This window comes from Nuphar pumila, chromosome 1 (genome assembly GCF_984573655.1).
Source record: "Nuphar pumila chromosome 1, dmNupPumi1.hap1.1, whole genome shotgun sequence".
NCBI classification, from domain to species: Eukaryota; Viridiplantae; Streptophyta; class Magnoliopsida; order Nymphaeales; family Nymphaeaceae; genus Nuphar; species Nuphar pumila.
In genome coordinates, this window is record NC_143249.1 from 1301179 (window position 1) to 1373267 (window position 72089).

The 72089-nt window shown below is 38.9% G+C and overlaps 2 protein-coding genes across 3 annotated transcripts; both read left to right on the forward strand.

Moving 5' to 3' along the window:
• Window positions 1-14316: 14316 nt before the first annotated feature.
• LOC149847639 (splicing factor U2af large subunit B-like) lies at window positions 14317-35386 on the forward strand. Of its 2 annotated transcripts, none has more exons than XM_090016207.1 (13): window positions 14317-14630; window positions 15570-15739; window positions 16112-16225; window positions 26952-27019; window positions 27648-27718; window positions 27796-27840; window positions 27923-27982; window positions 28184-28244; window positions 28360-28493; window positions 33541-33987; window positions 34485-34620; window positions 34789-34856; window positions 35054-35386. In XM_090016207.1, exons 1-13 carry the CDS (start codon window positions 14511-14513, stop codon window positions 35189-35191), a joined length of 1632 nt encoding a protein of 543 aa, XP_089872333.1. In that variant the 5' UTR covers window positions 14317-14510; the 3' UTR covers window positions 35192-35386. The 2 variants fall into 2 exon arrangements, with proteins under 2 accessions (XP_089872333.1, XP_089872969.1); XM_090016843.1 differs by having other exon boundaries at window positions 28360-28472.
• Window positions 35387-59139: 23753 nt separating this feature from the next.
• On the forward strand, window positions 59140-61154 carry LOC149847640 (scarecrow-like protein 15). The gene has a single exon (XM_090008964.1). It carries the CDS (start codon window positions 59160-59162, stop codon window positions 60984-60986), a length of 1827 nt encoding a protein of 608 aa, XP_089865090.1. The 5' UTR covers window positions 59140-59159; the 3' UTR covers window positions 60987-61154.
• The last annotated feature ends 10935 nt before the right edge of the window (window positions 61155-72089 follow it).

The following is a 72089-nucleotide window of genomic DNA, read 5'->3' on the forward strand; positions in this document are numbered from 1 at the left end:
GGTTGCTTGGAGAGCAGCGAGTTGCCGTAACAATTCTTTGAAGTTGACCAAAAGGTCATGAGAGAGGATAAAGTGTAGCGAGAGGGACGGAAAAGAAATATATATGATAAATCTAGATAGCATAAAAGAAGACCAAAATCAATGTTCACATATAAAAAGTTACAAATGATTTGGATTCAGACTTATGTGACTATAAATCTTACTTGAAACATTGTTCATATTTCAATCCAAATCCAATAAAAGACCAAACATGTGAATTTATATCCACTCATAAAGTGTCAATTTTATATTTGACGTCCAACCAAACCCATATGTTTGCACTCGTCTTTAGTTAAGTTATGATTACACTACAAGAAAAATGCTAATTAGCGACGAAAATTTGTGATGGATTTTTCTTCATCGCAAATTTGTGACGGATTAGCGAGCAAATACTATTTGTTGCTAACATTTGAAATATTTGCAAAATTAGTGATGGAAATATTTCCATCGCTAAATTCGTCGCTAATTAGCAATGGATTAGCGACAACGTTTTTTTTGTCGCCAAAACACTAAAAAAAATGATAATTAGCGACAGAATTTTTCTGTCCCTAATCTGTCGCTAATTAATGACGGATTAGGCACAAAAAAATTCCCTCGCTAATTTTCGATTTAAAACCGTCTCGCCTGAGGCGCAAAATTTTCCCTCCCCCCCCATTCGAAAATTTTCTTCCCTCTGTTTTTCCACCACAAAATATTAAACCGATTCAGAGAGATTTTCAATAAATGGGTGAAGTGCCACCAATTCAGGCCGACCAACGTCTTCTCGCCTTCTCGCTTGGAAGGTCGTCTTGGTTTTAGATTATCAAAAAAAATGGCGGAAGGAAGAAAAAGAGAAGGGACTCGCCGGAGAACCTATTCCGGCCAGGATCCGGTCAACGACCTCCGTCCCTCGCAATGACGGCCTCTCCATCTCTGACGTGAACTCCACCGTTCTTGGGAACGCGGGCTTCTCCGCGACCGTTCGATTTGAGCTTCTCCTGCAAGAAGACCGCTCCGGGATTGACGATGCACCTGAGAGATTCCTTCAGAGACAGCCAGATCGCGTGCATCGTCTCCTTGTCCCTCTCCTCCCGGCCAACCCTAGTTCTCATCCAAACAGGAACGTGTCCCTCTCGTTCTTCCTTCGTGTGCTTCCTCGACGGGAAATCGAGAACTCGTACGCCCTGCTCGCATACTAGGAAACATAAAGAAGAGCAGAGAACTCAGCCCCAGTTTGATTTAAACCATCCTCACCTTCTCTCGCCGTAAATGGCTCACTGTGGAAGAGCGTCCCGACGCCGGAATGCGCCAATTCTGTGCAAAAAAAATTGCTCCCTGTCGGAGAACGCGTCGGCAGCGAGCAAGCAAATTTTTTTTTATTTAAATTTAATGACGGATATTATCCATCGCTAATTTAAAATAGCAAAGGACTCGCGATGGATAATATATGTCGCTAATCCGTCGCAAATCAGTGCCAGATAAGTTCTGGCACTACTTAGCGTCAAAAAATTCACGATGAAAGTTATCCGACGCTAAACCGTCGCTAAACAGTTTAGCGACGGATTAGTGACTAATCCACAGGTTTCTTGTAGTGTTAGGAGTGACCATCAGGCAGAATAGCCTGATCTAGACCACAAGGGCTCCACTAACATATTTATATTAGTATGAAAGGAAAAGTCTTAAATAATATATGTAAACCAATTTCCACACCCACAAGGGCTTCAATCATATGGTAGGGGAAAATTGTGAATGCCACCAAGTTGACAAGCCTTGTTGCTAGGTCAAAGCTAGGTATACTCCTTAATGAACAGAGGGGACCTCAAGTTTTTTTTTTTTCTATTGAAGGACAACAAATGTGTTGTCGGTGACTGGGGTTTCCTTGGATTACCCAAAAGAAAAAAAATCACGTAAAATAGTTGGGCAATAATAATCATAACTCTCCATAGGTAACCACTGAGAGAGAGACCCATAGGTGGCGTCCCTTGTTGCTAGGTCAAAGCTAGGTATACTCCTTGACAGACAGAGGGGACCTCAAGGTTTTTTTTCTATTGAAGGTCAGCAAATGTGTTGTCGATGATGAGTCCTGATCCAACTGGAACTCTCGGACAAAGATCTAATTCGACTAAAACTCTTAAAATTTAGGGTTTTCTAGAAAACAAATAAGAGGGTTTTAGAAAATAGGTGAAAATAAGATAGAAATTGAAGTTAGGTTCAGAGTCCTGATCCGACTAGGACTCTGAGAAAGAGTCCTAATTTGACTAGAACTGTGAGAATTTTATAATAAACAAGAAGCAAGTGACGAGATTTTTAAAAAAAGACTTTTGAAAACCAGTGAAAATGAAATAAAAAATGATATCAGGATAGAGTTCTGATTTGATTAGGACTCTGGGCAGAGTCCTAATTTGACTGGAACTCTAGAATTTTGGCCAGAATGAAAGGTTTTCTAAAAAAGGGATAAAAATAGAAGTGAAAAGTAGAGTCATGATCTGACTGAAACTCTAAAAAGAGTCCTAATCCGACTGAGACTCTGAGATTTTGGCCAAAATGACAAAAATGGACAACGGATAAGCCTACATCTGATTTAAAACTAAAATAGAATTTTGAAAAAGGTTTAAAATGTAAAAAGATAAAGTCCTGATCTGACTAAAACTCTGAAAAAGAGTCCTAGTCCAATTGAGACTCTAAAATTTTGAGAAATCCATATGAAAGAAATGATCCGGAAGTGACACCACCTAGAGAGGTCTTATTCGAGAATTGAGATTAGTTAAAAATTGATTTTAAAATGAATCTAAATCATTTTGTAAAAAAAATATTTTGAAATAAAAGAATATAAGATTCTAGGGGTTAACAAATGACAAAATGTCGATTTAAAACCTAGGTATTTGGAATTATTTTTGAAAGAAAAGTTTTAAAATCGAATTTGGATTAAAAGATTTTAAAAAAATAGGAGTGCTGAATCTCGAAAATAAGATGCAATGACATGCGATGTCATAAAATGATATGAGATTGTTTGAGATAATATGCCAAATGCATGTAGTGATATGCAATGACACATGAAATGTAAACCCTGGATGAGGGACTTGGAATCCCGAACCCCTGGCAGACATAAAGGATTGAAAATTCTCCTATGAGGATGAAAATTGCTAATTAAGATTGAGCCAAAATGAGGATTGAATCTTGATTGTATGATGAGATACTGTTTTTTTTTTTGTAAATTTTGGGCTATAAACAACCCTGGCTTAGATATCGATCAACTGGTTCCCTGAAGGTTGCAGAGAGTGGGCCCTAGTGGTAAGGGGAAAGGGTTTGTGCATAAGGGTGAATTTTTGGGGTGTTTACAGACACCTTTACCGCATTCACCTGCAAAGCTCCAATAGTAGACTGCTCTACGGTGGCACGCTTGGCTTCAGTTTGGACAACGTTTATAACTCTGAGACAATTATCTTCATTTCTTGGACCATAATTTTTATTCAGACATTGATTTGCCCAGTGATTATTGTGGTAGATGCAACAATCCTGACGATGATAATTTTACCCTTGATAGTTGTTATTTCTCTTTTGGTTCTTATGTTATTCATCCTGCTGGCAATGATTTTGTTGGTTATCACCTTGTTGGTTCTCTTTACCAGCATTGTTCCCTCGGTCATTCATTTGATTATTTCTTCTATTGTTGTTACAATCATTCTCGAATTTTCATCCTTGGGATGTCGTATTTTGTCTACCAATTTCAGTGAGTTTCTCAACAACAACAAGTGCCACAACAAGAGTTTGAGGGTCTTGCCGATTGAGCTTCATAGTTGTCCACCCCTGCAATCCATGCATAAAGTGGAACAACTAGTATGCATCACCCATGTTTTCAATGTCTAGCATTAGTGAGGTGAATACTTTGATATACTCGTGAATTGACCCATTGTGCTTTAGGACCAACATCTTATTGCAGGCAATTTTACTCTAATTCTTGAGCAAGTGTTATCATTGCAAAATTTTACTTTTGCAAGTCAAACTGACATTTGAAAAAGATTTTGAAAATAACTCACCTTCGTTTTAAAATACAGGATAATTTTGAAGAATGAGACTTGCCTGTCGGTACGAGGTTCAATCGTTCCTAGAACCATAACCATAGTTAATCAAACAAAGGATCAATCATGTACTTTGTTTTGCGCAACTTGTCTAAATCGATGTTCTAGTCCTAACTGCACAAAGAATCTGACATGTGTTGTGAATTCCATAAGATTGCAGGTTGAAAAACATGATGTTTGCTTGAAATAATTAGAAAATACTTGGAAGAAATAGATACTTTGAAAATCACGAATTGCATTTGGAAATCATTTTTGAAGAAAAGAAAAATCAATTTCTGAAGAAATCCTGAGTTTTTTAGAAAATCAATTTTGAAGAAATTCAAATAACTTTGAGAAAATTGATTTCTTTGGGATGGAATTGGAAAACATCAAAAGGTATGGGTGTATAGCCCTGTGAAAACTATTCATGATGCAGTTTAACTTCGATGAATGAATGAACATAATTTGCAAGAAAAAAATATTTTTTGAAGAATTTGAGGAAAATCTTTGAAAAAAAATTTTATGTGCCTTATAGAATTTTGATGAAATAGATTTTTTACATATCCCTGACTATGACTACGAATATGTATTTGAATATAGTTCATTTATTTCCAAAAGGAAACAAATATTTAGAAAACTTTAAAATATGCAATGATTTCTGAAAATGCCTAAGAGTGTAGGTCATTTGTGGTTTAGAAAAAAATGATAAATCTGAGTTTCGTTCGTATTCTGACTATTGCCACAAATACAAAACCCATTGAGTTTATCAACTCCTTAGAAGCTAGTATACATGTCATTCGTGTAGACCATTGTGAGTTTGAATATGCATGAATCATCATCCATCATACATTGGCATTTATATTAAAAAAATAAAATATATGCAATGCAGTCCAATTTTAAGGAGGAATTTAAATTCTTATTCTAAAGTTAAATTATATTTTACATTAATGATAAATTAAAATAAAAGAAAAGATAAATAAATAAAATACAATCTTGAATGTCCCTATAAAACAAAAAAACTTGTTAGCGAAAATATATCAGCTTTTATGGATTTATCGAACAATATCTAGAAATTACTGAATTTATCCAGATATAAGCCCTTTTCCATGTTTTCCTGAGATAAACATAATAAAATATGATATAAAATTAAATAAATAATAAAAAATAAACAACTTTGAAATTCAGAATTTTGAGAAAAATAACAAAAATACCCCTGAAAACAAGACTGCAGCCTTGAAATCAGGGGTTTTAGAAAAAGATTTTTGTAAAACTTTGGATTTAAGGATCAAATAGATTCAAATAAACACCAAATTGGGTGTGAAGCACCCTATCATGATTATAAGCATGATTAAACATTAAAAATATAAAGCTTTTTATAAAAAAAATCAAAATATCACAAAATTAGTTATTTTTGCCAGTGTTTTACACGAATCGGGACTCCGCGGGCACTCTGTTTTCATGATTTAATCAAATAAATTTAAAAATTTATAAAAATCGACATGTATAGTTATGATAACCCCAAAATTAAACTGCATTCAAAAAAATATATTTTTGTCATTATTTTAATATGAAAATTGAATAAGACCCTAAAATATACCATTTTGCCCACGGGCACGTACCTATCACAGTGTCAGATCCGAACCATGTATCAAAACACCATAGAAATTCATAAAAAATTACAAAGATACTAGACAGATAAAAAAAAACCCTTTTTACAAATCAGAAAAACCATCTTCAGTTAGGGAGATATTATTCCGACAATATACACTTGATTACGACAAATAAATAACAAGTTGAAATAAATACATCCGATTTTGGGCACAGATAAATATAGCAAATTATGTTAAAATTTTATAAAATTTTCTCAGATGATAGTAGATATACATATGAAAATACTCCTTTTTAAGGATCATCGATCGGATCTTTGGTGTGGGAGATACGATTCACCCAAGTCGATCTAGGGTTTAGACAATACATAATGAGCTCTGTAAAATTGATTATGGTTTCTGATAGAGAAAAAATAGCAAACAAATATATAAAAATCTGACAAATTTACAAGAAATACTAAGCATAATAACGAAGACACTGCAACTTACAGATTGTCAATCAAATCTCCGACAAGGAAGATATTGCCTCAGCAAGTCATTCCCGAATTTACATAGCGATTTCACGGTTTAAAAAGTATAGTTTGGTTTTTTATTTTTTTGACAGGGTTCTAGAACCCAAAAAACCCTATTTTTTATAGGACATCACTGACAAACACATGGATCAATATTTGAAAATTTATTTTTTTAACAAAACATCAAATATAAAATGGCGTGGTTCTCACATGCTTGGCATCGAGGTTTACAAATTATCGATAAAGCATGAAATACCCTAATCTAAACATGAAAAATAATAAAGAAAAAGATATAAATAATATAATTAATTTGGATTTGATGCTTCACTGAATAAAACAAATATAAGCATGATGAAATAATAATAAAAAAAAACAGGAAAAGCATGGTTGAAATTTGATTTAGCCTCTAAAAGAGGGATTTGACCATCAAATGGTCGAATCTCGATCTTTTTCGAGCGTTTAGCATAATAAACCCATCAACAATGATTTCAATGGATAAAAAATGTGTAGATGATTATGGGTGATCTTTAGATCACTTTCTTGGATCATTTACACGGTTCTTGAATGAAAAAAAATGATAAAGATTATGCATAGAGGGGCGGCTATGGTGAAAATACTAAAAAATTAATAATAAATTAATAAAAAAACATGAAATAAAATAAATAAAACTTACCTTGGGGCTGCTGCAATGGAGGAAGGATGCTGGAAGACGGGATAACAATTTTTTGAGAAGGAGAGAGGGTGAGAAAGCATGGGCTGGACCCCCTTTAGGAGCCCCTATTTATAGATTTTTTTTGGGTTTGGTTTAAGAAGAGTTTTGATTTTCTTGGGCTCTTTTTAATTGTTTTGGATAAGCCACATGGAGTGACGATTTTTCTAAAGTCACCTAACTTAATTAAAGCCCTTATTACTATTCCAATTAAGTCCCAATTGTTTAAAATAAATCTCAAATGTGGCGCCTCCCTCTGTGGGCCCATATTTGTTTTTTTAAAACCCTAAAAAATAGTTAAAACAAATTTAAAGTTTTAAAATCAAATGAAATTTTAAAATCAATTAGACTTTCAAACTTCTAACCTAATTAGGACACTGACTAACTCTAAGCTAACCAAAATATCTTCAAATATGGTGCCACTTAAGTGGGCTCTACTTGTTTTTTCAGAAAACGATTTTAAAACTTTAAAGACAAAGGGGTTAAAATGATTTTTCTCAAAAACTTTAAAAGAACACCTAAACTAACTAATATATTTTTATATTTTTGAAATATGAAAGATATAAAATGAGATGAAATTGAATATTAGGGTTTTGCACCATTGCAGGGTGGGCACTGCTTGAAGAAAGTTGAAAACTGATTTGAAAATCAAGTTTTTGAAATAAAGGGTTTTAAGAAGGAAAGATTTTGAAAGAAAGTTTAAAAATAAAACAAAGGTTCTAAATCAACCAGAATCCTAATTAGATTGAAACTCTTCCAGATGTGACGCCAATTGTGTGGGCCCCACATTAAGGTTTTGAAAATTGAAATAAAGACTGAAAAGGGTTTTGAAACAGAGTCGAAATCATCAGATGACAATCAGAGGTTTTAAAAATAGAGTCTTAAACAAACTGAAACTCTATAATATAGTTCTAAAATTTTGAAACGCTTGAAATTTAGGTTTTTTGAAAGAAAACATAGAGGTTTTGAAAGATCTTTTCAGAAATTGATAAAAATGAACAAAACATGAGATCAGGGTCAGAGTCCTAATCAACTGGGACTCTAGGATAGAGTCCCAGAATTTTGAAACTCTCAGAACTGAATATGTTTTTGAAAAACAAGTGAAATAAAAGTAGAGAGAGGAAGTCAGAGTAGAGTTCTGGACTGACTGAAATTCTGGGACAGAGTCCTAAAAATTTGAATCTCTATAATAAAGTTCTAAAATTTTGAAATTTGATTGTTTGAAAGATGAATGAAGAAGTTTTTTGAAAGATTTTCTCAAAAAATGAAGTCAAGTTTAAAGTCCTTATCCAATTGGAACTTTGGAATAGAGTCTTGATTCGACTGAAACTCTAAAATTTTGACTTCTTTCAAAAGATTTCCTAAAAAATAGATGAAAACAACAACGAAAAATAGAGTCTAGATCCGACTAAAACTCTGAAATAGAGTCTCAGTCCAACTAAAACTCTAGAATTTTGACCAAAATGAGAAATTTTGACAGGTTTTGTTAAAAACAAGTAAAAATAGAGATGGAGGATATATTTCTAGTCAGACTAAAACTTTGTGATAGAGTCCTAGTTCGACTGAAACTCTAAGATTTTGGCTCTTTTGAAAGTCAGATGAGAAGGCTTTTAAAATCAAGTGAAAATAGGAATAAAGGATGAAATCGGGATAGAATCCCAATCTGATTGAAACTTTGGGACAATGTCCTAGTCCAATTGAAACTCTAAAATTTTGGCTAAAATGGAAGATTTTGAAAGGCTTACAAAAATAGAAGTAAGCGACAGAGTCTTAATCTGACAGAAACTCTAAAAAAGAGTCCAAATCCAGCTAAGACTCTGAGATTTTGGCTAAAATGAAAGTAATGGACAAGGGGTTGGATTACTTTTAGTTTAAAACAGAAATGAGATTTTAGAAAAGGCTTAAAAGCTGAAAAGACAGAGTCCCGATCCAACTAGGACTCTAAAATTTTGAGAAATCCAGATGAAAGAAGTAATCTGAAAGTGACAACACCTAAATGGGTCTCATCCGAGAATTGTGATCAGTTAAAATTGAGTTTAAAATAAATCCAGATCATTTTCTAAGGAAAATATTATGAAATATAAGATCTTGAGGGTTAACAAAAGGCAAATATTGATCTAAAAACCAAGGTTTTTGAAAGAAAAGTTTTAAAATCGAATCTGGATTAAAAGATTTTGAAAGACTAGAGTGTTGGATCTCGAAAATGAGATGCAATGCCATGCAATACAATGAAATGATATGAAATGGCATGCAATGATGTAAAATGATATGAAATGAGATACAAAAAGGTAAACCCTGGATCAGGGATTTGAAGTCCCGGACCCCTGGCGAAGATAAAGAATTGGACACTTCTGTTCGAAGGCAAAAATTGATGATTAAAATCAAGCCAAAATGGAGATTGAATTTTAAAATATTTGAATTTGGGGCAAATTTTGGGCTCTGGATGGCTTTGACTAGGGTGTTGACCAGCTAGTTTTTTTAATGATTTAGATAGTGGATCCCAGTGGCAAGGGGAAAGGGTTTGTGAACGAAGGTGGAAAATTTGAGGTGTTTACAGCAATAAAGAAGTCATGCAATTCCTTCTTGAGGTCCACCCATTAGTTTAGAACAGGACACCCACGCTCATTATTGCCTTTGCATCGTCTTCACCAAAGCATAACATCATCAGTAAGGTACATGGTTGCAATATGCAACGAATTTGCACCTTTTGTTGTACCTACAATCTCGAGGTATTGATCTATCAAGTAAATAAAGTTCTTGCAATCTCTTGAGTTTTGAGTGCCTTTATACTTTGCAGGCTCAAGCAACTTAATACGCGACCCCATATGTCCCAATGTTTCACCAGCTGAGGCATTCCAACTGATTATTATTCTGTTAGACAATATCCAATTCAGTAGGTAAGATATTGAACCTTTCAAGTAGATCATCGAACTTGGTATTAAGACTCCCAATAGAGTTTTCATATCTAGTGGCAAGATCTTTTACAAAATCTTTCATTCCCTCTATTGCATTCTGTATCTATTGATCAAACACCCCAAAAGCAATATTAGTATTATTAACCAACCTTTTCATGTTGGTCAGAGTCTCTGTCAACTCGGCGATGTCGCACACAAGGCCTATCATATGGTCAGCAACCATGAGCTTGTCTTCGGAAGGAACCTGACTACTTAGAGGAATATCCTTATGCTTCTTCGGAGGCATTCTCAATGAAGAATCTTGATTCTTTGCCCCAAACTTCAACAAGGTTCTAATACCAACTTGTCACGGGCTAAAAACGAAGGCCCCCAAGACGTGTCCCAGTGTACCGCAATAACCTTTCATGCACATAGCAAAAATTGAGCTAAATGTCACTTGTCAAGTGCGTAGACACAATAGCACAAGTACACGCGAACACAATCATATAAAGGAAGCAGAGAGGCAATAGTGGATAGAAGAAGGTAAGAGAGCAAAGACTTCTATTAGCAAGTTAACGAGTTTAAAAAAAAACACGAAATCACCTTGTACCCAAAAAATTTTAAGCCAAAGGCTATTATATGCACAACAAGAAAGCAAAAAAAGTAACTATATCAAGCAACAAAAGCAAAAAACTTAGTGGTCCATAACACTAGTAGTGATTTTCAATATCCACCGCACATTCATGTACCACAAAAACCCCTGGTGGGATGAAAATGCAATTGAGATGAGCCTAAAATGACTCCCCATATTGTGCTTCGTACCACCACAATGAGGGTGAATATTGAAAAAAACACCATTGGTGGTGATTTTCAATTATCACTTGATCTCAACCCATATAGTCGGGCTCATAATTACTTATACTTATATTAAACTTTTGCATAAAAAAATAATAAACAAAGCACATCATATATAAATTAATTGCAGTAATAACGTTCCGAGCGTGTCCACTAAGTAGGGATGACAGTGGATCGAGGCGGGGGACAAGGTCTCCACCCCCGCCCCGTCTCTAAAATGTTACCTTCATCCCCGGTCTACCCATGTGGCGGGGGAGACTTTGGACCTCCACCCCTGTCCCGTCTCAAAATACTAATCCCCGTCCCCACCCCCGCCTCGTCCCCGCCCCTGCCTCGTCCCCCATCCCCGCCCCATCTCCGCCCGTCCTCGGCCCTGTCCCCATCCCCTACTTCTGCAAGTCATCTAATAAGTTGGTCACAAGTCATCTAATAAGTTTTCTAGAGTCGGGAGAGGAGGATGTTGAGGAAGAGGATTCTCGGTGTTGCTTGGTCAGGGCAATGGGTGGCGGGTGTTGTTGGCGATATATGAAACAGAGAGTCAAAACTTTGAAGATGGAGGTCATGAATTTGAAGAAAAAAATGATGTTGGTAGTTTGAATTTTGAAGGAAAAAGGAAGATGCAGACCAAGAATTTGAAGAAAAAAGATGAATCACGAACAACATATAAGTTAAACTGATAAAAAAAATGAGAATTCTTATTAAAAGGGGACAAAATCTCTTCCAATAGTTCAGAGCCTTTTAGAATATACTCATTCTCATTTGTGGGGTAGATCAAATCGTCTTCACAGAGATCGTGCCAGACGAACCCGTTCTTATAGCCTCTGTTTTTTCACAAAAACAAGAGAAAGATTCACAAAACCCATCTTTCCAATGCAATATTTAAGGAAGAAAAAAAAGAGACAAAAATACCTAATTAGCATTGCTAGCCACATAATCAAAGAAAACAGAGGTGTCTGAGAATAGCATTAAGTGGGTATGAGAATTTTACATTTAAAAGATAAAAGAATGGAGAAAGAAATGGTGCCAACCAAAGAAATCCCAGTTCCGTGTGTTCATTTTCATACCTTTTGCAGGACCACAAGTATAATGCAGGCATGCCCTTCCCTCTTAGAACATTCAGACGGTCTACAAAATCTAAAACAAGATAACCACTAGTAAGAATCAAGAATCTTGAAAGAAAAAAAAAGTAAAAACATAGAAACCCATCGTGGGAGTTCCTGTTTGGGGACTCGATTCCGTTCATGGTCACCTTTAAGGAAGTGGGAGGAGGAAAGGGGAACCTCGATGAAGTGCGGGTGTTCGAGATGCCGGTTCATGCAGAGGTAGTAGAATGCAGATGGGGAAGGGAAATAGGCGACGACGACGGCTCCGACTGATAAAATAGGGTTAGGGTTAGTAAGAGAAGATAAAATATGAAGGGGCGGGGGCGAGGATGGGGCAGGGCGGGGCGGGGGAAAGTGTCAGTCCATCCCCACCTCCATCCCTGCACGGGGATGAATTTTAACATTCATCCCTGCCTCCATCCCCGTTTCATGCCTTCCATCCCCAGTCCAAACGGGGCGAGACTGGGCGGGCCCCACTTTCCCCCGGTCCACTGCCATCCCTACCACTAAGGGAGATATATCAGACTTGAAACTGAGATGCAACAATGAGAAAGAGAGCTGCCGTGATATAGAAAACAATAAACTAGTAAAATGAAAAATAAAAACTAAATAGTTATTTAAGTGGAAGGTAAAATATGTATGTAAAGTAAATATATAAAATAGAAATAAAATAGTTAAAGTAATTATGCAATTATGAAATGTAAAATGTTAAATAACATAGGGTAAAACAACGTTATAGATAAAATAGTTATACAATTGTAATGACAACTCTCTTGACCATTAAGAGAGAGAGATCTAAAGATGAGAAGCAAAATCTTATTAATATATGTAAGGTAATTATCTAGAACAATTAAGCAATACCAACTGTAACCCTCCAAACACACCATATATTGAGAGAGATAAAAAAGAATGAGAGTAATCATCTAAAACAATTAAGCAATTTTAACTGTAACTCTCCAAATGAGAAAGAGAGAGATGCAATGTAAATAACACATTATTTTCAAATACACGGGCCCAACAAAAATAAAATTACATATGTAATATAAAAACAATGTAAAGAATCAAATTCTTGGCATGGACCAATGAATACTTTGTTTATGATATTATATATATATATATATATATATATAAACATTTGTACCCTCGTGGGTAAGGAACCCCTAGTTAGAACTCGTAGAGGAGGATTGTTTTGACCAAATCTGACATCATCGATGTGTTTTAGTCAAAATAGTAGGAATCAACTCATCGATTATAGTTTTTGAACATAAAAACAGGTTGTTTTTGAAGTTTGAAAATCTAGTACATTGTAGTTGGTTGATTTTTCAACCCTAGTAAAACCAGACAGTCGAGTAAACATGAACCAAATGTTAGTTTATATATATGTGAAAAACACTAAAAAAATAATAACATTTTTTTTACTAAGGTCCTTGCCTGCAAGGATAGCAAATATTGCTCATATATATATATATATATATATATATATATATATATATATATATATATATATATATATATATATATATATATATATACACACGAAAACCTGTGTCATCAAATGGGTTTTAGTCAAAGGGTCGAGCGTGCATTGCACGCTAAAAAAAATTGATTTTTTGACATTTAGCACAGTCTTAGACTGCTGCTAAATGTGCTAAAAGTGCACATACAAGATCAGCCGTGCATGTTGGTTTGCCGTAACATCAAACACTTTACATGTTCGATGTTCCATGTTACTCTCTCTCTCTCTCTCTCTATATATATATATATATATATATATATATATATATAGAGAGAGAGAGAGAGAGAGAGAGATATGAGAACATGTTAAATAAAACATGCTATTGAATTTTGTATTTTTTTTGCAATTCTAACCCCATAGATGTGTTTAACATGATTGATTTACTTAAAATTGACACTTGGATTATACATTTTGGATGAAAAAATGCTATTTAGAGCTTTAAAAATTTATGAAAATTGCAGGCAGTTGGGTTCATATCTGTATCTGTATGGTCAATTTTTTGAAAAAACACGAAAATCCAGTAGCATTAGCACCATGACGGTTTAGTAGTTTCCATTTCTCTCTCTTTATATAAATGCAAAATCCAGGAGAAACTGGTAGTTGCTTGATCCATAGCAGCCTAAAGAAAACGCACACACTGACCATCCATTATACGTGTGATAGACTGTCAGCACACAAAAACAACGCAAAAAAAAAAGGGTTTAATAGGTCGACGGAGATGCACCCGATATTAACTAAAACCTTTTTAGCTGCGTTTTGAAGCACCATTAAAAATATTTGTTTGCGCTTTTTACAGTTTATGCGCGTTGACCGCCCATCAGAAGCAAGCTCGATAGACAGTCAGTGCGTGCGTTTTTGTTTAGGCTCGTATGGATGAAGCAGCTACCTATTACTCTCTCTCTCTCTCTATATATTACCTCTTTTTCCAATATAAGATTTTTCTTGCTGGGATCCGCACTCCGCAGCAAGGCGGGCAGGTTTGGATTCTGATCGGATAAACATCAGATTGGGTTCAAGCCCAGCTCATCACGACCTATAAATTCCGCCCTGCCCGCCGTTCGAGTCGGCATCTTCGTTGCTTGCGGTCCGAGTAAAAGAATCCTACCCGTCGTTGCTTCATCTGGTTCCTCCTAGCATCTCCCAAGCCCTAACCCCCCCACCTTTCTTCTTCCTCACGGATCAAACCCTAACCCTAACCCTAACCCTAACCCCAGCCCTAGCAGAGAAAGCGAAGCGATATGCCTGATTACGATCGGAGATACCAGGGGAACGGCGATGGGTGCAACGACTACTCATCTTCTCCACGCAAAGGTGGAGGAGGGGGAGGTTACAATGATTACGGAGATCACAGAAGCCAGGTATCTCTCTTCCTTTTCCTGATCAATGTCGTCGATCGTTGGTTGGTCTCGGTCGCTTCAAGAGAGCATGTGAACTATTCTGGTTGCTCCTCTATCCAGGCGTTTCTTGAGAATTTTCTGGAGTATATCAAAACCCTAACATTTAGTGCACAAAGAAATTATTACGATGAAACCCATCTTTCTTTATCTATGAGAAAGTTTGATTCGTTTTATTCGCTTGTTTGTCTTATTACTCTTATTCCCCCTTTGGAACATGCGAACTTGGAGTTAGGGTTTTTGTGATTTCCGAAGGAAGTATCAATTCGAACTCTTTCTGTCTTCATCCCTACAATGTGCTGTATAGCGCAGTTTTGTTATTTCTGAACGGTGTAACGATGGGCGGATCGCTATTCCTTGCCCTTTTCATCTGTTTTTATATTAGATTTAGTTTTTTCATATATGTTTTTAGCTTAGATTTCAATTTTTGAGTTGTTTCGAGAAAAAAATCAAGCTACCGTTCTTTTTTCTATTTACAATAAACCGTAGTTACTTGGCTTTTGACTGGTGATATAATTATCAAGAGTGGCCTTCATAGCTTTCTCCTATTTCGTGGGGTGCTATGTTATTTATGGGCGCCGTAAAAGAAAAATCTATGTGTGGTCATACTCTCTCAGATGTTTCACATGTTAAATGGACACACTTATCAAAATTGACTTAGTTAATTCCTATTATCGATGGTTGATACTGGAAAAGTTCTTCCTTAGTGAGTTTTAACTGTCTAATGCTCTCATATGCTTGATTGCTAGACATCATTTTCAAGCACATGTCAAATGGTCTGGGTGTTTCCGATCTGCATCCACCATTTATGTTTCGTGAAGTTGGTTTCCCTCCTTTTTTTGTCAACTGCATGGTTTGTTATTTTCTGAAGCCTTTTCGAATGACATGCTTTGTTCATTGCAGTCTGCCTCTCGTGAATACGACCGAGATTATGTGAAAAGTAGAGACAGGGAGCGGGAGAGAGAGAGGGTCAGGGATCGTGATAGACACCATCGAGACCACAGTGAGAGGAGAGAAAGAGACCGTGATAGGGGTGATGATTATGATTATCACAGAAGCCGTGCCTCTGATAGGTGATGCGATTGGAATTATGACTGCATTTAATTTACATCACATTATTGACTACTTTGTGTTTATGACTTCAATTGAAATGTTACTATGGGCAGCAAAGCTCCAAGCATATCACCTGCGTATTATGTCATTATAAATATCTTGTACTATGTTATTTACTATCCGTTTTTAAAGTTGGTTGTCCGTTATTATATAGGATTTTAACAAAATGAAATCTGTAAGTTATTGTTATGCTGATGCGATGCACTGGGAAGAATGATGGATTTCAAAGATGGGATGTAGGAATGTCAATGATAATTGAATGAGCATCAATCTGTCTTTCCATTGTTCTTTTTGGGGTTTATTAACGTCAATGTTTGTGAATGTGAATACAGGCACAGAGGTTATGATCGTGATAGAGAAGGACATCGTAGGCATAGATCTAGATCTCCTTCTAAGAGTAAATCAGAGCATAGATCAAGGTCCCGTTCACGCTCAGGTTCAAAGAGGTAATTGCTATTTGCTAGGGTAGCAGCTTGTGTTTCTATAATGTTTGCTGAAATTGCTTCTATGGATACTTACAGAAACTTCACAGTTTTTTTTTGAGTTAGAGTGGTTGTTTTCTTAAAATTGATGGTTGTTGGATTGCATGCAGATTAATGAGATTAACTTTTGTTTCCATGCTTGAGCATCTTATGTGCAATAGTACTTAGTAAGCAAAATTCAGAGGAAGATTTACTCTATGCCTTGAAAGGGAAAATTAGTATAAAACTATAAATGATTAAACGTGGATCTTTTTTGTGCCCTACATCCTTTATCAAAATTTTAGAGTTTGTATGAGTATCCGTGTGAATAACATCCACACAGTGTTGTTAAAAACTCGCCTCGCCTCAAGGCGAGGCCCTTTGTGCCTTGAGGTGCATGTAAAAAGCACGAAAGCCCTAAGGTGCACACCTCACTGAAATGGGTGTCAAAGCCCCTGTTTGACCAAGAAATTGGGGTCGAGAGGCCCGACCCTAATTAGGGTTGGACCTCTCGCCTCTTCCTCTCTCTCTCGCCTCTCGACTCTCCCTCTCTTTGCATCTCGTCTTTCCCTCTCTCTTCATTTCGACTCTCCCTCTTCTATCTTGCCTCTCTCCTCTCCTCTCTTTGCATCTTGACTCTCCATCTCTCTCTGCATGTTGACTCTCCCTCTCGTTGCATCTCGACTCTCCCTCTCCTCTCTCTTGCCTCTCGACCCCCTCTTCATCTCATCTCTCCCTCTCTTTTCATCTCGTCTCTCCTTCTATCTTGCCTCTCGCCTCTCCCTCTCTTTTCATCTCGTCTCTCCTTCTCTCTCACTTCTCGACTCTCCCTCTCTCTGCATCTCGTCTCTTCCTCTTTCTCTGCATCTCGACTCTCCCTCTTCTCTCTTGCATCTCGCCTCTCCCTCTCTCGGGTGTCTCGTCTCTTAAGAAGAAGAAGAAGACTGTATAATACCTACTTATCTCTGTTGATAGTTACAATTAGCCAATTTTTTTATTTGAATGTTCATATTTTATTTCTTAAATACTTGCATAGATTAAGTTGTTGCATTAATGTTGCTTTTATATATTTAGCTTATGTTTTTCGGTATTTATTTTAGATTTTCCATTTCTTATTGGTTGTTACTTCATCAATAAAGCATTTCTTTTATTTATTTGTATTTGTAGATAGTTTTAAAAGGGTTTTAAGTTTTTTTTTTAAAATTTGAGGCTTACGCCTTACGCCCCTCACTTCAGTTTTTGGTGAAGCGCTACACTATGCCTCAACGCTTTTCACAACATTGCATCCCCATAATGCACATGTTGAAAAATTGTCTGCCATATGTCATCTATATATCACTTAGTGAATACATGAATCAAACCATTTGTTTTCATACATACACATATTACATACATATGTACCACATCATACATGCATACTGTTGCCCGCCTGGCCTGTCCTGGACATGTTTAGGTTAGGCCTGTTGGGTTTTGGGAGTAACCAATACCCAAGATGGCCTGAACTATTTATTGATGGGCTGGGTTTTGGCTTTTGCTTCTTAGGGCCTGAGTCTCAAAGATAACCCATGTCCCACTGAACCAACGGGGTATGCAGTTTGGGCTGGGTCTTAACAGGATAATTACAGTTATGGGAAACTGACTAAATATAAAGTTGTCAACAACAATTGAGAATAAGCAAACCAACAAAGACTTATATTTTATAGCAATTGGGAAGCAAGAAAATATAATTAACATTTTCTAATGCAAGAAAGTGAAAACAAGATTAAATGAAACCAAAGTTAACAAACACTCCAAAAAACTTTTCCCACCCTTCTTATCTTCATTACTTTTGCAATTCCAGTGAGTTCAAATTCATTGACCCATATCAATTTCAGAACTACCAACATCAACCAAACCACCATTAATTCCAGGAAAAAACACCTCTATATTTTGGATGACAAAACCAAAAGTGATAAGAAAATGACCACCAAGAACCACTCTTCTACCATTTTCCCTTCCTCCCCCAAACACAACCAACATGAAATTTCTCAATTCTCATAGGCCCTAAAACCCATTGTCGACACTACAACCATTGTTCCCTTCTCAAACAACGCAAAAAACTGAACACTTAGATGATGTTATTTAACTAAGGCCCATTGGGTCAGCCTGGTACCCTGTAGTCTGACCTATGTTCAACCCATCATTGAATGGGCTGGGTTTCGTCTAGTACCTAAAGCTTCATGGCCTAAAACCCTAATGCAAACCCAAGCTAAGGTGGGCTGGAGCTGTTTGGCTTGTCGGACCTCCAGAATCATTGCTCAGCCTTAGTTGTATCCGTAGTCACCTATATATCGTTCAAGGCGCCGAAGATTTTTCTCAGATTTTCAATAGTTGTTTTTTTTTTCTGGAAAATCTTGGGAAAATTCTGGGAGTTATAAACATATAAAAAACAATAAGAAATATAAGAAAATAATAGTTATTCTTTGGAAAATATATGGAAATAACTTTGAAAAGTTTTTAAAATCTAAAAAAAGAAGCAAAAAAATGCAAAAGTTGGTCTTAAAATATAGAAAAGTAAGATTTTTCCAAAAAAATTGCAAAATTATAGTGATATATCATGGTATTATTGCGATATTTTTATTTCTGGCAATACTTTGAAAATATCATGATATTTTGCCAATATTATTGGCTGACCAGAATTTGCTGATAATATTGCACTATTTTCAAAATATTGGCGATATCAGTGAAACTGGTTGCATCCATTATAACCATTGAATGTGCATTAAACAACATTGGGGTATTCCTGTCCTAAAGGTTTACGAAGAATCTGAATTCCATCGGCATCCTGGCTGGTTTTTGTTGCATCCGAGGTTGAACCACTGCTTGGTTTTAACATTATCTGAACAAAAAACAAACAAATTTTAGTACGTTTTACATGTTTAACAGAAGGCAAATTTCCTCGTCTATAAGAAAACATATGGGTGCACAAAATTGAAAAAAACTGACCACATTTGGCTGTATGGGTGTTGGTACTGGTGGTTGGTGTGGCCTGATCTGGTCCTTCTGGAATCTGTCGGAATAGCAGGTTTAATTTTGTTATGCTACTACAAGAAATATCAGAAAACTGTAATATATCATAATACCCTCGGCTCACGTAAAAGTTACTAGAAAGCCCTGGTGTGGATGGATCATTCATGATAGTGTGGATGGTGTTTGACACATTTTCTGATCATTCTATACAAAGTTTAGATGCGAGGAATGTTCTACTTATTGTAGGTTGGAATAGTTACTTCTTGGACAAAACTTGGAGTTTATTTGGATCTTCATCACAAAGTGTTATTGTTGCCTTTTGTTCTGACTTCCTAGGTAGGCAGTTGATGGGTTGCAGAAAATAGTGTTCATCATTGCACTTGTTGTGGGTATGTGGTGTTTGTTGAGCCTTGGCTGACAGGATAAGAATAAGAATGGTAGAAGGGTTTATTCATATTGGAATCTTGTATATCATCTTTTTGTTGTGTACACTGTACAGGTTTTTTTTGTCTTTTACCCCACAAACAGTTTAACCTATCTGCTTTGTCTCAAGGGTAACTATATACATAACTAGGGATCAACTGAATGAGTAGATTCTTCTTTCTCTGCCTTAATACTTTTGCAAGTTTCCTTCTAACTCTTCAATGTCTCCCTCTTCTTTACCCTTTCTCTCTACACTTCTTCATTTCAAATTTGCTCACACACATATGTTAAGATATTGTACCTTGTCAATATATTTTTATATATAATATATGTAATGTATATATACATTATATATATTCATTTATAATTGTAATAGGTAAGACTCTCTAGTGGTATTTTAGTCTTTTTACCGTGTAATAGAATCTGCCCATTAGGGACAGAACTGTCTTTTTTTGTAATAAATGCAATAGTCAGGGGCTTTTTACTCATTGACTAATAGAGTCGTTGAGGCCTCCCAACGACTAGAAGGGAGTCTCTCACTCCCATTTACTTGTATAAATATGGGATCTTTTCCCCTTATTATGTTATACATTTTGTGTGATAACACATGCAATAATATTATTATTTTTAAAGTGTTGGTTTGGCCCTTAGTGGCATTTGGTGTTTGAACCCATATTGGGTTATCTTCTTGCCTCTTGTGCATAAACCTTATTGGGTTGTGGTTTGTGAGATTGTTCTCGTTTCATTACATGGTATTAGAGCTTTGGTGAATTGACTATTGAAGACAAGTTGCTCGTGTGAACGTGACCTTGTGGATCGTGAGTTTGTGGGGTTCTTCAGAGCATTGTACCTCTCATCTTCTTTCCTCTCTCTCTTGGTCTCTTCTGTCTCTCCTTAACTCTTGTGACATCACCATGGAAGAGGACCGAGAGAACGTTGTTACCATTTCTGTGAGACTAAATGACTCCAACTATGTAATGTGCGCATCAATTGTCAAACATCAAATTTTGAGCAAAGGCTTATGGGGTTTGATGGATGAGACCGAGAAAGAGCCCAAACTCAAGCTTATAAAGATTGACAATGGTAAAAAAATGCCACTTTATGGAGACGACATGAGCAAAGCCGTTGCTGAATATGAAAAAATTGAAAGGAATGAAGGATGGGCCATGCCAAGATTATGGCATGACTCATCCATAGTGTTGATATAAAAAAATGTTCTAGGTTAGCCAAACTTGATTTTGCAAGTGATGCTTGGAAGTATCTTCAAGATATGTATTCTTTAAAGGACATCACTCATGTATGTAATCTTCAATATAAGGTTAGGACCATGACCCAAGAAGTCATGAGCATGAGAGAATATTACAATGCTCTATCTTTCTTTTGGGATGAATTAACTCTTTTAGATCCTAAATGACACTGTCCCATGAATATAGAGCTCCGTGAAAAACAAATTAATACAAAACATTTTTATCAATTTAGACCCAAATTTGAGGGTACTAAGCCTGCACTTTTGCATAGAAGAAGTGTTCTCTCCATAGTTGAAACATTAGAAGAACTAACTATGAAAGAGAATAGGTTGAAGAAACCCTCCTCTTTCAAAGATGAAGACTCGTCTATGTCATGACCCAAAAATCACATAAGAACTTACAAGACTCCTCACTTTGGAAGAAACTCAAAGGACTATGAATACAAGAAGATAATGTGTCATTTTTGCAATGAGCCGGGTCACATCATGCTCTTTTGCCTAAAAAGGAGAAGAGATGAAAAGAAAGTTCAAAAAGCGTTGGCTCAATGTCACTAGCACAACTCATGGAGGCACTACAATCGCTACTAAAAAATCAAGCATCTTCTCTCTCCAGTTGGGTCGTGTCCACATGCATTGCTCCTGATAAGACTTCTTGGTTTATTGATTTTGGTGCATCCTTCCAAATGAGTCCGTACTATCCGAATGTCATATTAAGCCAAATGATTCTTATGTTTCAACCGCCGATGGAATTTGAAAATCAAAAGTTTTGGGATTTTACCAAAACATCAAACCTTTTATGTACCAAATGTTGGAATGTTGCTAAAATTAAATTTAAATCTCCTATCCATTTCTCATAGCAAGATATCTTTTTCATCTAGTGGTTGCTTGGTGCATGATCTCCAGTCCGGTAAACCGATTGGGCAAGAGCGTAGAAGTGGAGATCTCTATTTTATGGACAATCTTGAACTCTCAAAACATGTTTTTTGTAATTTTGTGAAAAAGAGACAAAAAATTGGCATAAGATATTAGGACATCCTAGTATGTCAAAAATACATTTGTTTCCATTCCTTGCAAATTGTAATAAAATGGATTTAGCTTGTAAAGATTCTATTATTGGAAAAATGAAATCTGTACCTTTTGGATCTAGTCATGTTATATCTAAAGAACCATTTGAGTTAGTACATTTGGATCTATGTCACATGTGTGTGACACGGGTGCGGTGCAATTTCAAAAATTTTGGACACAGGGACACGACTATATATATATGTATATATATAATAATATATCCAGTGTGTGCATATGTGTCGATATTATCCTCTAAAGTTTGGCACCAGCATGAGTGTTTTTACAAACTTTGCAAATTGTACTTTTGCCCTTGCAGAAAGAGGGGTCCAGGGGCTCCCCCCGGCGCGGGTCCCGCTGCGCGGTCAGCGGGTGGGGGTCTAGGGGGGCATCGCCCCCCAGTTTTTTTTTTCTGGGGCTTTTGTTTGAGACTCATGCTATATATATATTTTAAAAAATATATAAAAAAATCATTTTTTTTGTTTTTTTGCCCTAAAAATGGACATTTGGACTCGATCAACATTGACCGAGTCCAAAACGAGGACGGACTCGGCCTCGATTCATTGACCGAGTCTGACTCGTCGTTGACCGAGTCCGGGCCGTGTCCTAAGCCACACCCGTGTTGGGGCGTGTCGACTCGGGTGCGGCGCCTCCCTAGCCGAGTCCGTGTGACTTAGATTTGGATGCATGGGGACCAGCTTCAGTTCTATCTAAGGGAGGAGTATCATAATATGTTATTTTTGTGGATGATTATAGTAGACATACATGAATATATTTCCTTGAACCCAAATATGAAGTATTTGATTGTTTTAAAAAACTTCACCACTATGTTAAAAATCAATTTAAAGCAAACGTTAAGATTTTTAAATATAATTCTAGAGAAGAATTTTTGTTAAATGTTTTAAAAAATTATCTTGTCCTTCATGTAATTATTCATAAAAAATCTTGTCCTTATACTCCTCAATAAAATGGCCTAGCCAAAAGGAAACATAAGCATATTGTTGAGACCACTAGGACTCTTCTTATATCCAAAAATATTTTTAAAAGTTTTTGGGCCGAAGCCGCTCTTACGACATTTTATTTGATTAATAGAATGCCTTCAATCACTCTTGAAAATATTTTTTCTATTGAAAAATTATTTAAAACTCTTCCCGACTATAAAATATTAAAAGTTTTTTGTTGTAAATACTTTGTCTTTACTAACAAAAATGTCAAACTTTCTGCTAAAGCTATTCCTTTTGTTTTTTGGGATATGCCAAAATAAAAAAAGGTATAGATGTTATGAAATTAAAAAGGACAAACTTTATGTTTCAAGAAATGCTACTTTCCTTGAAAAGAATGTGATAAGGAGGAATCTAAGAAACATTGTGAGTATTACTTTCTTTTTGATCTTGCTAATGAGCATGGTAAAGTTGTTGACAATGATAGTATTCATGAGAATAATGATGATGACGTTCATGATGTGCATGAGAGTGGCAACGAGGACACTCATGATGCACATGAGAATGAATGTGAAAGTCTTAATGACATAGTTGAATCACATAATAAAGTGCAAACTTACACTCATCGTACCGAAGATCATCCTCCATGTGCCTTAAAAAGATATTCCCAAAATCAAGACATAGATCCATCTAGTGTTAGAAGATCCATGAGGATTTTCAAATTTCCTAGTAGATTTGTGTTCTTACTCCTTTAAACTCAAGTATAGAGCTTGTTTTATAGCCATTCACTCATATGTAGAACCGTCTTATTATAATATTAAGAATCATAAAAAATGGATTAGGGTCACGAAGAATGAGTTAGAAGTTCTAGAAAAGGCAAAAACTTGAAAAATTCAAACATTACTTAAAAAGAAAAAAACATAGAATGTAGATGGGTTTACAAAATTAAAATCAAAAGTGATGAGAAATTAGGGTGATATAAAGTTAGACTTGTAGTTAAAGGGTATAGTCAAGAGTACAAAATAGACTACTAAGAAACATTTGCTCCGGTTGCTCCAACAACTATTGCTAGAACTCTCGTTACTATAGAATCAATTGGAAAATGAGCCTTGTATGACCTAAAGCAAGCATTTAAGGCTTGGTATGATTGATTCATTGATTCAACTAGGTATTAAATCTTGTTACACTGAGACACCATTGTTTGTTAAGTCTTAATGCTTGTATAATAATCTTGCTTTTCTACGTAAATGACATGATTATCACAAGAAGTGATAAACAGAGAGTTAGTCATATCAAAGATTTTGTTAAAGCTAATTTTGATATGATAGATCATGGCTTTTTACATTATTTTCTTGGTATTGAAGTTGCATATTTACCTTGTGGCTATTTTTTATCACAGACTAAGTACGCAACCGAGATAATAGAACGATCAGGGCTTTCTGATGAAAAACGAGTTGATATTGCACATCATCAATGCCAAGATGAAGAAGAATGATGAAGAATCTCTCTGGAGGACCCAACTCTATTCAGACAAATGATTGAAGCTTTAACTTACCTTTCTATTACTCAACTTGATATTATTTGTGCATTTATTTTGCTAGTCAATCTCAGTATGCTCTTACTATAGTGCACATGAATGTTGTAATGAGGATTATTAGATATATTAGAAATACTATTAGTTATGATTTATTTTTGTCATCTTCTTCCTCGTTAGAGGTCATTGCATATTCATACTTTGATTGGGTTGGAGATGTGAATGACCAGACGCTCAACTACTTTGTAGGTGATTCTTTGATTTTGTGAAAATGCAATAAACAATAGAAGGTGTCCTTATCTTTCACAAAAGTAGAGTACCGAGTTATGAAAACTACTACTTTTGAGTTGGTGTGGTTGAGACAATTGTTAGAGGACTTGGAACTTCACACAACAGAACACTCAAGATTATCTTGTGACAACAAAAACACAATTTACATCATAGGCAATCACGCATTTCATGAGCGAACCAAGAACAGTGAAATGGATTGCCATTATGTCCGAGAAGAATTCTTGAAGAATACCATTACATTGCCATATGTACCATCTGATTATCAATTGGCGGACTTCTTCACCAAAGTGCTTCTGTCACCAAAATTTCAGCTCCTCCTTGGCAAACTCTCTGTTGTGGCACCGTGAATTTGAGTGTGTGTGTGTGTTAAGATATTGTGCTTGGTATATATATACTATATATACATTATATATACTCATTTATAATTGTAATAGGTAATACCCTTAGGGGTATTTTAGTCTTTTTATTTTGTAATAGAATCTGCCCATTAGGGGCAAAACTGTCTTTTATTTTTTTATTATTTATTTTTGTAATAAGTGTAATAGTCAAGGGCTTTTTAGTCCTTGACTAGAGTCCCCAACGACTAAAGCTCTTGACTAATAGAGTCTCCAACTATGTAACACAGAGTCTTCTAACAGGTGGTCACCGCACCCGTGTCGCACCTGCACCCATGCGGGTGCGACACTTGGACACGACTTCCTTTGTGTCAGGTGAAGTCAACCACACTAAGGTCCATTTTTGTCCAAAAGTAGATTCGGTTAACCCTAACCAAGTCTAGTTATCTCTATATTATGTATATAAATACATAAATGCATAGTAATATATATACATTATACATGTACTCATTTATAATTGTAATAGGTAATACCCTTAGGGGTATTTTAGTCTTTTTATTTTGTAATAGAATCTGCCCCTTAGGGGCAAAACTGTCTTTTATTTATTTATTATTTATTTTTGTAATAAGTGTAATAGTCAAGGGCTTTTTAGTCCTTGGCTAATAGAGTCCCCAACGACTAAAGCTCTTGACTAATAGAGTCTCCAACTATGTAACACAGAGTCTTCTAACAGGTCACTGCACCTGCACCCATGCGGGTGCGACACTTGGACACGGCTTCCTTTGTGTCAGGTGAAGTCAACCACACTAAGGTCCATTTTTGTGCAAAAGTAGATTTGGTTAACCCTAACCAAGTCCAGTTATCTCTATATTATGTATATAAATACATAAATGCATAGTTATATCTATATTATGTATATAAATACATAAATGCACACACATACACGTAGTGTTACTTAAAACTGTTAAAAATTATATATATACCCTCCCTGCACCCCCGCACCTAAGTTTTTTTAAAGTGCCGAATGACCGCACCCGCACCCGCACCTATGTGACATAGGTCCCCAATGACTAGAATGAAGTCTCTCACTGCCATATAAAAATGGGGTCTTTTCCCCTTTTTATCTTATGCATTTTGTGTGCATAACACATGCAATAATATTATTTTTTTTAAAGTGTTGGTTTGGCCCTTAGTGGCATTTGGTGTTTCAACCCATATTGGGTTATCTTCTTGCCTCTTGTGCACAGACCCTATTGTGTTGTGGTTTGTGAGATTGTTCTCATTTCATTACAACATACACTATTTTACACCAATAACACACTGCACAACATAAAAAATGTAGCTCTCAAAGTATTAAGAAAGAATAACTTAGTGATTATTCTATTTATTTACTTCCAAAGGTATGACGACTCCTTTTTTACCTATCAATCTTTATGTAAACATTCTGCTTTTAAGGCTCTGTTTGGGAGCCGGTGTTGGAGAGGGGATGAGAGGGGTGATGGGAGTGGAGATGAAAATGGGAGATGAGGCTGGAGTTGTCTACAACATCCTTCTGAGGATGTAGTTTAAAATGGCCAATCTCCACTCTCATCTCCACCCGAACACAATTCTCATCTTCCAAAACAGTGTTCCGAAACACCTGTGAGGGGTAGGTGGTATTAATTACACCCTCTTTAAATACCATCTCCACTCTTATCTCCTCCCATCCCCGGCTCCCAAACTGAGCCTAATTGCTTTTTTGATCGAGATAGATGCAAATATTGCTTATGTTTGACTGGTATACAACTACATGCTCTTGCTATCCAGTTGCTGATAATAATTCTTATTATCTAAAAATTCACTTATATTATGTGTTTATTTGTGCCTGCAGCAAACGGATAAGTGGTTTTGACATGGGTCCTCCAGATGCGGCATTGATTGCTGGTGCTGCTGTGCCAGGTCTGTATTTTCTTTTTCTGTCCATTTAGCAGTACGGTTTTCTACATTATTTTTGTTTTGCTAACAACTTCATGTTGAATTTTCATAGTGTCCTGTGGGCAAGCTAAAGTTTATTCTTTATCCATTTCATATTTACATAGGATCATAAAATATTGCTATATTGGGTGTTTTTTTCTTATGTTGTTTATTCAGTACTTTATTCTGAAACTGAGAGCCCTTTTGGTTGTTTTCTTGTTTTTGGTGGTTGTTTGTTTGTTTTGTGTCTGTATGTTGTTGTGAGAAGGCAATGTTGGGCTACTTGTCCCACTGTGGTGCCAATGGGTGAGCCGACTACTGTAGCTTTAATGTTCAAGGAGGTTCAGTGCACCGGTTTGATGGATCTTGTTCGTCTTCAACCGGCAACTATTACTTTTTTGGTAGTCTTACAAATATTTCCTTGAGTAATTAGAAATAATGTATTTCTTTTGTTTTGGATACGTTTTCTTTCTTATGAAAGGCATATCAGCTAGGACGTATCTCGTATGAGCAGATATGAAGGTGATGCACTGCGTATTGCTTGACTTTTTCATGATAAGATTCAATAATATGACCTTTTGTTTGTAAACTGTGAATTCTTGTCAACTTTCAGGGCAAGTAGCTGGAGCTCCGCAGCCCATCCCTGGGATGTTTCCGAACATGTTCCCAGTGGGAACTGGACAGGTATCTTCTATTCTTAGGCGCCCTTGCTTATATTGTGCTAATTTCGTTGTATAAAATTTTTTGGTCTGCTCTTCCAGTTTCCAGCCCTCCCAATAGTGCCTGTCCAAGCAATGACACAGCAGGTATGGACTTATCCACTTTTGCATTAATTTAATTGTACGATCACATAGATTTACAGTGACAACATCTGCTTGGTTCTGTTAGGCTACTCGTCATGCTCGCCGTGTGTATGTTGGAGGACTCTCACCTACAGCCAATGAACAGGTTATGTACTTTGCCTTTTTTGATCTTGTTATTGTTGAGGCCTTTTTAAACTCTCACTTTCCAGGGTTGCACAATCTTTTTTTTTTTTGGGGAAAGAATAGATCATTGGATGTAGCCTTTTCACTGTTCGTTCTTGTTGATTTTATTCTTCAATTGATTGTATGACTATTGGCTGATACACTTTTTTCCTCTTTTTTGCAGTCTGTAGCAATCTTTTTTAGCCAGGTTATGGCTGCTATTGGAGGGAACACTGCTGGTCCAGGTTTGCTTGATGACTTTCCATCTTTATCTGTTTCTCTAATTATTTGTTATTTATTTTTCTGGTGCTTTGATGGGAGGGGTGTTGCAATGACTTACTGTGAGTTTGGTTACTTCAGGTGATGCGGTTGTCAATGTTTACATAAACCATGAAAAGAAATTTGCGTTTGTGGAGATGAGATCTGTTGAGGAAGCCAGTAATGCGATGGCTTTAGATGGCATTATTTTTGAGGTTTTGCTTTTCTCATTTAAAGTTGGTACCTGCAATGTGACATGCTCATACACATTCATCTTTGGCTGTGTTTTACGCTAATGCTGAAACCTTTGAATCAATAATTGAAGTTTGTGAATACCTTAATGCTGAAACCTTTGAAAGTTTGAATTAATATTTGAAGTTTGTGGATGCCTTATCAAGGAAGAACAATTTAAGCTTGTTTTTTTATGTTTTTTGGTTTATCCTTCCTCTTTATTATGATTGAATGACAATAAAATGCTGTTCATTGTAACGGAGAGGATGGGGAACATTCATTTGATGCTTGCAATAAAAAGAGGAGGATAGAAATATGAAATTGCTGATGTGGTTGGCCAAGTCATCCAATTAAAGGATTGGCATGTATTTTTGCAATTAATGGGATAAGAAGGGAAATCCCACTAAGTTGATGCAAATTGTTCTTAATCCTGGTTAGCTGTTCCTTGTAAAGGTTTTGTTGTTAATTTCATATTTTATGGAGAAAGTATTTCTTTGTCGTCCTGAAAAGTGGGTGCAATGGATGCACCTATTCTTTTTTCACTCAAGAGGTGATGTTATGGGTGCATTTTATCTTTTCTTTTTTGGTTGAACATGAAGTGTTTATTTGCTATTGATGTGATAAGATAGTTTATTTTTTATATCCAAGGATTTTATAAGCAATCTGAACATCAACTTTTGGTTGGTGAAGAGGGACATTGCAGGTTCGAATCCCTGTCAATCGATAAACTTTCAAGGAAGGGAAGAGGAAGAATGAAGAAAGTACTGAGAAAAGTTCTCTCTTAATAGCCTCCTGTGTTTTCACGTTAATTTCATTAATATATCAAAGCCTTGTTAAGGGTTATTACAAAATACATAGTAGATTATTACATATTACACAGTACACATACCACCATAGGTTGGCTTCAGATATAGTATGAACTAAATAGAAAATTATCACTTAAAGGTGGTTGCCAGACTAGGAAGTGGAAGCGAGAAACGATACGCGAAGCGAGAAGCAAGAAGCAATGCATTTTAAAATATATAGGAAGCGGGAAGCGAGGAATTACAACAACAACAACAACAACAACAACTACAACTACGCCTTCATCCCAAAACAATTGGGGTCAGCGATATGAACCAAAAAAGAAAATCATTCTGGGTCTTCCAATCCTTCTCCTCCAATCATTTCTATCCAATGCCATGTCCTCGGTTAGGTTCAAAGCATTCATATCCTTTCCTATCATCTCCATCCAAGTCTTCCTAGGCCTACCCCGACCTCTTTTAACTAATATATTTTCCCATTTCTCCATCCTTCTAACTGGAGCATCATTAGGCCTTCGCCGAATATGTCCAAACCACCGTAAACGATTCTCTTTCATCTTATTTTCAATGGGTGCAACGCCTACCTTCTTACGTATCTCCTCGTTCTGAATCTTATCTTTTATTGTATTTCCACACATCCATCTAAGCATACACATCTCAACTACACTCATTTTTTGAATATCATGTCTCTTGGCAGCCCAACATTTCGTACCATATAGCAAAGCGGGCCTAATAGTTGTCCTATAAAACTTTCCCTTCAACCGCAATGACATTCTACGATCACACAACACTCCAATTGCACTTTTTCATTTCATCCACCCAACCTTTATCCTATGATTTACATCTCCATCAATTTCTCCACACTTTTGAATGATAGATCCCAAATATTTGAAACAATCATCCGCCGATATTTCTTGCTCACCAAGCTTCATTACACTCCCATGACTACTTCGTTGCTTACTAAGCCGACATTCCATATATTCTGTCTTACTCTTACTCAACTTAAAACCTCTTGCTTCCAATGTCTGTCTCCATAATTCTAACTTAGCATTAACCCCAACTCTATACTTATCAATCAAAACAATATCATCAGCAAACAACATACACCACGACACATTTTGTTGAATTGATCTCGTAAGCTCATCCATCACTATAGCAAATAGGAAAGGACTTAAATCAGATCCTTGATGTAACCCAACCGTTATAGGAAAATTGGTTGTCACCCCTCTAAACTGCGGACATTGGTTACTACTCCTTCATACATAGAGAAACACCTTTCTTCATCATTGTCCACCAGAGAACGTCCCTAGGTACTCTATCGTATGCCTTCTCCAAATCAATAAAAACCATATGCAAATCTTTGTTCTTCTCTCTATTTCTCTCAATAAGTTGTCTAAGAAGATGTATAGCTTCCATAGTTGATCTTCCAGGCATAAAACCAAATTGATTCTCCGATATCATGACAATCTTCCTCAACCTAGACTCAATCACCCTCTCCCAAAGTTTCATAGTATGACTCATGAGTTTTATACTACGATAGTTTGTGCAATCTTGTATATCACCCTTATTTTTATATAGAGGCACCAAAGTACTCTTCCTCCACTCATTAGGCATCTTATTTGTCTGCCAAATCTTGTTAAAAAGATTTGTCAACCATTCTAAACCTTTCTCTCCCAAGCATTTCCAAGCCTCGATAGGTATACCATCTGGGCCAACTGCCCTTCTTGATTTCATTTTCTTCAAAGCCTCTGCAATTTCTTTCTTTTGAATCTTGCGCATGAAGTCATCATCTCATGAAAAGGAATGGAGAAGTCTCCAAGATCCTGAGCATGACTTTCATTAAATAGCTTATCAAAATAATCTTTCCATCTCTCCTTAATCTCCTCATCTTTGACTAAAACCCTTTGCGTTTCATCTTCGATACATCTAACCGTACCCAGATCCCTCGATTTCCTATCTCTCATTTTTGCAAGCCTATAAATATCCTTCTAGCCCTCTTTGGTATCCAACTTGTCATAAACCTCCTTATATACCTTATCCCTCGCGTTTCGAACTACTTTTTTAGCTTTCTTCTTTGCTATCATATATTTCTCCAAATTCTCATTATCATGACTCTTACTTAGATTTCTATAACACTATCTTTTAACCTTAATAGCTAATTTGACATCCTCGTTCCACCATGATGTATCCTTACCTAGCGGTGCACCGCCTTTAGACTCACCCAATACCTCCTTAGCCACCTTTCTCATGCCACCCGCTATCTTATTTCACATTGATTCTGAATCATTCTCGAGACACCAATCAGCTTCCTTAACTACCTGCTCTATGAACATTCCTTGTTTAGCTCCTTTGAGTGCCCACCACTTAATTGAATGAAAATAAAAATAAAACAAATAAAAACTAAAATAAAAGTGACTAATATTAAATTTCATGATCTTTTAGTGTAAAAAATTAAATTTTTAACAAAATCTGAAAAATGATGATTACCAATTTAGCGAAAGCACATGGAAGTGAGTGAGAAGAGTCAGAGAAAACACACAAAAAGCATGAAAAGTTGAGTAAGAGAACATATAATAAGAATAAATGAAGCTTGTGAAAAGCATAGGAAATGCGTGGGGGAATCGAGGTTCTCATCAAGTTTCGGAAGCGAGGAGTATCGCGCTTCCGAAGCGAGTTTCCGGGAAGCGAGCTTCTCACTTATCTAAGAAGCTTCCGGTAACTCCGTGTGAAACCCGGTGCATATATTATAAGAATGAAGCCCCGTACATATTACAAGAACACTATATGAAATAACAGAACTGTTTGTTTGTATAGAATGACTAATGTTGCTCGTTGAATTGTGCTTGGGGATTTATACTGCAAAACTCATCTTCTAGGAAATGAAACCTGTCCATTTTGAAATTACTAAGATATCTGCCATTCTTAATCAGCTAACTTCATCTTTATTTCATATTCAATCTTGTTGTGTTCAAAATGGTATCCAATTCTGTATGCATTGATCTGTTATGAAAGACTGGATTTCCAACAAGCGCTGAAGTGCTCTTATTATTGCAAAATATAGTACAACTAAGAATTGAGTTTGGTTTGGAACTTTGAACAAAGGCACATATCAGATCACTGCCCATATTTTTAAAAAATGAACAAGAACGTTAACAGCTTTAACATTAAGAAATATTTTTAGTTGAAATGTACTTAATGTTAACAAAGTGCTGTATCAAATTGATATCTGACTTAGATATTTCATGTTGGCTAAACAGGGTAAACAGAGAAATATTCAAGAAATCAAGAACGGATGAAACTTGATGCATGTGGCTATGAAAGGAGAAAATCTCACGATAACGTGTGTCTGATAAATTTGACTCTAGGAATGAAAGAGAAAATAAGAGTCAAGAAACAAAGAGAAATGAGAGGGAAGAGAAAATGTAATATAATTAAGAAGAAAGAAAACTATAAATAAAAAAACCTGAGATTAAAGAACAAAGGTGAAAGTTGCCCAATCTCTGATACCATCAAGACAAAGGTTGAAGAAAGCATTGAGAGAGATCCTTTGTTCCGTAATGATCTCCTGTGCGGGGGTGGCATGCATAACCTTCCTTAATATATGTAACCCTTGATTATGGTTATTGCAGATTATAACATATTATAAATGGCGCTCTAGCATGCATTACCATTGTTACTGCAAAACACATGTAGATCATGACATATAATGAATGCCACCATATGGTGTGTCAAATATAAGATGGACTAATTGCAGAATTGCCACCTACAGGTGGTATGAAACCCAATACATGTTATAAGAATGAAACCTAACACATTATAGTAATAGCAGAATACAAGATCACAGAGCTATTATTCTACAGCAGGTATGTCTGACAAAATTCGCTTGTAAGTGCCGGAGCGCTAATGGGATAGCCCCTTTTACCTGTAGGTTGGTAACCATGCATCCCTCAGGTCACAGGTTCTCCATTATCAGGAAAGTGGGACAAGGTTAATAATTGTAATCATTTATTTGCGTGCATATTGTAGATTAATTTCCAGCATGTTGCTGTACTTTCTCACATCATTTTCATATCCATATCTTAGTACCATAGTTATTCATGTCGTTTTTCTTTCCCAGCTTCGAGTCTTTGCTTCATGCCATGAGTAACTGAATTCTTCGTTTAAAAATTATAGTATAAAATAATCAAGTTGATATTCATAAGGTGCTTGTTTGGCATGCTCTACCTGATTCTTTGTTTCAATTGTGTAGGGAGCACCTGTCAAAGTGAGGAGGCCCAGTGATTACAATCCTTCTTTGGCGGCAGCACTAGGTCCAAGCCAACCTAATCCCAATCTAAACTTGGCAGCTGTTGGATTAAGTCCTGGTTCTGCTGGTGGGCTAGAGGGTCCTGATCGAATCTTCGTGGGTGGGCTTCCCTATTACTTCACAGAAGCACAAATAAGGGAGTTACTTGAGTCTTTTGGACCTCTTCGTGGTTTTGATCTTGTCAAGGACCGGGAAACAGGGAATTCAAAGGGCTATGCATTCTGCGTCTATCAGGATCTAAGTGTTACAGACATTGCATGTGCTGCTCTTAATGGCATTAAGATGGGTGATAAAACTCTCACAGTCCGGCGTGCAAATCAGGGAACCACCCAGCCTAGGCCTGAGCAGGAGAGTGTGTTGTTACAGGCACAGCAGCAAGTAGCTTTGCAGGTAAGGCACGTGCATGCACGCAGACACACACACACACACACATACACACACTCCCCATCTTTGTGTATGCTTGCTCTCTCTTGAGTACATGTCCTACCATATGCTTGATCATTTCTGGTGCAACTCTAGCACCATTGAGGCTGGAACCAACAATGTTTTGCTGTCTGGCTGGGACTATACACTATTTTGGATGCCCTAACACTGGGTGGTGCTTATGCCACTGGAAGTATGACCACTTTTTTCACATTTGAGGCCTTGTTGCCTGTTGCGGTTTTACCTTTCAAGAATATATAGGGGTGTTTCCTGGGGCAGTTATTCATTATTTCCTTGGGTGAGTTAGTGGGAGTATGGAATAGTTTTCTTTATTCTTTTTTTCCAAATCTGTTTAGTTCTTCATTGGAAACTCGGAATCACTGAAAACAATTTGTGATCAGTTTCTGTGTGTGTGTGTGTTTAAATTAGTTAATTGAGTTGCGCGTTGTAACATTACCATGCAGAGGCTTGTATTTCAAGGAGGTGCTCTCCCTACCAAGGTTGTGTGCCTAACGCAAGTTGTAAGTGCGGATGAATTGAAGGATGATGAGGAATTTGAAGACATAATGGAGGACATGAGAGGAGAAGGTGGAAAATATGGTATTCATCCAACTTGTTTTAATCCCCAAATGGTGCCTCGTTTAATGTTCACATCAATGGGCGCCTTTTTTCTTGTTTTGGTTGACCTGTTTGCCTTGTTGACTGTTGTACAATAGTCTCTGGTTCTCTTGCTAATTGATTAATTTTAACAATTCTTCCATTGGGCAGGAACATTGGTAAACGTTGTCATCCCACGGCCTGGACCAGATGGGGAGCAAACTCCAGGGGTGGGAAAGGTGAGCCGTTACTTCCCTATGGTTGCACTTGAGGACATGATTTGTGGACCGTGTTCCAAATTTTCCTTTTCTAGGAAACAAGTGGATTTCAACCTTTTCTTTTTTCTCATAAATTATTTCACATGAGAATAATTTTTAGTTTAGTTGGTATTCATCGTTGTTGATAACTGGTCACATTTGCTAATTAAAAATTTCAGGTATTCTTGGAGTATGTGGACACTGATGCTGCTTCGCGAGCTCGGGCAAGCTTGAACGGAAGAAAATTTGACAGTAACATAGTGGTTGCAGTGTTCTATCCAGAGAACAAGTTTTCTGAAGGGGAATACGATGGGTAGTTTGTTTTTGGATGCATACTGATCCGAACTTTCCTTCATGGAATTGAGGAAGGTAGTGCGAATGAAACTGTAATCTCCCTACTTAGTAACTGCTGTTAGGCACTTATGTTGGTTTGGTCAGTGTTTACGTAATAGTTTCTCATCAAACTAGCTGGTGAGCCTCTCTTGTCGAATAGATTGAAAGTTTCAAACCAACTATTTTCCTCCGAGGCCTCTTGTCTAGTTAAAAGGGTTGGTTGGAGTTGTGCCACGGGTTTACACTGTTGGGAAAGCGACCAAAAATATGTCTGGCATAGCCAGCACGACTAGGTCTGTGATCTCGTCAGTGGTTTTCCCGTTCATGGAAAAAAAATCTCCATGGGAAAGAGGTGACAGGGCTCACTCATTAAATTCCAAAAAACTGATTCTTATGTAAACAGGGTCACACCTCCGATCTCTATTCTCTGTGGTCATCTCTTTCATGGTAAGCTGCTTTCCCGTGGTGGGTGGGTGTGTAACAAACGCCTCTAAGCGATCCGCATCGTTTGGTAGGTGGGTAGGGCTTTGCTGCCCGAGTTGGTAACCCAAGGTTACCACAACTACGGCTTTGGGGTTTAAATTCCTTGAGCCACGTTCTCCGCCATAGTGAAACGTTGTGACATTTTTAACAATGTTAGAAAAATGTCATGATTATTTAGATTCGAGTCGTGATCTGAGCTGCTGCACCTTGCTTTTCAGACTTGAAATTCTTGTAGGTTTTTTTCTCATATTAGACCCTCTCTTAGAGGCCCAAGCCTAATTAATTCCTCTCTTGGGGAGGTTTTAATATAACATCTTGTTTTATTGCTTTTTTCAAATTCATCTTGTGTGGTAAATAAATTATTGATTAGTTTACTTATATTTGCCTAACCTATGATGAATTTACTTTGTGGCTGTCTCACTTTGTGTCATAAAAAACCTGCCTGGGTCGTTCCACGGTATGTCACAACTATCGCGTTGTCAGGAGTTTCCCGGCAAGAGAATATATCAGGATCTTTTAGAACACAATTTCTGTTTTTTTCTCATAAAGATCTAGATGAATTAAAAAATGTTGTAGAAATCTATGAAAGAAAAAAATGCAAAATTCGTTTCATGTTAACAGGAATAGTATTTCATTCTAGGGATGACACTGGACCGGGGCGGGTGCGGATGACAAGATCTCCACCCTTGCCCTGTCTCAAAATTTTGCCCTCCATCCCCATGGCGGGTTTTGATTTTCACCTCCATCTTGGATTCATTCTCGATTTCATATCTTCCATTCTTGCCCCAAATGGAGCAGGTTTGGATGGATCACCATTTTTCTCAGGATTTAAAGTCCTTTAGAGCATATAGAAAAGGTGAGGAAAGGGAGAGGAGAAAAATGACTCTTTTAGGGTTTATATATATATATATATATATATATATATATATATAGGATTTACATGTTATTTTATAATATAATAATGATATATTAGTAATTTTATTAACAGGATCAAGGATGGGGCAGGTCGGAAGAAAGAGTAAGTCCATCCTTGCCTCTTATCTCTGCATGGGTTTTGATTTTCACTTTCATCCATGATCCATTCCTCATTTTATGTTTCCAAATGGGGTGGGTTCAGACGGAGCCCCACCCCACCCCACCCTTATTTCATTCCTTAGTTTCATGATTTTATGAATTACTTCACATCTGATATCAACTGTATTCTCAGTTGTAACAACATGGCATTTGCAAAACACTTTGCTTTAATGGTATTCTGAGCACCATCCCTCAAGAAAATAAAGGTATTCTGAGCACCAATCTCTTCTACAGCATTTGCAAAACAGTTGCCCTATTCTTTTTTTGAAAACTTGTTTGATTGATATTGGGTCCAGACCAATGTCAGTATCGCTCAACTGAATTGTTCTGTATCGGCCCAAAAATAATAATAAATTATTATGTGTCAATCATAACGTGACACATGTTAAATTTTAAAATAATATTTAAAAATATTTTTTGGTATTTTTTATATTGATTAAAAAATAACTGGTTTAGGCCTAGAGAATATGATGCATATGAGCCGATATATACATACCGATACTGATAACATTGGTCCTGACCACTTAGGCCTCTTTGCTTCATTTCAATGTAAAGGTAAGGTTTTACATGTAAACGGGCAATGATTTATAAAAAGTATTGCTAGTTCAGCTTATGTGAAAGCTTTCTTAGGGAGAAAGTATGAATGGATTTATATATAAAAAGTAGTTGCTGGTGGAAAAAACTGGGATCACTTGTGCTAGCATGATATATTTTTACTATTTCATGTTTATTTCATTCATGGTGAGAAAGGGTTATATCAAGTTGCCAACTCAATATTCTCCCACGTAAGTTGCATGAAACAAATGTGGCCTTGGTTATTGTTGAGAAAATTTAATTCTAGATTATTTTGAGCAGCCAATGGAAAGGTGTTGAACCTCAAAAGTTGACACTGACGGTCTACCATGTTAAGACTTCAGAAATTCTGATGGCTTTTTTCCTCTTAAGACAATAGGTTTTAGTCCTCCATCATCATTATCATTAGAAGCCTGCGAGGGTGGGATAACCCACTCGTTGCCTACAAAGATGAGAAACTATATGCTTTATCTATAGGAAAACGTTAAAAGGGTAATTACAGTACACGTTTTCTTGCCCCTCAAATGAGAATCATTCTGCCAAGGTTGTCATGGAACAATTTCATTTGCCCCATTTTTTAACTCCGCCTGTGTAGTTATACACTGCCGGTCCCAAGCCCGGATAAAGGAGGAGGGTTGCGGTAGGCCTGTGACAGCCAGCATAAAAACTTTGTCATATCCTATGAAAATGAACCAATATGAGAATTTCGTTGGGGCGTTCCCTACTGAGCGACGCGCTGTACTCTCTAGGCCCGGAGGCAGTGATAAATGTGCAAGGGTTGCTAGGTCGTCGCCCAGAAGCGACGCGTCACACCGGCGCCCGGGTGTGGTGTCAAATAGGCAAGGGTTCCCTCGCTTTGTTGGACGGGTGGGGGTAAAGAAGTTAGTCCAAGACCATAAAATTAGGTTAGCCACTTGGAACATAGGGTCTTTAACTGGTAAGTTGGTAGAGTTAGTAGATGTTATGTGTAGGAGAAAGATTGATATTTTATGTCTTCAAGAGACCAAATGGGTAGGTGAGAAAGCTAAAGTGATAGAACCTTGGGGATATAAGATTTGGTATACAGGAATAAATAGGAATAGGAATGGAGTAGGGATTGTTATGAGTCGTCAGTTTATAGATAATGTAGTTGAGGTCCGTAGGAAGGGTGATAGAATTTTACTTATTAAATTAGTATTAGGTACGGATATTATTAATATTATTAGTGTTTATGCACCTCAAGTAGGTTTAGATGATTCCATTAAGCATCAATTTTGGGAAGATTTAGATGGAGTAGTACAAGAGACATCTTATGGAGAAAAGCTTTTCATCGGCGGTGACCTTAATGGACATGTAGGCATTAGTAGGGATGGATTTGAGAATATCCATGGAGGCTATGGTATAGGAGAAAGAAATGAAAGTGGAGAAAGGATTTTAGATTTTTGTTTGTCCTATGATATGATCTTAGCAAACACTTGGTTTAGGAAGAGGGAGTCTCACCTAGTAACATTTAAAAGTGGGGTTAATACGAGTCAGATAGATTTTTTCCTACTTAGAAAGAGAGATAGGGGTTGTTGCATCGATTGTAAGGTTATACCAGGAGAAAGTGTAGCTACACAACATAGAGTCTTAATTTTAGATCTTAGAATTAGACAATGCCGCAAAAGGGATAGACATAGGATAGATCCTAGAATTAAGTGGTGGGCACTGAAAGGAGCTAAACAATGAATGTTTGTAGAGCAGGTAGTTAAGGAAGTTGATTGGTGTCTCGAGGAGGATTCAGAATCAATGTGGAATAAGATAGCGGGTGGTATGCGAAAAGTAGCTAAGGAGGTATTGGGTGAGTCTAAAGGCGGTGCACCACTAGGTAAGGATACATCATGGTGGAACGAGGATGTCAAATTAGCTATTAAAGTTAAAAGAGAGTGTTATAGAAATCTAAGTAAGAGTCGTGATAATGAGAATTTGGAGAAGTATATGATAGCAAAGAAGGAAGCTAAAAAAGTTGTTCGAAACGCGAGGGCTAAGGTATATAAGGAGGTTTATGACAAGTTGGATACCAAAGAAGGCGAGAAGGATATTTATAGGCTTGCAAAGATGAGAGATAGGAAATCGAAGGATTTGGGTATGGTTAGATGTATCAAAGATGAAACGCAAAGGGTTTTAGTCAAAGATGAGGAGATTAAGGAGAGATGGAAAGATTATTTTGATAAGCTATTTAATGATAGTCATGCTCAAGATCTTGGAGACTTCTACATTCCTTTTCATGAGATAAATCGTGACTTCATGCGCAAGATTCAAAAAAAAGAAATTGCAGAGGCTTTGAAGAAAATGAAATCAAGAAGGGCAGTTGGCCCAGATGGTATACCTATCGAGGCTTGGAAATGCTTGGGAGAGAAAGGTTTAGAATGGTTGACAAATCTTTTTAACTTGATTTGGCGAACAAATAAGATGCCTAATGAGTGGAGGAAGAGTACTTTGGTGCCTTTATATAAGAATAAGGGTGATATACAAGATTGCACAAACTATCGTGTTATAAAACTCATGAGTCATACTATGAAACTTTGGGAGAGGGTGATTGAGTCTAGGTTGAGGAAGGTTGTCATGATATCGGAGAATCAATTTGGTTTTATGCCTGGAAGATCAACTATGGAAGCTATACATCTTCTTAGACAACTTATTGAAAGATATAGAGAAAGGAACAAAGATTTGCATATGGTTTTTATTGATTTAGAGAAGGCATACGATAGAGTACCTAGGGACGTTCTCTGGTGGACAATGATGAAGAAATGTGTTTCTCTCAAGTACATTAGTATAATTAAAGATATGTATGAAGGAGTAGTAACCAATGTCCGCACTTGTGGAGGGGTGACAACCAATTTTCCGATAACGGTTGGGTTACATCAAGGATCTGCTTTAAGCCCTTTCCTATTTGCGATAGTGATGGATGAGCTTACGAGATCAATTCAAGAAAATGTACCGTGGTGTATGTTGTTTGCTGATGATATTGTTTTGATTGATGAGTCTAGAGCTGGGGTTAATGCTAAGTTAGAATTATGGAGACAGACATTGGAAGCTAGAGGTTTTAAGTTGAGTAAGAGTAAGACTGAATATATGGAATGTCGGTTTAGTAAGCAACGAAGTAGTGATGGGAGTGTAGTGAAGCTTGGTGAGCAAGATATACCGGTGAATGATTATTTCAAATATTTGGGATCCATCATTCAAAAGTATGGAGAAATTGATGGAGATGTAAATCATAGGATAAAGGTTGGGTGGATGAAATGGAAAAGTGCTACTGGAGTGCTGTGCGATCGTAGAATGCCATTGCGGTTGAAGGGAAAGTTTTATAGGACGACTATTAGACCCGCTTTACTTTATGATACGGAATGTTGGGCTGCCAAGAGACATCATATTCAAAAAATGAGTGTAGCTGAGATGCGGATGCTTAGATGGATGTGTGGAAATACAATAAAAGATAAGATTCGGAACGAAGAGATACGTAAGAAGGTAGGTGTTGCACCCATTGAAAATAAGATGCGAGAGAATCGTTTACGGTGGTTTGGACATATTCGGCGAAGGCCTAATGATGCTCCAGTTAGAAGGTTGGAGAAATGGGAAAATATATTAGTTAAAAGAGGTCGGGGTAGGCCTAGGAAGACTTGGATGGAGATGATAGGAAAGGATATGAATGCTTTGAACCTCACCGAGGACATGGCGTTGGATAGAAATGATTGGAGGAAAAGGATTCATGTGGAAGACCCAAAATGATTTTCTTTTTTGGTTCATATCGCTGACCCCAATTGTTTTGGGATGAAGGCGTAGTTGTTGTTGTTGTTGTTAAGCAAACGTGAGAAAATATCATATTTGAGACCGTGTTACTTCTGATGTGATTCCAGTTCACACCATCCACTTGGTGACTTGAAATCATTATGAGATAGAATCTTTTGCGATTTTGAATCACATCATATGCAAGCAAACTTGCTTTAGGTTCGGTAATTTTATAATGTTTTTAACAAAAAATCTTGAAAAAATTGTGATAAATTTCATGATTTATTGAACTCTTTAAAAAATATATTTGGGCTTATTCAGAACAAGGTTAAAACCCAAATTGCATTAAAGTGGGATTTGGGTTAAAATTGGGTCTAATGACACCCATTTTAGTACTTGAAGTTAATAGGTTTATCATGAGATCTGAGTCAGAGATCTAAAAACTAAAACCCAAATTCAAAATCAGGTATAACCCATGTTTTTGTAATGGTCCGTACAAGCATGGGTCAGAACCATATAAATATTTTGATGATTGAGGAAGAAAAGAGTGCAAGGATATATTTGACATTTAAAAAAATGCAACTTACACCCCCCGGGCAGCGGGCTTGAGGTGAAGGTGCTGACCACTTCATCCCAGGTTTGACTTTCACCGGGTGTGCAGGTGCCCTTAACTGGTGGGCTCCGTAAGGGCTTGGGTGTTGGTGACCAAAGCAGGTTATAAGGGGGCGTGTTCACGGGTCCGAATGAGCGCCACATATGTAAGCACGTGCAACTCATATCCCCATGTTTGTCAGCATCAGTTAGCGTCGAAGTCTGTTGCAGTTGCAAAGATTTAAGTATCCTTTCTACCATTGGTGCCATAAAACGACGATTCTAGAAAAGAAACGGTTGCAAAGACTTAAGTACCGTGTAGATGGTTATTTAAGACCCAGTCCCTGCACTGCAAGATTATCCGAGAAATGAATCCCCCTGAAGAAGGCCATGAACATCAACCCTCTCTCTCTGCCTCTGTGCACATCCAACAGACGATCCTACACTGCTCCATCAAGCACCGATTGACCTGCACACTGACTGTAGCATGGTTCAACTTGATGAGTTGTGGAGCCTGATTCAGAGTTTTTGACCTTACAGGAGGGGGGGGTGCTTCCCTTGAAATGGGGTCTCTGGGGGGCAACGCCCCCCAGAAGAAATTTTTTTTTGGCCCTTGTATAAATTCTTTCTTTTTTCCCCTCTTGTAACTATAAAAAAAGAGCAATAAAGTTTTTACTCTGGGCGGCCATGGTTTTTTACTCATTCTTGGATTTGTGGGGAGGTTTTTCCACGTAAATCTGTGTGTCATTGTGTTTTGTTTGATCGTTCTTGTTTATTGTTTCCTTCGGTTGTTTCTTGCTCATGATTTTTGTAAAACCCTTTCCCGCCATTGGTGTCATGAAATGATGATTCTAGAAAAAGGATAATATTTTTTTTGCTAGACGATTTACAAAAATCGCGTTGCGATTTGCCTTTTTTCGCAACGTGATTTAGCGATTTTTTGTTTTTATTTTTGCTACGCGATTTCCGTAAAACGTTACTCGATTTAGCGATTTTTTATTTTTTTTTGATATGCGATTTTCGTAAATTGCTACTTGATTTAGCGATTTTCTGTTTTTTTTTTTCGCTACGCGATTTTCGTAAATCGCTACTCGATTTAGCAATTTTCTATTTTTTTTGCTATGCGATTTTCGTAAATCACTACTCTATTTATCCATTTTCTATTTTTTTTGCTACGCATTTTTTTGTAAATCGCTACTTGATATAGCAATTTTTGTAAATCGCTATTCGATATTTTTCGATTTACGAAAATCACGTAGCGATTTGCCATTTATTTATTTTTTTGCTACGTGATTTTTATAAATCGCTACTTAATTTTTGTAAATCGAAGAATATCGAGTAACGATTTACGAAAATCGCTATATCGAGTAGCGATTTATGAAATCACTACTGTGTATAAATCATAAATCGCAGTGCTGAACTCTGCCCCCTTGAGCACGATATTCGCTGTGATCAGGCTGTAGTCGCCAGCCGTCCCGATGGCAGTCTTAAGGTCCGTGATAGGGAAGTCGGAGAGGAACGTGCCATTCTCGACGTTGGCGGGGAGGTGGGTCATGTCGGAGAGCACGACGCCATAGGTCAAGATGAGGACCTCGCGGTGCCAGAACCCGACGAATGCCCGCCAAGACTTGAGGGTGCAAATGCCCGTGTTGAGCAGCGTCAGGGTGGCCTGAAAGACATAGCCTTGATCGGAAGTATTGCCGACGTAGGAGAAGACGAATTGTACTTTGAAAGACTCCGTTGTAGAAGAAGAAGAAGAAGAAGAAGAAGAAGAAGAAGAAGAAGAAGAAGAAGAAGAAAAAGATGACGACAGAAAGTTCAAACAAAAAAGAAAGAGAGAGCGCTTCAGGTTCATTTTGCTGTTTGGACTTTGAAGAGTTAACATCATCCTCGACTTCCTTGGATAGAGGACATTTTTATCCTTTTTTCGAACCATCGTTTTCCTTTTTTTGAATGAAGGACATTTTTGTTATTTTCTCGATCCGTCGTTTTATGGCGAGAATAGCAAAAAAGGGTACTTAAGTCTTTACAACTGCACTGGACTCCGATGCTAAGTGATGTTGACACACATGAGAATACGAGCCCCACGTGCTTATATACGGACCCCGAACATTCACTGTAGCACATCTTCGGGGGAGAACACACAACACCCTCCCGCCTGTGACCCCCATCGAGGAGGTGGACCCATCAAGCAGTCCAGTTCTCGGTGAGGAAAACCAAAAAAAGTAACTTGGGTTAACTAGGTAAAGTTATGTGATAAGTTAGACCATGTCCTTATTTGGCTATTGTCAGGAAAACATAGATCTATATCACGAATTTCAGAAAAGGTGGTACGTGAAATGCAAAAGGTAGGTCTGCATCAGGAAATAAAATAAAATAAAATAAAGGCGCTCAGTAAAAAAAATTTAGTTGATTGACAGCAGTTAAAAACGAACGCCACATAGTTAACGACGGACTCGTCTCGTTGGGTAGCAGGGTCCTAGTGGGGCCCAGGGCGTATCATCCACCATGATACATGGCACATGCATGATGCATGCGGCATGCATGGTGAGGCGAAGATAACGCGTAGAAATCACGCAGGTGGGGCCGAGAAAAAGGGAAGGTGAGGTGGTGGTGAATGGGGGACTGGGAGGAATATGTTCTCTGTGATCATCTGGCCGTCCATCCATCCGATGGATGTGCAGAGACTTCGAAGCCAGGCTTTTTTGAAGGGGCTTTCCACCAAAGCCGGGGTAGGGACCACAAGTGTCTCCGCACGTGTACCCACCCCAGTGCGGTGAGGTCCGGGTCCACTTCCAGACTTAGCCCTTACCCGGCTGTGGTCACAAAAGCATTGAAACGTTGAAAAAATGGATTTCCCGACTTTAGCACATTGACTCGAGACAAACTAAAACACCAAAATAAACACTAAAAATGAGCTTATATAAATTAATATATAGACCATGCAAGATATATAACAAACAGCATGCCAGAAAAACAAGGTTGAAGCTTCTTCCCGTTTGATACTGAGGGAGGATACGGTGCCTGTGGGGCCCAACATCAGATGATGGAAACTGAAGGGACGGAAGGGCCGAAGGGCAAAGGGGTGGACGTGGGGGACTCCATGTCATTCTTCAATTCCTCGAGTCCCGCGATTCGTGCATTCATCACTCGCTTTTCCAACCTTGCCAACGCGGACGCATACTCTACACACAAGCCTCTCTCTCTCTCTCTCTCTCTCATTGGTGTGCTGCAATACGCAGAGGACCAGTTGCAAAAATCTTGTCTATTCTAAAATTAAGAAAGCCACTCGGCTTACGCAATTTGGCAATCAATGATTTGGCGTGTATATAGATGGAACCCCTTGCTCTTGAAAAGCAAGAGTACCGCTTTTATTGGCCTTGGCCTGGACCACTCTTAATTGCTCTTGCTGCTTCAATTGTGGTGCAGCATCCCAGGCTTTGGCCCAACTACGTACAAGAAGGCAACCCTTCAAATAATCATCAATTTTTTTGAAGGCAAGCCTATGGTTAGGGCAGACCCCACCAGTTATTATTCAACGTACCACTGGGGTTTTGAACCTGCAACGTCCCACCACAGGGAGACGTAATTAAACCGACAACTCTTACCAATTAACCACGGGGAGCCCCGGCCCGTTGATTCAAACTTTATACTCTTACTATATATCATCATATCCACCAAAATTAATTTCCTTTTTTTCCTAATCCCTGTAAAGTTTTAACTCGATATAACAGAAAAAAATATTTTATACATAGGTGATATTTGGAAACATCATATTTCTTGTTATAAATACCATCAGCTTTTGAAAATACCACAATAAAATTATGGGTTTTTTTTCCCCGCAAAATATCCACGATACTTGTGACTATATATGCTTTAACTTTGGTTTATAAGGGAAGGAACGTCTACTAAACTAATAGATTAAGATGATCAATTTACATTGTTATCAAAATAATTAAAGCCAACTTTGGTTTCAATCTTTTAACTGGATTGATAAGCCAACAGAGTAGGGATATCAATGGATTGGATTTATTCAATATCTGATTCATGAATCCAATTAGTCAGACTTGGCTAAGAGATAGCCGAATATGATTAATAATTTGATTCGGAATTGGTATAGGATTCACAACCAAATGTAATGGATATCTGAATCTGATTACATATATTTATTGGGATTCAGTGTCATCATTTGTCCATCTGAATCTGAGTCCGATTAGTCAATATTGGATTAATTGAATTTGATGTTAACCTGAATCCGAACCGTTTGAATCCACACAACTGAGCCCTTCGCAACATGGCTCGGTAATAAGCTGATTCAAACGTATGGAAAACTCGTATTGAACGTATTATGAGCTTATTATGTTAAATAAGAGGAGCTTGAGCATTGCCTCAGCTCAGCTTTGTTCATATAATTTCAAATATATTATATAATAATATGCAAATCAATTATTTGCTAAACATGATTTAAGAAGCTAAAAGTTCATTTTTTTTGTAGTTTGGAGATAAAATTGTAAACAAGTATGCAAGTTAAAATCTTTTCGTTCTCCCTATATGAAAACAAATTTTTTAATGAGAAAGTTTGAGATTGGCTCATACCAAATGGTGAGAAAGCAATCCATTTTCTTATGAAAATGGGCATTCCCCAACTTCAATGAAAACAACAGTCATAAGGTGTGGCCCACGCTTTGTAAGAAAATTCTGTCATACCCACCCCCCTAAAGAGGCACTTTCGCACGAAACACTCGATTCTCCTCCCTTTTGTGCAAATGTGTCTTCCCTTCCATGTCACTGAAACGTGAGGGAGGATCAGGTGCAGCAGCACATGAAAAGTGTGCAATCACATTGCACCTGGGAGGATCCTCCCTCTGAAACCTAGGGGTGTGTTTGAATATCCCATATATGAGGATTTGCACCCTCAGATCTATTTGTATCGTAGATATGTGTATTTCAACTAAAATTTGAATCTAGGTATGTCATCGAGTCGGATGTAACCCTATATCCGACCCTAATCTAAATCCGATTAGACAGATTCGGTAGCCAAATCCAGATCCCAAAAAAAATAGGATTTGGATTCTGTATTAATTTTGCATTGAAATCTTAATCCGAATCTGACTAAGATCCGAATTCAATTAAGTGTAAAATCAGGATTTGGACAAATCGGTTCCGGATTTGGTTTAATCTTTTTTCATCCGAATCTGAATCTGATTTAAATGTCAGACCCGATTAAGTGGGATTTGGTAATGGCTAGATCCACCCGAATCTGACACGTTGACATCCCTATTTGAATCTCATCAAATGAAATACGAAATTCAGAGTTTCATTGCCTTGGACCTTGGTCTTAGGGTGGATCCGCATTACATCAAATCCGAGTTAATTAAATGCAAGGGGTTTGATGGGCGGGAAGCAACAGTCTGCGGGGACTGTTGCATCTACGGCTGGTAAACGAGCCGAGCCGAACCGAGCATGGGCTCGGTTCATTGAGCTTGGCTAGTCCCAGAATGAGATAAGCCTAACACTAGCTGGCTCATGTAAAAACATTCCACGTTAATTATTTATACATGGAATATATATATACATACATATAATTAAAACTTAAAATATATATTTTTACATATTACACTTAATGGTTCATGTTTTATGTATATATTTTTCATGCATCCTTCTTTTTATATATTTTTATGAATTCTTTTTTGTTATATATTGCACTTATATATATATATATGAGTAATGATACGGTGCCTCAGTCACGACTGTAGGTTGTATCTTCTCAATTAAACCATATGAATGTACTTCACATAGTTTATTTGATAGAAATTATGCTTTGGATCATGTTTTTGGGACATAAAATAAGAATTTTTTAAGTCATAAAATTTTGAAACATTGTGAGCCCTTAGGTGCGCAACTACCAGTTCAATCGTACTGGCCATCACAGCCTTGATGAATATGCACCAAAAAAAAATGTGGAAAAACTCGCTAAAAGCAATTTTTTCTGCTTTTTAAGCTTTAGCGCGCTAAAAAGCATGTTAAAACACTTTTTGAAAAAAGGATGTTTGTGTTCTTTAAGTGTTTTAACGACCCTTTTGAGCATCGCTAAAGCCAAAAAAGTGGAAAACACTGTTTTCAGCATTTTTTTGAGTTTTTTTTGCACTGACCATCCATCAAGGCCGCAATGGACGGCCAGTATGATTGCGCTGGTAGTTGCGCACTTAAGGGTTACACAGCTACCACTCATATATATATACCCTCCTATGTTGAGGGTCGACTTGTTTAAACTAAACGAGCTGCTCATGGCTCAACACACCAGCTCTACAAACGGATCATGAACTAGTTCGTGACAAGCTGAGTTACGAGCTGCTCGGTTAGTTTACCTTGCACCTCAGAACATGTGGGACCCACAATGCCAATAAACACCCAAACTGTCCCTCCAAAATGAGATGCAGCAGTCCATTGCATTTCGTGGACACATTGTTCCAGAAACGAGTTGGTCTTGGACGAGTGTGTCCAGCCATCAAACCCCACCATAGTGAGGGAACTTGGGCGTGGTCGAGCTCGTGATGAGCAAAACATGCAAGCCATTATACATAAAAAGAAGGCAAGGCGAGTTCAAGTTGTTCGGCTTGTTTACCTGCTCTGCTCTACTGGCTTACTTTCAAGTTATCCGTGTTTTTCCTTTTTTTTTCTTCCATACAACACAATCCATTGACAGATAAAAACGTTATCATGCCATCGAGATCTTGGAACGCTTTCAGGTTGGGTTCAAAATTCAGATCTATGAACGGGTTGGTATTAAGTATAAAAAATATATACCCGAAACCGATTAGACCCAGCCCCGTTTTTATACCATACACTAACGGTCTTATGCAATTTATACTCGAACGGACCTGAACCCTAACCTGGTATTACCAAAATCATTTCATACCTGACCCGTTTTCATACCCAAACCAACCCGAACCCAAACTCATCGTGGACCCAATCCAAACATGAACATAATGTAGACAGATTATGATTAATCCAATAGGGTTTCTTTAAGATAACAACTTTTCTAACTCAACAAAGTTGAAAAATCCTAATAGACCTTGTATTAAAACAAACTCTCTCATTTATACCTAAACCAATTAACCCATACAAGTCAACAATTTTAGTAATATCTAGAACCAACCCAAACATGAATCAAATTAAGACCCTACCCATTTGGGACCGATCCATTTTTTATCTAAACATGTTAACCCGTATGGGTCTACAATTTTCAACCGTACCAAAAACTAATTATGGACTCAAATCAAACTGGGTCAGGTTTGAGTCTATTTATTAGACCCAGTTAAAAAATAGATCTACATAAGACCCGAACCAATGAAGGAAAAAAGGCAAAGCGCCCAACGGATTTAGGCATGCCAACGTGAATCTCCTGAAGAGACGTGACTCGCTGGCGAGTCGAGCAAGTCCGAGTGCTGCCCAGCAAGGTCGTTGCAGCTTGTTCTCTGCACCGATTTCCCCAAGTAATCAAGCAAAAATACCCAACAACGAATGCAATAAACATCAAACATGGAAGAAGCAAAATCCCAGAAGAAAACAAAAACAAAAGAAACAAAGAAATTAGAGTCAGCGTCACTAAATCCGCCTCACCTTGAGAGCGCTCACAAGTAGGGGTGGCAATCGGGTCGTGTCGGCGGGTTGGTGGGTCAGCATACCTCAACACGCACCCAACCTGTTTATTAAACGGGTCAGCTGTGGCAAACACGAACCCGACCCATTTATTAAATGGGTAACCCGACACGACACGGTTAACCCGTTTAATAAACGGGTCGGGTCGGGTAAACGGGCGGGTTGACGGGTCGGGTTTGGGTAAACGGGTTGTCGGGTCAGGTACGAGTAAATGGGTTGGCGGGCGGGTCGGGGCCAAGTAAACGGGTTGGCGGGTCGGGTTTGGGTAAATGGGTTGACCCGCCCGCCTAACCCGTTTATTAAATGGGTCAGCCGGGTTGGCGGGTTGGCATACCCCTGACACGAACCCGACCCGTTTAATAAACGGGTTAGGCGGGTCGACCCGTTTACGACACGAACCCGTTTAAGCCAAACCCGAACCTGGCTAAGAAGCGGGTTGGCGGGTCGGGTTGGCAGGTCGTGTCAGATTTTGCCACCCCTACTCACAAGCCCTGCCCGATCCTCCGCACTCAGAGCTACATCAACACTAAACTAGAAACAAAATTAGGGTTTTACAGATAAAGAGAGCCGACCAGTGGTACCCAGCTTGGCCATATCGAAAGGAGAGGCATTGCCTTCAATTCCACCTTTCTTGTTGGTCATCCTCTACTTATCTATGAAAGAAAACCCTAGAGAGAGAGATGTTACTGGTGTGGATGATGTTTTGGACTCCCAATTGGCAGCGATGTCAGCGAGGAATTGGGGTCCGTAAGGGAGATTAAGCAAGTGAGTGAAAAACCCTAGTTCAGCTGTTCGAGAAGGGTCTTGTTGGAAAAAATAGTGTGGGCCTACATATGACAAATCATACATTATAGGCTGTCTATGGTTCAAGCTCAGTTTACGTGATATGATTAGGTTGTGCCATATGAAATCTCTTATGGTATGGACTTCTTACGTGAAGAAACCTCTTATACCCTTATCTATCTTTTTTTTATTCTACGATGAGTTGAATTAGAAAGAAACTCCCATGTAGTTATAATTAGGTTATGGTCTCCAAACCATATATAGTGACCCACTCTTTAGACTCCCCTTCAAGAAAAGAAAAAAATCCTTCTCATAAAGTTCAAAGAAAGGAAGGAGTTGCGTATACAGGTTTTGAAAGATCATACCCGTCAACAATTTATCGGAGTGCCAATGGATTCAGGTATGCTTTCACATTAAGATTTAGTTTTTGTTTTGTTTTCAATGATTTAGCGTGAACATGAATATCAATCCTTTTAGTTTTTTTGGTGGATTCCAAATCCAACAATTGGTATCAGAGCGACATGTTCCCGATGAATCATTGAAAATTTAATTTTTATTGCATTTTTTTAATATTTGGCGGTGCCAATCAGGTGCGATCGGTGGCTGGGAGTTTCAGTGACACCCAATTGGATGGAAAGGGCCATTCAACCATTTTCCTTTAGAACACTGGAGTGCACAGGCAGAAGGGCCGATCACTCCCCCCCCCCCCCCCACCCTTTGGTTTTAATTGAACGTCAAATGGTGGATTACTGTCATTTTGTTCCTTTGGACGCCGAACCGAGGGAGATATCATCGTTCAATCCTCTGGTCGCCGAACGGGGTTGTCACTGATCAGATCTCAGGATGCCGGACAAGAGGGATGTCACTCGCTCTGGCCATTCGACGAGATAGAGTTCTCATCACCTCATTTTCTAAACAACGTACGATAGAGGGCCCTCCTCCCTCAAGTCGTCGAATGGCGAAAGTACAGATGCCCTTTTTTTATCGAATGTTCTTGGGTTTCGGGGGAAATCCAGTGCCTTTTTCATCCATCGTCGGTCTCTTTCAAGGGTCAACGGTTGTAGGCGTTAAGTTTGGTCTTCCACCAGCAGCTGACGACATCTAGTTTAGCCGTCGACTGGCGAGAACCGGTGAACTTTCCCAGATCCACCCACTGCAGTTTTTGTAGGGCCGATTCGTGCTTCGTGCTGATCTAGGGGTGATTCGGGAGTTGTTTGATTCATTGTCTCAAGATGATTCAGCCATGCGTTGTGGGAAGATTGGATGGCTCGGGTTTGGCCAGGGCCGATTCAGACTTGAATCAAACCACCTTACCCGAAACATTTTGAGGTGCGGTCTGTTCTGTCAGCCAGGCCGATTCGAGCATCCTGTCCAGGTCGGCTCGGCCTTCGGTTGACAAAAACCAAGCCAGTTTGGTAGCCATCCGATTGAGTTCGGATCTGTTCAACCCCCACCTACCAATTCATTCAGGCAGGGTGATCCGGCTGATGGTCTCAGGAAAGGTCAAACTTTCATTTCAGAGCCAATTCGACCATATGGTTTTGGTCAATTCGACCTCTGTGCACAGAGCCGGTTCGGTCATGTGTTTTGCTAGAATGAGCCTCTGTGCACAGGACCGCTTTGGGTATCCGATTTTGGCTGGTTCCGCCTCGGTGCACATGGCTAGTTTGACCCTCTGTTATACAAGGTGCTGGCCTCACCAACAACCCAAGCCGGTTTGGTGCCCGGTCAGGGGCCGGACCGGTTGAGGTTGCATTTGGAAGGTGACAGAGTCTGATGACCCGGTTCAACCCCATTCAGTTATGTGGCTGAAACGAGTAAGATAGGGTACTCTGCGGGTTAGGCCTAGTGTAGACTCGACCCACTGCACGAGTCAGCACCCGTTTGTGGATTTGACGCCGTGTCAGACCAATTTTTGGATTCGTTGCTGGGTCTGGCCCGGTCCGATTGGCCGAACCCGTGCACTAGCCATAAAAATTTTTTTATGAGGATCTTATTAAAGCTATTGGGCGTGCTTTGTGGGTCATTTTGGTGGGCAGTTTTCAGTTATTTTTAGGCTCCATGCATATTGCAGTTTCTTTATATTCATGTGCATTAATTAACATGCCCGAACGTTGGTATTCTTTTGATTATGAGTTTGATATTCTAAATTGAATTGATTGAATCAATATGTTGCCAAAGTAACCTCTTTTGTGTAGATTAGCTCATTTTGAAATATTATGATATTTATATGTTTGTGGTTGATGCGAATAGTGATCAACCCAAAGAAAGATTACTATTTGGCTGAACCTAAGTACATTGTTTTTTAATAATAAATATGGGATAATTGTACGATTTTCCATGTGAATAACAAGTCGGTCCAAAGAATGATTCATTGTTTGATAGGACTAATTGTTCATATTTAATTATTATTTTGAGAGTACTACTTACAAGTTGATATTTCTGTCCAATGACTAAATATCAATATTGTGCTGAGTGTCTTGTAATGAGGTTCACCACTGTTTGAATATGTTATTTTATGTTAATGCATGTGAAAATGTGGATGTTAATTATGATTTTATTTTGTTCTTGATTCAGTTAAAACATTTGCTTTTATGATATCTGCAAACATTAATTTAATCACTATTTTGAGCGGTTCTAATTTTAAAAACCGAAAAGAGAACATTATGATTATTCTCAGATGTATGAATTTGGATCTTGCACTACAAGAGGATCAACCACCTACTCTTATGGATACGGGTTCCGCTGAGGATAAAAAGAACTCCAAGCGGTGCGATCGATCCAATCACATGAGTCTCATGATCGTGAAATGTGCAATTCTTAAATCTTTCAGGGGCACTATGTTAGAAGAGGTAAATGCCAAAAAGTTTCTTAAAGAAATAAAAAAATATTTTGCTAAAAACGAAAAGGCTAAAACAAACACTCTCCTTTTGAGTCGTCTCTATAAGGTATAAAAAAAAGTGAAAATTAGGGAGTACATTATGAAAATGTCCCATCTTGCTTTGAAACTAAATGCACTAAAGTTAGAGCTGTATGAGGACTTGCTCATGCACTTAATTTTGATATCCCTTACTGCACAATACAATCTGTTATAACTGCTAGAAGGAGAAATGAACTCTTAATGAGCTCATGTCATATTGTGTGTAAGAAAAAGATAAGATGGAACAAAAGAAGATAGAAAGTGCTCATTTGACAGTAGCCTCTAAGGATGAGTTTAAGAAAAAGAAAAGGACTAAAGAAACTGCGATGAACCCTCAATCGCAAAAGAAAAAGAATAGATATCAGGACTTAAAGTCTAGTTGTTTCTTTTTACAAAGGGGAGGGTCACATGAAGAAGGGTTGTACCAAGTATCATGCTTGGCGTGAGAAGAAAGATACACTCCTTACTTTGGTTTATTCTGGAGTTAATTTAACTTTTGTACCTAAACACACTGGATGAATGAATTGTGGTGTGACCACTCACATAAGTGTGTCTATGTAGGGTTGTCTAAGTTGCTGATCAACAATTGATGCTGAAAGATTCATTAATGTGGGCGATGACAAATCAGTTCAAGTTGAGGCAATATGAACATTTAAGTTACTTTTAATGGCTGTGAATTATTTAGATTTAGGAGAAACATTTATTGTACCATTTGTGGGCAAAATTTAGTTTCTATTTTCACTTTAGACAAATGTGCTTATTCTTATTTATTTAGAAATAATGAATTTAAATCGTTTCTTAATTCAAATGTTATTTCAACTGGTTCTTTATCTACGATTGATAACCTTTATTTGCTTAATACTGATGACTCATATAATGAAACCTTGCATTTAAGTTTTCGTAGTACAAAAAAAAATTAATAAACGAGAATTCTGCTTTATTATGGCATAAGAGCTGAGGTCATATTTCTAAACAAAAAATTGAGAGGCTTGTGTCAAGTAAGATTCTTGATTTCACCGACTTTTAGGTTTGTGTTGAATGCATAAAAGAGAAACAAACATACATAGGAAAATTAGGTACCAAAAAGAGAATATACGTCTTAGAACCAAGTCATAGAGATATTTGTGGGTCATTCCTTACGGCTTCTTTGAATGATCAATAAAATTTTATTACGTTCATAGACGACTATTCTTGTTATGAGTACCTATATTTAATTTATAAAAACTCTCAGTCTCTGGATGTGTTCAAATCTTTTAATGTTGAAATTGAAAATCAACTTGGCGAAAGCATTAAGGCCGTCAGATCTGACTATGGAGGTGAGTACTATGGTAGATATGATGGATCAGGTGAACAACGTCTAGGGCTCTTTGCTAAATTCCTAGAGGAGTGTGGGATCGTCCCCTAGTATACCATGCCATGCACTTCTAGCATGAATGATGTTGCTGAGAGATGAAACATGACCTTTAAGGATATGATAAGAAGTATGATTTCTCATTCTACGTTACCAGAGTCTCTCTCGAGAGAGGCATTAAAGACTACAACTTATGCTTTGAATATGGTATCATCTAAAACAGTAACCAAGACCCCATATGAATTGTGGACATACAAAAAACCTAGTATGAAACATTTTCATATTTGGAGATGTCCAACTGAAGCTAGGTCCTATAGGCCACATGAAAAGAAACTGGATTCTAGAACAATTAGCTGTTATTTTGTTAGGTATTCTGAAAGATCCAGGGGATATAAGTTTTATGACCCTGCGAATAAGTCATTTTTTGAAATGAGAAAAGCTTATTTCTTTGAGAGTGCTGAGTTTGAGGGGAGTGATAAAGTAAAAGACATTGCTTTTGAAGAAGTCTCTTTCTCTTCCTATAGTTGTGCTTGATAATGATTAAATTTCTATTCTTTACATTGTTCCCACAAATCCAGATCAAAGCAATGCTTTAGATCCCCTTATCCAAAATCAAACTTTTACTCCTGGAGTACAAACTCAACAACTTCAAGAAACACCTTCAGAACAAGTGCCATTAAGAAAATCCACTTGAGAGAGGAGAATGGCAATTTCAGATAATTATATTATCTTTCTACAAGAATATGAGATTGATACTGGCCTAAGGGAAGATGATCCAATCAACTTCCATCAAGCCACACAAAGTTCTAACTCTCAAAAGTGGATTGATGCAGTGCATAAGGAGATTAAATTCATGAGGGACCATGACGTGTGGGATCTTGTCCCATTACCTGAAGGTGTGAAACCCATTAGTTGTAAATGGATATTTAAAACCAAAAGACATTCAAAGGGTAATGTAAAAAGATATAAGGCCCATTTTTTTGCAAAATGATTTGCTCAAAGGGAGAGCATTGACTACACAAAGGCTTTCTCTCCGGTTTCTATAAAAGACTCTTTTAGGATTATGATGGCACTTGTGGCTCATTATGATTTGGAGTTGCATCAGATGGATGGTAAAACTACATTCTTTAATGGTGATATTGATGAGACAATATATAGTAAACTAAGAATATTTTGTTTCAGGCAATGCCAAGGAAATGGTTTATAAATTAAAAAATTTTATTTATGGACTTAAGCAAGCTTCTCGTCAGTGGTATGATAAATTTCATCAAGTTGTCATCTCATTTGGTTTTAAGATGAATGCATATACCATAAGTTTACTAAGTGTAAATATATTTTCCTGATTTTATATGTTGATGACATAAATGATATAGGCATACTACACGAAACCAAAAGATTTCTGACAAAGAAATTTGAAATAAAAGATCTTGGAGATGCCTTTTTTGTATTAGGAATCCAAATACATCGAAACCGTTCTCGAGGTATTCTTGGATTATCGCAAAATATCTATATCTAAAGGATTTTGAATAGATTTAGCATGAAGAATTGCAAACTGGTTGACACTCATTTTGCTAAGAGAGGCAAGTTTAGTCTAGCTCAGTGCCTCAAACACCAGTCTGAAATTAAGGATATGAAAGAGATTCTCTATGCATTTGCTGTAGGGAGTCTTATGTATGCTCAGGTATGTACGCATTCAGATTTAACATACATTGTTGAGATGTTAGTCTGATATTTTAGTAGCCCAGGTATAGATAATTAGAAAACAGTCAAACGGGTTATGCGATATTTGTAGAGTACAAAATGTTACATGGTCACATATAAGAAGTTAGATCAGTTGATAATCATTGGGTATTCTGATTCTAACTTTGTAGGATACCAAGATAGTCGTAGATCCACGTCAGGTTATGATTTTCTGTTGGTCGGGAGATCTATTTCATGGAGGAGTGCCAAGCAGACACTTATTGTTTCTTCCACCATGACAACAGAATTCATGGCCTGTTATGAGACATCCAATCATGAAATATGGTGACATAATTTTGTCATAGAGTTATAGATTTTGGATAATATTGAGAGATCGCTAAAGTTATTTTGTGACAATAATTCGGTAGTGCTATATTTCAATAAAAATAGGAGCTCATCGAAGTCAAAGCATATTAACATTAAGTTTTTTGTTGTTAAAGAAAGAGCGCAGAATGATCAGATATCGTTAGAACATATTGACACAAACTCCATGATTACAGATCCATTTACTAAAAGTTTGCCACCTAAGGTCTTTCGCGAGAATACTGCTTGAATGGGTGTTTTATCATTTTATAATGTGCTAGTTTAGTTGGAGTTTGTATTTAGACATTCTATGATATAATAAAGTTCTTTTTACCACTTCAGAATAAAGTTAAAGTTTCAGTTTTATTCTGTAATCATATGCTGTGATATCACTAAAGTTTAAGGAATGACCAGTTGAAAGTAAGCATGTTTGGATCACATTACATGTAATTTTCATGCTTCACATTCATACTTGATCCATATCATTTGGTTATATCAATATACGTGATTATTGATGAGTCTAATTACGTTAATTTATGATGAAGATCGCTTTGGTTCTATATTGACATGATCAATAGACCAGATTGACAGATATATCAATTTATAAGATAATAATTTTTTTAGCTCATAAGGTTATAATGTGTGATTATATGATTAGATATGTGGCTCAAGTGAGAGATTGTTGGGAAAAATCGTATGGGCTTACATATGACAAATCATATTTTATAGGCTGTCTATGGTTCAAGCCCAGTTTTTATATTATTTGATTAGGTTGGGCCATATGATATCTCATATGGTATGGACTTCTTATGTGAAGTGACCTCTTATGCTCTTAGCTGTCTTTTTTTTATTATATGATGAGCTGAATTGGAAAGATACTCCTAAGTGGTTACAATTAGGTTATTGTCCTCAAACCATATATATATAGTGACCCTCTTTTTAGACTCTTTATCAAGAAAAGAGAAATAAATCTATTTCATAAGGTTTAGAAAAAAAAAAAAAAACTGCGTATGTAGATTCTGGAAGATCATACCCGTCAAGGATCTATCGGAGCGCCAATAAATTCAGGTACACTTTCCTATTAGGAATTGATTTATGTTTTGTTTTCAACGATTTAACATGAATATGAATATCGATCTTTTTAGTTTTTTTTTGTGGATTCCAAATCCAACAAGCCTAACTCTTAAGGGGCGCGGTGAGTAATCTCCCTGTTAACTCGTCCCAAGCTTTAGGCCCATGTACCGGCTAGACTCATTTGCAGAATGGATGAGCTCGATCTGAGCCTTAATGTGCATCCCTAATCACAACCTATGTTACAGGATACTCCAACTTGCATCGTGTCTCTTTTTTTAAACGCATGCTGAGGTTAGGCAGAGTTATTCGATCCTAGGCCTTCAGCTTGACACAGGACCCAGCTTACCACATGGTTATATACTATATGTTTATTAATAAAAAATAGCGTCACATGTCCTTGTGCCATAGATCACCACTAACTTATTTCATTAGACCTCAAGAGTCGAGATCTCATGGCCTATCCTTGAGATGCTTTGGTAACATGAGAATACGGCTAAGGGCATGCATGCCATCTCAATCATGTGCCGTGTGGGTTCCAGCAAATCTTTGCTCATTTTGCTTTGACTGGGGAAGGATGCATCTGCAAAAATACTTTTAAATTAACGGAACCCTTGTTTGAAATTTCAAAAAAAGAAAGAAAAACAAAGAGCCTGTCAGATACATTACAGCCGTCAAAAAACATACGAAGAGAGAAGGATATATCTTCCGCGTGCAATGGAGGTGCCTCAGTTTCGGCATCAAACCTCTCAGTTAATTCTATTTGCCAAAAACATGGCGCTTTATTTATTCCAACCTTTCCTGATTGCCATTCTGCCCAACAAACCAGCGTTGCTCGACTAAAAAAAAACGAACATAATTGATGATGAAAATGGCTGCAAAGGATGAAGAAGATGATGATGTTGATTCCGACCACCCATAAGAACGTAGTTATTCTGGACAGCGAATTTGAAGATAAGTTCATGTGATGTGATGTGATGATCCTGACCACGTGAGCAAGAGCAACATCAACACCCTCAATGCCATGATCATCTTGAACTGCCATTATTACTTGAACCATCATCATTGTACAACAACTCCACAGCCATTATAATATTGGCGCAAAATGAATTCTTTTTGTTTTAAAAAGAGGGGAGCGAGATGAAATTCAGGAGAATAAGCGGCAGGTCAGTAATCCTCCTACTGAATACCAACTTAACCAGAGTAGTAGTAGTAGTAGCAGTAGTTCTGTATTCCGGCTAGGGGGCGCCATGGTCCATAGGGGAAGGTAGGCAAACTCGTGTGGTGGGCCTTCCCTGCTATTAAGAAAAACATCAGGCTTTTGGAGAACAGGGCAGCCAAAGATTGATATTCCCGCGATAAAAAGAAACACTAGTCACTATGGAAAAAAGCGAGAGCTGGCTTCTCGTACAAGCTAGAAATCCACACGGGAAAGAGGCGCCAGAGGGGCCAGGCCAGCCTCTTGTTTCGGATGACCTCCCTTGCTATGGTCATGATGGCCATCATGATATCATGATGATCATCATGATGACAAAAAAAAAGAAAGCAGCGCTCTCATCTCTCTCTCTCTTGCAAATGGGTTTCCAAATTTCCGCTCTTTAAAATCCAACCTGTTACGACAAAAAAACCCTCCCCCCTCTTCATTCCACCCTCCATGAAATCTTGGCCAACCACCACCAGCACCACCATTCATCACCACCACTACCATCCATCTTCGTTTCACCAACCAACCCACCTAAAGCTCCCACCTTGTTTCGACATCACTGACCTCACCGAGCCCACCTCTGTCCTAGACCTCCACCGGACCCCCAGCCCCTCCACCACCACCGTTTTGTCTCCGTCATTCACCACCTCCGGCAGCGTTAGCGGAGACTCTGAAGGCCTTGCGGCGGTGGCGGCGGTTTCAAACCTCCTGTCCGACAAAACGCAGCTGACATGGGCGAGGGAGCCACCCCCACCCACCGCCGCCGGCTTCCCGCTGGATTTCCACGACCTGTCGTCCGGGACACCTCCACCCATGGAGGACTTGGACTCCATGCTGATGGCCGCCTCCTCTCCTCCTCAGGACTCGTCTCTCATCCGGTGGATGTTCGGGGAGAATGACGATTCTACCCCTCCTCTCCTATTCCCGCAACTCCCCGCTCAGGAGGACACCGCCATCTGCTCCCACATGCCCTTCAGCACTCCCCCTCCTAATTCCTTCCTTCCGTCCGACGCCAACCCCCCTTACCCATGCGTCTTCCCCACTATTTATGATTCCGTCCCCACCCCCACCGGCATCAACCCCCTCGACGATCTCTACCTGAAGCAGATGCAATTCCAGGCTGAACCCCCGGCCCAATTCTTCCGGCCGAAGCCGGGCTCGGACGGCCTGCAGCTCGGCGCCATCGAGCAGCTCGTCGAAGCCGCCAGTTTTGTCGAGGCCGGAAACTTCACTCTCGCGCAGGAGATATTGGCGCGGCTCAATCAGATCCTTTCCCCAATGGGGAGTCCCCTCCACCGTGCTGCCTTCTACTTCAAGGAAGCCCTCTTCCTCTCCCTCTCCGGCGGCGACCACCACCATTTCTCCTTCCTCTCTCCCATCGACCTCGTCCACAAGATCGGCGCCTACAAATCCTTCTCCGAGGTCTCCCCGCTCTCCCAATTCGCCAACTTCACGGCGAACCAGGCCCTCCTGGAGGCCCTCGACGGCTCCGACTCGATCCACATCGTGGATTTCGACGTTGGGCTCGGCGGCCAGTGGTCCTCCTTCATGCAGGAGCTCGCCCTCAAGCCCAGCAGGCCCTCCCCTCCTTCCTTTCGCCTCACGGCCGTCGTGCCCTTCGAGTCCATGGAGGTCCACCTCACCCGAGACAACCTTTCCCACTTCGCCCAGGGCCTCAACGTCCAGTTCCGGTTCGACGCCGTCACGTTCAGCCGGTTTGAGTCGCTCTGCCTCGACGCCCTCGCTCTCCGCGACGGCGAGGTCGTCGCCGTGAACTTCTCGCCGGCAGTCCAGCGCGAGCTGTCCCGCCCCGACTCGATCGCGGGGTTCCTCCGGTTCCTGAGGCGCCTGGGCCCGCGGATCGCCGTGTTCGTCGATGCGGAGTGCGAGCGCGGCCGTGAAGCCTCCTTCCGCCGTCAGTTGGCGGCGGGGCTCCAGTCCTACGCCGCGCTGATGGACTCGCTGGATGCGACGGGGCTCGATGCCGAGTCTGTCCGCCGGATGGAGCGGTTCCTGCTGCAGCCGAGGATCAGCAGCGCCGTGGCCGCTTGGTGCCGCGCATCCTCCTGGCCGGACAGGCAGCTGCCTTGGCGGACCCTCTTCGGCCGCGCCGGGTTCGCGACCGTTCCCTTCAGCAACTTCACCGAGACGCAGGCCGACTGCCTGGTCAAGCGCACCCAGGCCAGGGGCTTCCACGTGGAGAAGCTCCACTCGTCGCTGCTGCTGTGCTGGCAACGCTTGGAGCTTGTCGCCACGTCAGCTTGGAGGTGCTGTTGACTTGACCCAGTGGGGTCTGGGCTTGGGCGGTCCTCTTTGTTGCTTCTCACTGGCCGGACCCATTTTGCTCTTTTTTTTTTTCCCCTCTCTTTTCTGTGTTCCTTTCTTTTTGTTCCTGTGGGTGGTTTAGGGTCTTACTATGATAAAACTAATGGGTTATTAATCAAATCAATCAATCAATCTGCTTCATAATCACCAAATGGTTCTCTAATCTCGATGTTGTCGTTAAACTCATTGTCTGAGTTTGGGGTTTACGTTACAAAATGAGTTGCTAACCATAACCCTCAATAATTTAGGTCCGTAAAACTAACAGCGAGACGCCTTAATGTATTATATGAAGTAGATTTAAAAATGTTTTAATTTTTATTATAAGATTCATTTGACGCGGTTTAACACCTTATTATTTATGCCACTGCCTATCTGGTGTCATGTAAGGCTTGTAATGTTCGTTTTTTTTTTTTTTGTATTGGAATTTTTTGGTTGGTTGCTTTTGTTGTGTTGTGGGCTGAGAGTGAGTTTGGTTGAAAGCGAAACCTGCCTTGCTTCACGGTCTGCTTGGGCAATTGGGCCCTGACTCATGTCAGGTCTTGGTTAGCTCGAGGTGCAGGTTGTTGCAGGCCCTGGCTAGGTGCTGTCCTATTTTGATTGAACCTAACATATTACGGCTACCCTAAACCAGTACCGACTACTGTCCAGTTTTGGTCCGAACCAACGTTCCTCTTCTACTAAAGAAATGGTGCTGACCCCTGGAAGACTCCAGTCCAGATATAGGGGAACGGTCTGTGTTACCGAGCGTGTATCCTGTATACTAATCACATCCACCTTCTTTTCCCTTGACCTAGCTATAAAAATAAAAGAGGTTAATGATCCTCTTCCTCATTTTTCAATTAGAGAAGCAATTTGATCGAACGACCTATAATTTCCAGTTTTGGATAGTTTAGCGATATTTTGCCACATCAATGTTTCGTCTCATTCTACTTCACGTGCAAGTTGTTGGTGGGATTGATCATCATTAACCTGGCTCGTGTTGAGTGAGTACCATCATTAGCTAGAAAGAATAATTATTACCTGCAAAGGGAGGACTCAAACTTCTTTTTGAAGCCTAAAGGAGACATTATTGTGTGAGATTCTTTCTGTGCCACCAAAAAATTCTTTTGCAACACCATGAAAAGAGTTGAAGCAAAAGTGCTACTTCAAAGTTCAAACACATGCTAAGCTCGCCCCCATATGGTTTCATTAAATCTGTCTTTTTGATAATCGGGCTAAGCAAATCTTTTTTAATGCTTCGTTGGTACCTTCTCTCTCAATTTGATCGTAACTTTGCAGGTGCAGGTTTGCCCAATTGATTGACTGTTTTTTTCTTTCTACTGCCAACATGCAAGACTCCTTTTAAATGTAAAATAAGCAAGGCCATTGAAATTTTGAACCAAAAGATTTGGATTTTTCAGATTGTATAAAAGTTGCAGGACTGTTTGCTAACCAGCCCTGACATTCAAAATAAGCAAACCAAAACATTTAACATTGAGGGCACTTTCTGGCAGGAGCAGTTAGTGCACCTTGTGTTGGGACGTTGCAACTTCCATTCCCAATGGTATATGGTTGTATGACAGATAGGGTCTGCCTATTTTGGACCTGTCATGCTTTTTACCTTAAGCACTTGTGTATTCATACTCTTTTTTTTTGTCTCTTGATGTACTTTGCTTTCAAGTATCTATAAAGAAGTTTTTTGCATCCTTGCCTCTCTGCTCTTTTTGTGTTTGTGCATACATGTACTCTTACTTTCGCTTGTGCACATGTACTATATGTGCGTTGCTTGTGCGCTTAAAAGGCTTGCCTTTGGTGTTTGTGATTGCCTGAAGCTACATCACGGGGGCCTTCGCTTTTAAGCTCGTGACAAGTTGGTACCAAAGCCTTGTCGATATTGAAAGTGACAATGACACCAAAAAAGAATGTCATGACTCCTTCAGGCAGTATGGTTTCTGCTGAAGAAGATTTCATGGCCGATGATCGAGTGTCAGTCATCTCGCGCGATGTTGCGGAGCTGATTGAGACAGTGACAAACATTGAGAACTTGGTTAATGCGACTTGTAAGACTTTTAAGGATTTCAATGCTGAGATCAAAATAGCAGTAGATGGAGTGAAAGACTCGATAGAAAGTCTTGTCACTAAACTTAACTACTCGGTGGAGGACTTTGCCACCAGATTTGACAATTTGTTGAGTCGGTTCAACATCATGGCTGCTGAATTGAATGTTGTTCGACGAAAAAATGAACAGTTGGAGCAACAACTGAGGACTGCCTCAGCTGGCAGCGTTGCGATATACGTAGAGAGACCATGTTACAGGCTATCCGAGCCTGCAAAGTATAAAGGCACGCACGACTCAAAGGATCTCGAGAATTGTATCTACGAGATGAATCAGTTTTTAGAAGCTGCGAGAATAAAGGACGACGCAGATAGGTTGCGGACCACAGCAGTGTACTTTGTGGATGAAACGACTCTTTGGTGGAGACGTCGCCTGGGTGATGTTCGACGGAGTTTGGTTGTTATAGTCTCGTGGGAGGACCTCCAAAAAGAATTGTGAGACTACTTTCTACCTAAAAATCAAGAGAAAATGACCCATAAAAGATTGCTGGCATTGAAACAGACAAGGTCAATGCATGACTATGTCAAGGCATTCTCTTTGATAATGTTGAAAGTTGAGAGAATAGATAATCATGATCGGTTGTTCTATTTTGACAACGTGCGAGTTGCAAGGATGGGCAAACCAAGAACTCATTCGGCATGACCCTGCAACGCTAGCTGAGGTGCTTGTGGTTGCAGAAAAACTTGCCAAGCTTGACAAGAATAACCCTGCATTTCAAGACAAACAACAGAAAAATGATCGCAACAATCAAAAATACAATTGAAGGAATGATCAAGGACAAAATGTTGGTTGGAGGAACCAACAGAATCATGGTTGACAGGATGGCCAAAACAACAATCAAAATTGGAATAACTTTCAGGGCGACAATTATCATCGTCATGATTACCGTATCTGTCAAAAAGATCATTGGTAGGATACATGTCCCAACAAAAATCATGGTCAAGAGAATGGAGCCTGAGCTGCGAATGCCGTTCAGGGTGAAAAAGAGGATCAACCTGCAGAGGTGCCAACAGTTTATGCAATGCAAATGATGAATGCGGTGAAAATGGCAGCTGCTGCAGAACCGAGCATATGTAAAGAACTGATGTATTTGGAGCTTCTGCTCAACGGAAGACTCACCAAGGCATTGATAGACACAGGGGCCACACATAATTTCATTTCATGTGAAGAAGCAGAACGATTGGGATTACAGTAGAACAGAAAGAGAGCTACATGAAAGCAGTTAATTCAAAGGCCAAAGCCATCTATAGTGTTGTCCATGATGCCCCAGTGCGAATCCACAACTGGTCGGGAAGGATCACATTATCAGTCGCACCTATGGATGATTTCAAAGTCATCCTCGGGATGAAATTCTTGAGAAACAACAAGGCAGTGTCGATGCCCCACCTCAACGTTGCCAGCTATGAGAGTGAGGATCAACTCTGCATGGTTACTACGATATTAGAAAAGCCCTGTGAGTGCTTAGTGTCTGTGCTCCAATTGAAGAGAGACATGAAAGGCGGTGACAAGACTTTTCTTGTCACAATACACGCTACGGACAAGGCATAAGAAGCCTCAAATGTCCCAGAGGCCTTAGCCCCAATATTGAAGAAGTTTGACGATGTTATGCCCGTCGAGATGCCAAAGAAGCTACCTTTGAGGCATGAGACCATTAAATTGAATTAGTACCGGGTGCACAACCACCCGCAATGGCTCTTTATCGCATGGCAATTTCTGAGTTGCAGGAATTACACAAACAACTGGATGATATGCTCGAAGCAAGGATCATCCAACCATCCAAAGCTCCCTTTGGAGCGCCCATGTTGTTTCAAGCGAAGCACGATGGGTCAAAGCGGTTGTGCGTCGACTATAGGGCACTGAACGAAATGACGGTGAAGAACAAGTACCTGCTTCCTTTGATCGCAGACTTGTTTGATCAGCTTGGAAAGGCGAAGGTCTTCTCTAAGTTGGATTTGAGATCTGGCTACTGGCAAGTCAGAGTTGCAGAAGGGGATGAGTCAAAAACTACCTCTGTAATGTGACATGGGACATTCGAATTCCTTGTCATGCCCTTTGGCTTAATGAATAAGATCTTCTACCCGCACCTTGACAAGTTTGTCGTCATGTACCTAGATGACATAGTGATGTACAATGACTCGATGGAGCAACATGTTCAGCACCTTCAGATTGTGTTTCAGACTCTGAAGGACTATGAGTTATATGTCAAGTGAGAAAAATGTCTATTCGGTCAGAAGAAAGTCCATTTTCTTAGGCATATTATGGGAGGAGGCACTCTTAAAATGGACCACAGGAAGATTGAAGTTATTCAAGCATGAGAGCCGCCCTCTAAGGTTCCAGAGTTACTATCCTTCTTGAGGCTTGCAAATATTATCGATGCTTCATCAAGGAATACTCGCAGATTGCTACTGCGCTCACAGATTTGTTGAAGAAAGACATACCATGGCTATGGTTTGATGCCTGCTAGAAGACTTTTGATGGGTTGAAGCATGCCTTGACAGAGGATCCAATGCTGAAGTTGCCTGACTGTCGGCAACCATTTGAAGTGCAAACCGATGCATCTGACTTTGCTATTGGAGGGGTGTTGCTCCAAGAAGGACATCCTATCGCATTTGAAAGCAAGAAGTTGAACGACACTGAGCGTCGATACACTATGCACGAGCGCGAGATATTGACGATCATGCACTATTTTCGCACATGGAGACATTACCTTTTGGGGTCGCAGTTCCTTGTACGCACTGAAAACATTGCGACAAGCTACTTTCAGACTCAAAAGAAGCTGAGTCCAAGGCAAGCGCGTTGGCAGGATTTCTTAGCAGAATTCAATATGGTCTTCGAATACAAGCTAGACAAGACCAATGTTGTGGCCGACGCATTGAGTCGGAAGGCAGAACTCGTAGCTTTTCTCACTTGGGATGACAGTGTGAGCCAACCAACAAACTATCTTCTCAAACAGGTGCAAGAAGCTTCAAAAAGTGACTCGATGGCTCAACAATTGATCACATTGGTGAAGGAAGGGAAGACACATAGATTTTGGCTAGAGGACGATTTGCTCCGCACCGCGGGTGACCATCTACATATTCTGCGGCAGGATACTTTGTGGAGGCGCTTGATGCACGAGTTCCACAATACTACCTCGGTCGGTCACCCAGAGCAATGGAGGACCTTGGGATTGTTAGAATATGCGTTCTACTGGCCACAAATGTGCGATGATGTAGATGCTTATGTGCAGACTTGCCTGATTTGCCAACAAGACAAGCCCATCAATCAGAGACCCAGTGGACTACTGGAGCTTTTACTTGTGCCAAGCCGTCTATGGGAGTGCATAACCATGGATTTCATTGTGAGCTTGCCAAAAGCACAAGGCTATAGTTCGATTTACGTGGTTGTGGATAGGTTCTTAAAGTATGTTGTCTTTGTGCCTGCCCCTGCCACCTGCTCAGCTACAGATACTGCAAAGTTGTTTGTGCGGAACATAATCAAGTATTGGAGAATTCCTAAGAGCATCGGCAGCGATCATGATGCACGCTTCACTGACAAGTTTTGGCGAGAAGTGTTAAGTATAAAGGAGACAAACTTGCATTTCAGCACAAGTTTTCACCCCCAAATCGATGGACAAACAGAGAGAATAAACAGTATGCTAGAGGAATACCTGTGGCACTTTTTTAGTGCCAACCAAAGGGATTGAGTTGATTTACTTGACGTGGTTCAACTTTGCTACAACCTCCAAAAGAGCGAGTCCTTCGGCCATAGTCCATTTGAAGTCGCAATCAGACAACAACCGCAGACTCCGCACTCCCTTGCCGCGTGAGGACGTGGCAAAACACCTTATGCATACCAATTCATGAGGAATTGGCAAGATCAGACTGAGTTGGCGAAAGCATAACTAAATAAGGCGACCAAGTGCATGAAAAAATGAGCAGATGAGAAGCGTCATCCAACAAAATTTTACATTGGAGACAAAGTGTTGGCCAAGCTCTTTTTCGAATGCACAACTATCTTTCGGGGCCACCACCGAGGCCTTATCCGCAAGTATGATGGTCCCTTCACCATTATCAAACGTGTGAGAAACTTAGCGTACCAGCTGAACTTACCAGCAAACTTTCAAGTGCATCAAGTATTCCATATATGTAACATGAAGTCGTTCCACGAAGATGAAGGAGATCCTCAATGGAGCATGCCTCAACGTGCTTTGATCCCACAACGGGCTCCTCTACGGTCAGTGTACCAAGCAGAGAACCAGAAGTCATCCTCAACCATTCCAACAACTATCTAGGGAAAGTCAAAAAGTACTTAGTGCAATGGAAGAGATTGCCAGAATGTGATGCCACTTGGGAGAAGGCCAACAACATGTTTCAGCATCGACAACTTGTAGAAGACTACCATGAACAATTGGCGTCGAGGACGACGCCAACTTAGGCGGGGGAGCGTGTTCCAAGCCGCCATGCTTTTCACCTTTTTGCTTTGATGTATATACCTCTTTGGCACTCTCGAGCGCCCCACAAGGCTTTACGGCTTAAGCACCCCGTGTATTCGGACCCTCTCTTCTCCTCTTGATGTATTTTGCTAATTTCAAGTATCTATAAAGAAGCTTTTTGCATCCTTGCCTCTTTGCTCTTTGTGTGTTTGTGCATACGCGTACTCTTGCTTCTGCTCATGCGCGTGTGCTGTGAGTTGTTTGTGTGCTTAAAAGGCCTGCCTTTGGTGTTTGTGATTACCCGAAGCTACGTCGTGGGGGCCTTCGCTTTTAAGCCCGTGACACTGCCTAACCCCTGCTTTCTTTGGAGAAAGGTGTAGGAAAAGTGATATGATATGAAAAATTCTTTAAGTTTTTTCAAACCTTTCAAATGAAATAAACTTTTTCTTCGAGGGACTGCTGATGTAGCCCTTCGAGACCAACCAGGCCTGTCGACCATCACAATCCATACCTATTGCTCAATAGAAAACATGATCCTTGCCCTTCTTTGGAATTTTGCCTAATCAAAGGCGCATCTAAAATTTCTCCAAAAAAGCTCACATTTTGCTGTTTGATCACTGCCCTCACTTTGATTATCCATCTTCCCTAACCTTGACAATGATCATCTTTGAGGTCAATTTTCGATCGAACTAGGAGCTTGGCCGAGAGGATACACAGGAAAGCCACCGAAAAATGCTTGCTATCCACTATCCGATCAGTAGTCCGCCCTCTTCCACAACATCAAGTCTCTTCTCGTTCCTCCTAGCCCTCTCCTCAACTCCCTCTTCTCTTCTCAGCAACTCCCCTCTTCCTCCTCTTGCTCTTCCTCTTCTTAATGCACACAAACAAGTAAAAATTTCTTATTTTAGAAAAATTATCATATCAAAACTTCTCGTAGTACAAATTTTCTCTTTCATATGAGTAGGTTTCTCACTTCCAAACGTGCCCTAAAGTGACAAAGAGATCTTTTCTCGAAAGCAATTTTTCAATGGTGTCGCAACTTTTGCCCCCTTGCACCTCTATTCATGTCCAAATTGACACTAGCCGTATTAAGTACTAATTTAGGGATGCAAAAGGTTTGGATTGGGCAGAGCTAAATACATGGAGATTCAGATTGGAATCAGATCCGGAACAATCAAATTGCAAAAGCTTGATATTAGGTCCGACCCATTGCATCCCTACATAGCTTTGTTTTTTTTTTAATGACAAGAAACCTGCCTGCTAGGAATAGGCCGGGGTTGCTTAATGAGCTCCAAAAACTTAAATATAAATCCCTATATAGCTTTGTTTTGTTTTTTTAATGACAAGGAAGCTGCCTAGGAATAGGCCGGAGTTGCTTAATGAGCTCCAAATCGTAAATAAAAAACCTCAGGTACTGGCCAAGAAGAAGAACACCCATCAGGCAAGCCAATGTCTCACCAAGTACCGCTCTAACCACTGGGCGAGCTAAGGCAGCATCGTGACGTTGTTGCTGTTGATAGTGGTAATCATGCAAAACATAAAATGCTGATATTTTAATATGAAGTACCTAACTCAGAAGTTGGTAGCACATGGAGAGAAGTCTCGTCGCAAAAAAACACTCAAGCCGAGCATTTCTTCAACAAATTGGCTAGTTATGGTCTTGTAAGTAAATTTAGTTAGCAAAGGTCACAATGTGTGATCGTTGTAGGTGATTCACCAACCCTGTTAAGTGCAGAGACGAATTAGGGGAGACAAATAACAGTGGCTTGTTTATCTTTACTAGCTGGTCTAGTCCTAACTTTTTTCAAAGTACCCGTGTAGGTTAGTTTTGGAACGAGGCTGGTGGACAGAAGACTTGATTCACACCAGTCTAGGTCCATACAATTTTTTTTTTGGATTGGCAAGCAGTGGTCGTTAGGAATAGTTTTATTTTAAAAACTATTCCTTCCTCACCATATTAAAGACGAAAGAACTGAATCGGAAGGTATCATCCATCTTCCAAAGAGTCTAACAACCCGCTACCAAATTATCAAGTGATAAATAGGCGATCAACAGATTCTGTAGCTTTCTTACAAAGAACACATTGGCTAACCATACAGGAACCAAATATGCATCATCGTTCATCTGTAAGTAATCGGTTGCCCACTGCCAACCTGAGAGTAAGAGCAATTCTTGGAACATCTACTGTTAAACCAGATCATTTTATAATTTTAAAAGCGTTCCTCTTTGTCCCTAATTACCTCTCAAGCCGCCTTAGAAGAAAAAGAACAAGAACAAGATAACATCTACCATAATTCATATTTTTTAACTGTTGTCTTGCACTAAATCAATCACCATTATATTCTGCTGAATTTGTTGTTGTTGTTGTTGTTGCAGGGATTCGTTAGCAACAATACAATAATTAGATGAGGATGGCTCGATCGTATCATTACTTTTAACATGCCGCAACTTTCTCAAATCAGCGATAAAATGATGGGCTTCAATTAGTTGAATGAGGTTGCCCAAGGTTCCATACAGAAATTAGTAAGTTCCCCACTCCCCACAGTCCGTTGAACTTGGAATCTCTTAAACTTGCTGAGCAAAAGACGACTGCTAGCGGTTAGAAAACCTAGCCAGGATACCGCCTGAACACGCATACTAAATTTACCTTTTTTATGAGGATACAAATTCATGGCCTGACTTTGGTGGGCAGCCTCAACTAGTGATGAGCGACAGTCATGGGACAGCTTTTTTGACCCCGGGCTGAGCTGGGGATGCAAACGGTTCGAATCTGGAGCAGTTAAATACATAAGGATTCAGATCCGGAACAGCCAAAATTTGCAAACCCTCGATGCTGGACCTGACCCATTTGCATCCCTAGGCCCAAACGGAGCTTGTATCTCAGTTTTGGTTGGATTTTTAAAGTCATGCCCTTTTGCGCCATGTGTCAAACTCAAATAGCCCATGCCATTTCCTGTCATGCCATCACAAGATCCATAATCTTTGCCATTTTGGATCACAAGTCAAGATCCATAGTCCATGTCATGTCAAGTTAAGAATCACAAGATCTATAACTCATTCCCTTTCGGGCAATGATTATAATAACATACGTGGTTTGGTCTGCAAAATTGTTGAATTGGAGACAAGTGTGCAGCCCCTGTAGGCGATTAGCTCAGAAAGTTTTATGCTGCCAGGACAGGACAGTGATCGATGGTAAGTAGGATAAGCAGAGCCAGATCTTGGGGGTGGTCTCTCCGTGTAAATAAAAAATATAATCTGATGTTTTTGCTGATTAACCAGGGTTTGGCCGAGAGAATAGCTGCCATAATTAGTGACCGAGAAAGAGAAGAGCCAGTGAAGCTACTACGTTCAAAATATTACCAGTGGTGGATTTCATGACATGAAAAGTCTCAACACGTGTGGTGTGGGAGAGCGACCTGATGGTTCCTTGTTCCTTAAGTACGTACGTGTATGTCTCAAGAAATTCAGTTGGCAACTTTTTGGGCGGCCAGAAGCCTTTTCTCTTTGTGAGTCTGTTTTACTTTTTTCACATGATACTAATAGTTTTTGCCATTCTCAATTGACCCAGTCTCACAAGGGACTCGTATAATAACTGGACATGATCAGACCCTGCTGTGAGATTCCAGTCAGATTCAAATCGGTAACCAGACCCATTTCTCAAAATTCAGATCTAGTGATACGGGTTATGGATGATCCAACTCACATACGACCCATTTTTATTCCAACAGTAGTTATGTATATGTTTTATCAGACTTGCCTTTGAAATGAGTCTAAAGGTTAGACCCAAACCTGACCTAATTTAATTCAGCTTGGGTTTTGGGCCTAGACTGAAATTGTACATCTGCATGGGTTACTGGGTTCAGATGTAAGTTGGGTCAGGTACAAATGATCAATTATAAACAGGCTTGCTTTTTCATCGGGTTCTAAAAAATTAGGCCCGTATTTGATCCAATTTGATTTTGATTCTTCGTCAGGTCTTGGTATGGCTAAAATTGTGGACCTAGATGGGTTATAAGCAGAACCAGTTTTTAATCAGGTTAAATATTATCCTTTAACATGATCATATATTAACAAACTCTACTATAAACACATACCAATTGAAAAGCAGTATAAAAATAATTATCCTAAACCATACAAAAACTTCTTTTCTTACTACGTACTACTTAAAGACGGAAGAAGGGCATTGGTGTACCAAAATATTTTGCTTAAGAAACTTTTTAAATTTTATATAGACGTTTGTTGGGTTTCAGTGTCATTTTCAAATTTTCAAGACATTTGTAACAGTGACACCGTCACGCACGCGAGAGAGAGAAAATCCTAAAAAAATTTACCAAAATAAAACTCTGAAACATATTGAAAATTACAAAGTGAGAGAGATATTAGGAAAGCCTATCTACATGGAGAGAGAGAGCATTCACCATTCTAACATTACCAAAATACATCCAACAGAGTATTGGATCAAAGAGAAACATAGGAGTAAGACAACCACGATCTAGATGGTAACTGTGCACAGAGATCAAACCCCCGTGTAATTGAAGAGCCAGAT

Excerpts from the sequence above, each read along its gene's own strand:
- LOC149847639 (XM_090016207.1), top strand. The coding sequence starts at position 14,511 with ATGCCTGATTACGATCGGAGATACCAGGGGAACGGCGATGGGTGCAAC. Across the intron at positions 16,226-26,951 it reads TCACGCTCAGGTTCAAAGAG|CAAACGGATAAGTGGTTTTG; the intron begins GTAATTGCTATT and ends TTGTGCCTGCAG. Across the intron at positions 27,983-28,183 it reads CACCTACAGCCAATGAACAG|TCTGTAGCAATCTTTTTTAG; the intron begins GTTATGTACTTT and ends TCTTTTTTGCAG.
- LOC149847640 (XM_090008964.1), top strand. The coding sequence starts at position 59,160 with ATGAAATCTTGGCCAACCACCACCAGCACCACCATTCATCACCACCAC.